The sequence below is a fragment of the Etheostoma spectabile genome, chromosome 17 (genome assembly GCF_008692095.1).
Source record: "Etheostoma spectabile isolate EspeVRDwgs_2016 chromosome 17, UIUC_Espe_1.0, whole genome shotgun sequence".
In the NCBI taxonomy this organism is placed as follows: Eukaryota; Metazoa; Chordata; class Actinopteri; order Perciformes; family Percidae; genus Etheostoma; species Etheostoma spectabile.
In genome coordinates this window covers 18,901,543-18,954,596 of record NC_045749.1, presented here as the reverse complement: position 1 = coordinate 18,954,596, position 53,054 = coordinate 18,901,543, and the positions used below count along the sequence as shown (strand labels likewise).

Sequence of the window (53,054 nt, the reverse complement as noted above, 5' to 3'; positions counted from 1 at the left end):
ACTGAAAACTACAACAAGCTTTTGATGAAGCTTATAGTTAGGGCTGGCTCCGGTGAGTCCTGAACCATCACCAGTTATGCTGCTACAGGCCTGGACGGCTGGGGGACTTCCCATGATGCACTGAGCACCTCTCTCCTCCTCCTTCTCTCCATCTGTATGCACCCTCACACCATTAGATTAGATTAGATTAGATTAGATTATACTTTATTTATCCCACGACGGGGAAATTCTGTCGTTACAAGTAGCAGCATAGCAGCAACAGCAAAAAACAAAAAACAAAACAATAACACACAAACAAGTGAGCACGAAAGAAATACAAGGCAAGAAATACAAGGCAAGAAATACAGGCAAGAAATAGACAATGAAAATATGGTAGATTGAGTAAGTAAAATGCCGTCAAACAAAAGGAATTTTAAAGTGCGGTTGCCATGATAAGAGAAACAATATTGCGGTGTAAGTGACGTTAAAAATTAAGTTGAATGTGTAATTAGAGCAAAGAAGCAAGAGTCGGTAGCATAATTTAAATTATATTAACCTGAGACCATAAATATTGAAAAGTAAGTACTTGTAATAAAATAATATAAATACCAATATTAAAGATAAACAGAAAGTGTGTGATGTAGATGGGAGAAAAACAGGAACAGAAACTACAACACTATCAGGTAGTGCAGGCGTTGTAGAGTCTGACAGCGGCCGGGATGAAGGACCTGCGGTACCTCTCCTTCTTACACCGTGGGTGTATCAGTCTGCTGCTGAAGGAGCTGCTCAGGGACCCCACAGTGTCATGTAGGAGGTGAGAGGTGTTGTCCATGATGGATGTCAGCTTGACTAACATCCTCCTCTCCCCTACTTTCTCTATGGGGTCCAGAGAGAAAGTTAATTAATTAAAGTTAAAGTTAAATAAAGTTAATTAATGCATGTTACTAACTTGACTTCTTCCCTTTCCCGTCTTGTGCTCTCTCGCCCCTCTCCTCTCTCCTCCTATTGCTTCCTGCTAGTGTTTCTGGCTCTGGAGCTGTGGAATCTGTGGTTGGAGTCACCTGCTGCCTCCATGTTCCTGCTCGACACCCTCTGTTACAATTCTCCATGTCTCTCTCTCTCTCTCTCTGTCTGTCTCTTCTCTGTCTCTGTCTGTCTTTCTCTATCTCTCTCTCTCTCTCTCTCTGTCTCTTTCTCTCACCCCCAACCGGTCGAGGCAGATGACCGCCCACCCTGAGTCATGGTTCTGCTCGAGGTTTCTGCATCTTAAAAGGAAGTTTTTCCCTGCCATCTGTCGCCTAGTGGTTGCTCTTGGTGGGAATTGTTGTTTTATTTGTAAATAACATCCCAGAGCACGGTCTAGACCAGTTCTTTTATGAAAAGCGCTATGAGATAACTGTTGTTGTGATTTGGCGCTGTATAAATAAAACTGAGAATTGAAATTGAAATTGAAGTCTGCTGAAAAAGTTATTGTGTTCATGAGCATTATTGCTGTACTGTTTAGATCAAAAACATTTTTTATTTTTTTTGTATCTGCTTTTCTTTTTGCATCACTTTTTTGGGGGAGTTTGTGTGCTTTTCTTTTTGCATAATTTCTGTATTTCAAGCACGTTTGCTGAATACTGTGCATGTGTTGTCAAATTAATGAAGTTGTTTTCTTAATTTGCTTGTGTTTTGTCTGTTTGCATGTGTTTTCTTAAGTTGCAGGGCGTTTGCCCCTGTCGGCCACCATACTGAACCCACTGAGGACTTTGCCATGGGAAGTACTATCAAAGAGACCCATTTCTAGACGGACAAGTAGACCATGTTCTCCTCCCTATCCAAGTTGATTTTGACTAAAGTCAACCAAAAGAAAAAGCCCTATTACAACCAGTTGTACGTTGGCAGAGCGCGACCTACTGTACAGGAAAGAGTTGTTAAAACTCTAAACAATTCATGCAACTCGTTATTAAGTTGATACAACTAAGCCCTTTTTACAATGTGGGGAGAACTGGCCTTATGCCAGTTTCAGCTGTCCATGTAAATGCACTGACAAAGTGGATCAAATGTAGTTTCCTCAGAAAAAAAGACCACGTTTGTCTACGAAAAGTTGGATATGATATAGTACGGTCATGTGTACATCATCTGACAGCTCATCTGACAACTCAATGCAAGTATCAGTATTAGTAATCAGAGCTTGAATAAAAGATTAAAAAAATATATATTTCATGCAGGTTTGCCTTCACAGAGCTCCTGTCATTTCATAAGGGACACTCACGCTCCAAGTAAACCCCACTGACACAATTCATTGAATTTGACAATGATACTGACTGTACTGATGGTCTATGGGTGAGAGGCTGCTGGAGGCCCCTAACACACAATCTACATAAGCTTAGCAGAAAAGCATATCGCTCCTTGATCACGGAGAGCATTGTATAACCACCCAAAGAGGCACGTCCTGCCCCAGATCACGTTGTTTTGGTTTGTGTGTACATGCAGTTTGCCAGACTCCCCTTGTTGCTATGACAAGTGCCATTAGGCACACCCGTGTTTCTCTATTTAGACTGTAGTTCATACATTCCCCTGGCTGCGATAAAATCTCACATCTACGTGCGTGAGTGGCCGTAGTTTGGCTCTAAATCCGAAGCAAGGCTGGATAGGAGCACCTTGACAAAGAAAGGACAGCTGATTTCCAGGTATCGCTCTCCTTTCTATCACAGCAGCGTTGTGGGCATTTTTGATTCAAATCTTTCAGCTCTGTAGAATGTTCAATATGTAGATAAGTAGATAATGAATTTGGCATCCTTTGGTCAGAAGTATCTCCAATAGGCTATATCTGTGTGAGTGAATACTTGAAAGATCTCGATTTGTAGGTGTCCTGCGCACTTATTTTACGTGTCTGGTGTCACGTAGAGTTGAGGGATCTGTTTCAGAAAGCAAGTTTAATGAAAACTCTGAGTTCATTAACCCTGAGAAGAGGGAAACGCTTAAGAAAAGAGAACTTAATAAAGCTATAAAAATGCAAAAGCTTGTATTTCTGTACAATCAAACAGTGGTGCTGAAAAAAGTGATGAAAGTGATGAAAAAACAGTAAAGCTGTCTTGACAGGTATGTGATGCCTTATCATTCTGAAACGGTTTGTCCGGACAGTTTTACAGAGTTTGTTAATGTGTTTATTGAATTTGAATTGTGAATCCAGAATAACACTTAAAAATTTAAATTCCTCAACTTCAACTATGGCCTCTTGGTATATTTTGATAGTACACTTGGCTTTCCCTCTTATGGAGACACACATAGATACAGTCTTTTTGACATTAAGCGTCAGATTGTTGTCTTTGAGAGACTGGGATATACCCTCCCTTTTCTTGGTCAGGGTCTCTGCTGCTGCAACAGGTGTCCTCGCTGATGCGTAAATTACTGTATCGTCAGCATACAATTGACAGTTGGCTGACTGACAGCATGTTGATAAATTGTTTGTATATAAGGCAAGGCAAGGCAAGGCAGCTTTATTTGTATAGCACATAAATATAAACTAAAGAGCAGAGGCCCCAAGATGGAGGCCTGTGGGATACCCATTGTGGATTGTAGTGGCGTTGAGAGTTCAGTGTTTATTTTAACCCATTGCTATCTATACTCCAGATATGATGCAAACCAGCCGGTAGCCTGTTGAAGGTTGTGAATGTCTTCAAGAGGTTCAAAGGCCTATTTTAAGTCTATAAACACAGCTCCCACAACATTACCCTTGTCCAACTTACTCTTGGTGTTCTCGATGAGGTGGCAGTTCGCCATTTCTCTAGAGTAACCTGGTCTAAATCCAAACTGTTTGGAGTTGATAAGTATGTTGCTTTCTAGATGCTCTACTGGCTGTTCTGTGATAATTGTTTCCAATATTTTGGAAAAAGCAGACAAGATTGGCCTATAGCTGCCTGAGGCACACCCTGCCTGAGGCAACTTCTTTCTAGCCCTTTTGAACAGGACCAATATTCTTTCAGCTGCCAATTTGTTGTTTGTGTGTTGTTGAGGACATTTCTGTATTTATTTGTTTGCTTGTGAGTTTATGTTGTGTTTGAACCTTTTGTTATTCAACATATTCAATAAATTAACCAAATAAAATGAGTCCAGATAAAGCCCCATATGATATAGAATCAAAGGAGGGTCACAAGAACATGAAAGGTGATCATAAAAAATTTCAACTAATGGAAAAATGAGGCAGATCAAATGTACTCATGATGAGAAAAGGTCTGGAGTGCTCAGAAGTTCAAACACATAACGAAGGTGCTCTTTAGAAGGGAACGCAAATATTCCAAAAAGAAGAAAGGTTCAAAGCTACTCTTCTTTTCTGCAAAAAGCTAAAAAAAAAAAAAAAGCCTTTAGTTAGATAGCTATTTCATATTGTTAAAAAACACTCAATACTCAAGTGTTATCTTGCAAGGGTAATGTTGTGGGAGCTACGTTATCCTATGAGGTGTTTGTTGGAATGACACCCTCAGTAATGGGACTTTGCAGGGGATCGGTGGCCAGCTGAGAGATAGCGTGGGACTGTGTGCAGCCACGGCCACCCACACAGATAAAAGAGGAATGGTGTCGTGCAGACAAAGACACCAGGGCTCACCGGTCCTTCAGATGCCTGCACTTTCTTGGAAGAGTCACACGCAGGCCAGTCATTTGCCTCTTTTTCCCCCCTCTACATCAAAAGGGAAATTCCATCCTTACACTTGTAAGTTCACTCTTCACAAATCCACTGTTTATGTTTCTCTTCCCCTTTTTAAGGTTATGGGTAATTAAAAAAAGAAGGTTTTGAGCTCATTTGCTTGTCATTTAATCAAGCACGTTTCTCCTTTTGCATGCAAGCGGTCTTTGTTCTGACAGATAATAGCAGGTTAGGCTTCTCACACCATTCCTTGATTTATAGTTTATCTCATTATTCTGTCCAAGTTAATTGAAATGGTTAAATCAGGTTTCTCTTAAAGACACAAGCACATGAGCTGCAATGCTGTCAGGTAATGTGAGACAGGATTATTGTGATTTGTGCTGGTGCAACAGGCGTACTGCACACTGTTTGCGTGTCAGCCTCTGGCCCGTTGCCAGATGAGAGAGGAATTAAAGGACACGGTTGCATAAGAACTGAGGTATGTTTTGATTTTGAAAGAGTGTGTCACGGAATATGTGTTTGAAATGGCAATATGGCAAGTTATGATACATATTGTTTTACTTTCATTTTGATAATTCCTTTCTATAAATAATTTTGGAGTGACATATAAGCAGTCTTTAGTTACATGGAAAACTTGTCGTAATGGAAATGTAATGGAAAATGCTGAGTGGTGTGTGGTGGTGTGTCAAATAAGGTGAAGTGCTCTATTTTGGCCTTTTTTCTAACAAAATAACCACATAGGCTGTTTTAGTGTGTCATGTGTGTATACTCATACTTTTTTCATATTTTAAATAATTCTATTCTACCTTTACAGTCATTTATTTAAATTAAGCATATCTAATAAAACAAAATGTGACTATTTACCCTCATGAATTGGGGCGGTTTTGTAAATTTGTATAAATTTTGAAACTGTAATATTTCTTTTGCTTACATATAAGCAGCAATTCTGCCTATATTTCCTGCCTACATATGGCCTATAATAAGGTTTCATGTAATTGTATAAAGTCATAAGTAAATCAACGCTCGGTCCGTGTCATAAATCTAATGAACGGCTGGCAAAAAAATATTTAGTTTAATGGCGCCCTCTCGAGGAATACGCTCGCAAGTAGGCCTACTGCAACAGGCTTGCATTTATCAGAACTACAACTCCCATCATGCAGTTTACCCGGCAGTACTTTCGCAATGTATTTGCTGTAGGTGTTCTTCAACTGTCTTTGGGTGTAGCAAGAATGACCAGTGGGCTGCGGCAATGGACGGTAAATCTGTGAAAGCGATACTGTTTGACCTGGACAACACGCTCATTGAAACCAGTCGGGCAGGTAGAGTGGCCATACAAAAGGTGATAAAGTCTGATATTCTTCATGTAGCATTTCAAGCTAGCTTCCATATTTGTAACGTAGGCTAGCTAGCTACGTGTTCAACGTACTCAGTTCAATGGGCGTGGCCTGGTGACTTGTCTACCAGACGACAACGTTAAATGTCGTTTAATTCACTTTTTTTTTTCTTTTTTTTTTCAATTCAAATTTTTATTTAAGAATAACGTTTAATTAACTTAATTCAGGTTGCTTTGTGACTACCACGTAAGCGGTAATTGAGCTAAAATGGCTGTGGTGATTGGTTACTGTCAACGGTGGTCTTTTCCAATTGGAGTCCCGTTCAACGGAGGTGGGCGGGGCCAAACTCCGCTAGTGTTAAGCTAACTGAACCCTCATGTTGTCCTCGGGTCAAATTGACCCGTTTTCCTATATCAGTGTTATTTTAACTACCCAATTGTAATTACCCAAAATAATCTGATTGATTTCACACAACGCTCTTTGGCAAGTACAGATCTCTACTTTCATTAATTTTGGGGTGTCTTATTCAGTTTTATAGCATTTGAAGTGGTTTTGAAATAGTATTGATTGAGTAAAAGTTGACATATTTATGGATAATCTGTGATTATCCATCAACATACATTCCTTTAATTTTAGTCTAAATAATGACCAATTTCTGCTTTTCTAACTCAAACATTAGGCATAATTTCCAATAAATGAGGTTTACTGACCATAAATACCAAAAATAACTGTCAAAATAAAGGTATTAAGTTAGTGCTAATGTCAAAAAAGTGACAAACATTGAAAAAAAGAAAAGTGTTGAAAAATGGGACAAAAATGTAAAAACAAAAGTGTTGATTTTCAATTTTGACGGGATGACAACACAAGGGTTAACAAGCTTTAAATTCAGCTGAAACATATTATTTAACCGGTGTCCATTTTTTATATGTTTTTATTATTGTGTGTAACTTTGTTTTCAGTGGTGTAAAGTAAATTATCTACATTTACTCTATTACAATTTTGAGACACATGTACTTCACTTATAGCCTTTTTACTACACACGCACTCACACACACATATACACACACACACAACACACACACACACACACACACACACACAAAGGTGTTTTCGCTTAACTTGATGGGCATTTTACACGGCAGCTCTTTTGAATTGTGAGAGCAGGAACAACACACCATTATTACAAAAAAAAAGTAAAACCGTACAGGGATTATTTATTTTACAATGTGCACATAAATATACAGCTTACAGTTACAGTTGACTAAAAATAACCTACTTAAATCATCTGGCAATGTTGTCCATAATGTTCCTCAAGAGATGAGAAGTCATTCAATTTTTCAATATTTTACAAAAAGTCATAGAATGTACTTAAGCCTAAACCAATGTTTTTAAGCCAGGGACCCCTTAAATGGACGAGAGAACGAGCAGGGCGCCCTTACTAGATATTATATAAAATTAAAGCGTAACTTTCGCCAAAATGCATCAAATATTGCTATTTTTAAAACACAAAGAAGGCTCGAAATTGAAAGGACTAATTGATAGAAGGTGGCAACAACATTCACTGAACAAATAAATAAATTAATAATAATAATAATAACTGACTTATATAGCGCCTTTCACAAACCCAAGGGCGCTTGACAATCGGGGGGAGGGGGGGGTTAAGAGATGAAGTTGAGAGGCCAGGAGAGATTAAATTCCATAAGCCTCAGTGAAGAGGTATGTTTTAAGATGGGTTTTAAAGGTTATAATAGAGGAGGCAGAGCGAATAGCAAGAGGAAGCTTGTTCCAGAGCGATGGTGCACTGACACAGAAGGCTCTGTCACCAAATGTCCTGAGCCTGGAATTAGGGACAGCAAGCAGGTCCTTGTCAGAGGACCACAGGGACCGTGACTGAATGTATGGGTGGAGCAGATCTGTTAGGTACTGAGGTGCAGGTCCATGGAGAGATTTGTATGTCAGTAGGAGAATTTTATATTTGATCCGGGACTTAATTGGCAGCCAGTGGAGCTTCTTCAGGATGGGAGTGATGTGAAGACCAAGTTTTGTGTGGGTGAGCAACCTAGCCGCAGAGTTCTGGACATACTGAAGTCTGTCAATAGACTTGCTAGGCAGACCAAACCCTGTACGATTTGCAATGAATACACTTCTCGATCGAATGACGGTACTTCAGCTTGGGGTCATCTCAAATCTTTCCTGTCCTCATGTAGTCTGTTGATCAGCATTGCATCATCTGCCCTCTCAGAATAAGATAACAGCTGCTGATAACCTTTGAGAGTTGTTGCATCTCAGTCCCAGGACCACCTCAGATGAAGCATATTTTCACTTATTCTTGTGGTTTCTCGCTGAATTAGATACACGTGGTTTCAATTTGAAAGGGTTATCTGTTGTATTTGAATCTTCTAGACCAGTGAACTTTTGAAGAGCACACTGGCCCTCGACGACAAAACCATCAGCAGCATTTGTGACGAGTTCCAGCTGAAGCTTTTCCACGAGCGCTTTGACCCGTCAGCCGGCAGATCCATCGATGAGGTCCGGGTGGGTCACTGGGAGGAGAGCATACAGGTAGAGCTGCAACAATTACACATTTTGCCATACAACTAATCTCAGAAATAATTGTGATTTAATAATATAATTGTCTCTTTCAGTCAAAAAAAAAAAAAAAAAAATCTTTATGTATTACTTTTTCAAAGAAATTCAAGTTTTGAAAGAATCCCAGCATCTTTTGGTTATGTCCAGGTTATGTGACCCAGATAATAATAATAACACAGGTACACAGCCTACTAACTATACACTATACCACTATATATAGCCTACTTTTTTCTCTGCACTACCTACACTTTATATCTTCGACTTTGTATTTTTGATTTTTGATATTTAATATTGCTATCTTATATTCTCATATTTTTTGTGTCAACGCTGTAAAGGGATTGCTTTAATCTAGTTGCACAAGTACCGTGTACTTGTGTATAATGACAATAAAGGCCTTCTATTCTATACCATGCCTTTATATCACATAAAACCTTTTTTTTTTTTTTTTTAAATGAACATAAAATTGACAATTATTGTGTGGCCGGGTTAGCTCAGTTGGAGGAGTGGGTGCACGTATGTGTAGAGTAGTGCTTCTCACATCTTTTTTTTTTTCAATACTGTACCCCCTGTGAAATATTCTCTGTGCCAAGGACCCACTGACCAGCGCAAAAAAAAGCCTCTATAAAGAGGTCCATTACAGCGCAGCACCACCCGTCTGATTGACTAAACAACAACTTTGTAACTGAAAAGCATTTAAATGCCTCTTCAAATGTTTAAAATCCATTACGAAATTATTTACTATTATAGTTTAATTTTTCAGTGAATTATGCATGACTGATATTTTTAAATTAACATATTAAAAAAAAAATCTCACATACCCCTTGCAGTGCTCCTTAGCGTACCCCCATTTGAGAAACACTGGCGTAGAGGTCCAGGGTTCGAGTCTGACCTGTGATGACTTCCTGCATGTCTCCCTTTCCCCTTTCTGTCAATTAAAGGCAGAAATGACCCCCCCCCCCCAAAAAAAAAGAAAATCTACAATTATCAACAGTAATACCCCTTAAGAGTTAGAAATGAATTGCAGTTAAACAAAGAAACCTTTATTACATAAAAAAATTGTGATGATACAATTATGTAATAATTGTTACAGGCCCACGTCCAAGAAGCTGGGGGCAGTTGTTCCACACACTCATTGGCCGCTAAGTGTTACTACCTGTGGAAAAAGAGTCGCCTGGAGGTTCTCAGTCTGTCCCCTGAGATCTGCAGTCTCCTGAAACAACTGCGCAGCAGATACAAGCTGCTGCTGCTGACCAATGGGGAAGCTCGAACTCAGAGGGAGAAAGTGGAGGCAGTCGCGTGCGAGGAGTTCTTCGATGCCATCGTGATCGGGGGCGAACACCCCGAGCAAAAACCCTACGCCTCCATCTTCACTTTGTGTTTCAACATGCTGGAGGTGGAGGCCCAGGACTGTATTATGGTGGGAGACTCTCTGGACACGGATATTCAGGGGGGCTTTAACGCTAGAGTACGGGCTACCGTTTGGATCAGCAGTGAAGGAGGCCCTGTGCCCGATGGTTCAGTGAAACCAGTCTACACTATCCCTACTGTGTTGGACCTGCCAGATATTCTACAACTACTGGAACAATAAGGTCAACTGGTGATTGAAACCGTGTGTAATACAAGTGAATAAATTGCCTCCATAGTTTTAAAACATTCCTCGTCATTCAATACCTAAGAAGTAAATCTCATTAGCGTCAGTGAGCAAATAAGCATGCTTCTACCAAGATCTAATGCTGGAAAAACTCTACATGAAGTGGGCTCACGTAGTAAGTGCCGTAATATCATTTCTTTTTGTTAAAATGGATTTCAAAAAAAGTATGTATCAAAGTTACGTTATTGGTATCAAACCTTTTTGAATGATACCCAGCCTTAATGATTCATTTTTACAAAATTCAGCAAGGGTGCTTTTTGACATGTTTTATGTGTTCTGCTAGTGATCTTACACGCTAACATAATGTCATTGTAGTACTACATGGAGTCCGTAGTGCAGCGAAAGTGTGGGCACTCAGGTAAGAATTTACTCACACACTACTGCACTTAAGTATCTCAAAACTGTACTTACTGTATTTTTATTTTCTGCTTCTTTAGTTGTATCCTACATTTCAGAGCGAAGCACTCTACCATTTACTCCACTACATCTCTGAAAGCTACTATACAGATTATGGATGTACAGTACATTGAAAGAAACACGATACTGATCAAATAGATTGTTAAAGATTCAAAAAGTTTGTAGTTCAAACTAGCTCAACGATGACCCAGCATTTTTTTACTTGGATATCATTTTAAAGCAGGACTTCCTTGCAGAATCCACATGGAGTGTGAGTTGGTACTTTTACTTAAGTAAAGGATCTGAATTCTTGGTAGAATGGTACAGCATCATTTTTATTCAACACTGACTGTACAAAAGGACCTTTGGGTTATTTTTTTACACACCTTTAACATACAGTATGTCAACACATTCATTCCATCATATGCTGCATTTGTCATTGCCTCACAATCTTGACCAATAAAACACTTTTGAAAAAGGAGATTAATGTCTCAGGCTCCTGGCTATTCTTACACACAGTTTACTTACAGTTTGTTTTGAATCTTTATTTAGCATGGTTAGTTGTAGCAGCTTCATAAGGTATAAAGACCAATTTTAATCAAACAGCAGTTTCATAAAACTTTGATTTGTGGAGTTTAAGACATGCATCTTCACTGGTTGTCTAGCAAAATTCACTTAACGTCTAATTTGACCTTAATGTTCATTGCTGCGAGCTCGGCTACAAAGTAGCGGAACACATAAGGGACAGACACTGAGTCTATAGAGTCGCTTTTACCACACAGAGTGCAGACAGTCTTGCGGTGGCGCATGGCCGACCAGTAGGGTGGTGGTTTCTCTAACAGAGGGGAGAGCAGGCTGCCACAGTCGACGCACACCTGAGCCACGGATCGGTCCGAGCAGTTAAAGAGGCGATCGTGAAGCAGGAATGACGAGCCGTGGGCCAGCAGGGCGTCTCGCTCCATCTCCCCAAAACGGATGCCTCCCTGGATGTTCCTGCCCCCCACGGGCTGGTTGGTCACCTTGTCCCGCGCTCCCGTGGTCCTCACCTGGAACTTGTCTGACACCATGTGACGCAGCCGCTGGTAGTAGACCACTCCGATAAAAATGTCGGCCTCCAGCTCCAGGCCGCTCACTCCACTGTAGAGCCGCTCCGTGCCGTAGAAGTTGTATCCGCCTGCCCGGAGCATTTCGCCAAAGTACTCGAGCGCCGAGCTCTCCTCGGAGAAGGTGAAGGGCGTGGCGTCGTGGCTCAGGCCGTGCAGGGCGCCTGACTTGCCGGCCATGCTCTCGATCAGCATCCCGATGGTCATGCGGGAGGGGAAGCCGTGCGGGTTGAACAGGATGTCGGGGGCCATGCCGCTCTCTGTGAAGGGCATGTCCTCGGCCGGCCACAAGCGGCTCAGGATTCCCTTCTGACCGTGGCGACTGGCAAACTTGTCCCCGATGGTGGGGTTACGTGGCACTCTCATGGTGATGCAGACACGTTTGAAACGGCCCGAGCCAGTGTCGTTGCTGCAGATCTTTATGTTGTCCACAACGCAGGCCTCTTGACTCCTGGAGAAAAAAACAAAACACATTCACATTGGGGTTTGTAAATTGTAGTGCAAACGGTCGTTTTGTTCTCAGTAGCCATAGACTTCTTTAGACAATTAGTCATCTTCTTATCCTTTTTAATGCTGAATTACTTCTATCAAAGAAACTTATCAGCACATCTGTGGTAAAGAACAAGATTGAAAGTGGTACTTTTGCATGACTGGAGAAAATAATTTTTTACAGATCTGTCGATTTAAATCAATTAGTCAACAAAATCCTGTGGGTGTTAAGAGACTAAGGATTTCTTTAGTCGAGGACAGAACTAGTAATTTGATATTGTTTAGCTGCAAAATTAAATACACTAAAGAATGTAAGCAGTGTTGGTATTAAAGAACTTGTTTTTCTGATGAAATTACTTGTAGAAGTTGACGAAAGTCTGATCGGTGTTGAGGTTGATGTAGCTGTAGAAGGGGTCTCCGTACTGAAGTGTTGAGCCAATGAATGGCAGTCCATCGGCATCCAGTTTGTTGTTTACTTTGGGGTCACCTGGCTTGGTCCCAAACACCACGCTGTCTTCTCCCCGCACCTTTTCTGCCAAGTCCACCAGCTCTGTCTTGTAGATACTTCCGTGGGCAAAGCCTCTCTCCCATGACGACTTGTTCACAATCTAATATGATCAAATTGTTTCACAATGATATTTTGCTCCACTTTTCTACCGGGGAAAAAAAAAACACTGACCGTTGTGTTTTCCTCACCATGGCATCTTCCATGTCGTAGCCTGTGTAGGATATGACGGCAACGATGGCGTTTGTTCCGCTGGGGTAGTTGTCCAGGTTGTAGTGGTCGTACATGTAGGGCCGGACCAGTGGGCTCTGTGGGGTCTGCAGCCGGTACAGCTTGTTATCGGAGCGATCCATGAAGGAGTGCAAGGGGAAGCCCATCGTCTGCTTACCTGAAAAGAGAAGGGGATTCATCTCTGATGGTCTCAATGCGTCATGACTATGCAAGGCTAATGCGAACAGCAGCTCAAAATGGTAATGAAAAGATTGACGTATTTAAATTGTATCGGCCTGTACACCTGTGTAGGAGCACGGGGGCCCCCCCAAAAGGTGCTGACACACCAGGGAGGTGGTTGGCCGTCGGTCAAAGTTAGGCATGATGAGCGCATGATTGGTGGAGGGGGTGCCCATATGTGGAGGTTTGCTCCTCGACGCGGCGGGCCTGGGTTTGGCTCCAACATGCTGCCCTTTGCTCCATGTCAACCCCCCCCCCCCCCCCCCCCCTTTCATTTCTTCAGCTGTCCTGTCAAAGGCTTAAAAATGCCCCAAAAATCTAAAGTAATCAAAAATAGGCACGACAATTACCACCCATCGCCCTAGTTTTTGCGGTTTTACAGGGAATAAAGCGGAGGCTCTGTGCTGCCACTGGCTGATTCAAAGCAAATTTTCAGATTTAGAAAGCCTGCGCCACTAGTTTGTCTTCTGCCTAGTGTGTCAGCACCTTAACAGTCGTCTTGAGACTTACCCATCTGACACTGGTACATGTTCCTAGGACTCTGGTTGTGGTCCGAGTAGGGAATAAAGTTAGCCACCACGCTCAGCATACTGTGAGGGAAGAGCTCCTGGTGTGTGGTCACTCCTGGATCAATCTCATCCTCCATGATACCTACATTGATGTAAAGCTAGAGCAACAGAGAAAAAGAGTATTAAACAGGTTTCAGCAACTGATATGCAAAACAAATTAACATTCACAGTTGTGCTTCAGGTATCTTGCTAATATAAAGACCAAATCAAAATATACAGTATATGTATATATATATATTTTATTTTTTAAATCATAGTGTACACCTACTTGTTCAAAGGTGCCGATCAACTCCTGCTTGCCAAGAGCTAAGTTGTGTACGGGCCGCACCATGCGGCAGGGGGTTGTAAAGAGGAACAGGCCTGGGTACAGACTGGCCTTGCCTGTTTTTGGAACCAGAACGATCTCAGTCCAGGGAGGGATCTTCTTCTCTTTTAGCACCTGAAGGTATTTGTTTTAAATATCAGTTTTCCTGCATACACAGTGTGGGTGGTACAGACAGTTGACACCATGGCTGGGACGATATGCTTTTGTCCCAATTCGATTCTTCCGTGATACATGGCTGCCGATTCGATTTGTATTGCCATTTTCACTCACTGGCATTCTAGAAGTATTGTGATTCTTTAGTGTTGCTTATTGCGACTTTCTTTTACTTCTTTGACAAAAACAAAAGATGAATAATACTCTTCTAGAGAAAATATATCATGAGACATTTCTAAAAACTAATTCTAGTCTACTAATTTCTAAGAAGAATGCACATCACGTCAGTCTGACATTTTTCATTTGTAAAGAAGTACATAACATGGATTTTCTGCTTTGATGTAGTCACCGTCTGCAGTAAAAATGATCTAATAGACTGAGCACACGCTGAGGAAGGGGGCTGCCTGAAACTTACGTTGTGTGGCAATAAATGATCAAATTCAAGTTTCCTTTATGTTGATTTGCCAAGTTCAGACAGACCTGCCCCCAATGCTAAAAAACTCCTAAAGGAAACACTGAAATTAGAGTGCAGTCCTAGTAGCTTTATTTATGATTATTCATTTTTAGGATCCAGCCTTCAAAGCTTTCTAAATGTAAGTAAGTTGAGCGTCCAACAATCACAACATCCAATTGTTTTTCCCACCCCTAGTGGACACTGTATATATTTTACAATTGACGTACCTTAAACCTGCGCAGTGAGTCGACCAGAATCGGAGCTAATTCCGTCTCCACCCAGCCTAACACAGCGCCGTCCAGGACCACGGGGAAGCAGTCGGAAAAGGCTTTGCCTGGAGATCCATCCACTGGAGTAACACCTTAAGAGAACAAATTTTGTACTATTGCGACTCCGCCCACTGACATGTACTTTAAAATGTGTCTGACAGAATCATCAATAACTTCATCCAAAAATGCATTTGTGCCTCATGACATTTAAGGGGTGTGGGTTGCACTTTTTATCACGATACAATATTATATTGATTCTTTGGACAACGAATCAATATTTGCCGATATCACAAAGTCTGCCACGGTACGATTTCAATTCGACCCAATTCAGTTGCCTGCGACCAATACGAGACAATACATCAGCCCATTTAATACAGTTACATTTATATTTATTTACAAAAAGGAACTAAAATATGATTTGACAATTTAATTAATAAACTCTTAAATACTTAAATTATCAAAAAACTACTCTTTAATAAAAAGAATAAATACAAAGTGGGAATTTCAAAATAAAGGCGCAGCCTAAAGATGACGGTATACATTGATATTTTATATTGGATCGTTGGATTGAATTGATAGAACGATCCAGATCGATGTATCGCTACACCCCTATGGCTTAATGTAGCCGGATTTTTGACTCACCAAGGGAACAGAGCAGGGCGGGCAGGGACGTGGTGGGCAAGCTTGGGGCCACAATCTCACAGATGGCCGTCATGTGGTTCATGAGTCCACAGGGCTCTCCGTCCGGAGTGTGGACAGGACACAGGAAGCCCCAGGACTCGGGCAGCAGCTTACGGACAGAGGTGGTCCTCATCTTGGCAAAGGCAGCGCCTCTGTGCACACAGCGGAAGTGGGACAGGTAGCGGATGAAGTTGAGCTTGTCAGCTACCACACACAGGCCTGTGTTCTGCAGCATGCCGAGACCTGTGCCCAGACAGCGGGAAACGGTGTTCATTTAATAGATTGACCACATTTGTATTTGGGCTGCACGATATGAGTTAAGTATGCAATAGCGTTGATGAATATTGCTACAACAATATTACACGCAATAAATAAACTGATTTTAAAGCGTACTCAGTTCTGCATTTCTGCTGCTTTAAGTATTCTGCTAAACTAGAACAAATTGCTTGTTGAATTTAAAACAAATTACTGAAATCCTTGCCAACATTTTTTTATTGAATACATTAAACATTGAATTGAATTTACAAAGGCACCCCTAAAAGAAGTGACAACTATATTTAAAAGTGCAGTTTTCTTCTGATATTTTCTTTTAGTGTCTTTTACGATATGTCGCAGCCTTTCATGATGTCTTTATTGCGATATCGGGATGCAGCCCTAATATCTATGCCCCAACACGAACTCAGGCTACATCTACACTGTCCTTTTAAGACTAAATTAATCTCCGTCCACACAAGAGTTTTAACTCCAGTAGCAGAACTAATCTTTGTCTATATTAACACATCTAACACATACACAGTACATATATCACATATCACATAACAAACACGCACACACACACGCGCACGCAGGTGTAAACAGGAAGCAGATGTCTGACTAAATCATGGCTGTATAAAATACTTTGGAGAAAGAACAACAATGGGAAAAATGCAGAGCAGGGATTTATTATCTAAGACTGACTGATGTGTGTTGTTGTTTCCAAACGTCTCCGCTTCTGCCCATCCAGATTAAAAAGCAACCCCAGTGTTTCCAAACCAAAACGGGGGGCGGCATTGTTTCCAAATGTTAGGGCTGTATCGAATACCATTTTGTGAGCTTCAAAGCTTCGGGGCTTTTAAACAGTGAATATTAGAAGCTTTGGCAGTGGCAGCATGGGAAGCCAACATTTCCCATTGCACTTGTTGGGAGCTTTGAAGAAAAAAAAAGGAAAAGGCAACCAAGCTTGAGATACGGGACTATCATGCCATGATACAGACAGACGAGTCTGACCTTTGGTTACACGATTGTCCACAGTAGGTTGACATTGGGTTGCTTTTCTCCAAAAGTTAATTCAGACAAAAAACTAACAGAAAGACCAGCGTCTGTCTGATAAGTGACTACAGACGCAGTGTTTGTGAATGAAAGCATAGCCAGCCTCACTAGAGCAAATAGCATTCTGAACGGCCGTACATCTTTACCTTTATCCAGTTGCCTGAAAACGAGACCAGGCTGCTACGTAATAACCATACTCTACTCACATCAGCCTGCTCGCATGTAACTCAACATTTCTCCGAGCTTGGCTGAGATGGACGACATAGCGCTGCCTAAATAAGCCAGCAGCTAGCGGACATTTAGCGTGCAGCTTAATCCAGACAAAACACCTCAGGGAATTTGAGCCTGCTTGCACATTTAAAAAAAAAAAAAAAAAAAAAGAATATTCAAATCCCAAAATTGAAAGGCGAATGCTTACCCACTGAACGAATATTTGGATCGTATATATTTATTCAGAACGAATATTTGGATCTCCCTTTTATGGGCTCGGAAACGCTGCAGTAGTGCGGACGTGGGGCGTAAATTTAGCAAACGATATTCTTTTTAAACCAAAAGGTAGCAGTGTGGATGTAGCCTCATGCTAAACTCATCTGGCCGTACCTGTCTTGGAGGTGAGGTTCCCTGTTGCCAGCAGATATTCAAAGGGTTTGGTCAGGTCAGTGCCCATGTTGAATATCTTCATCACGTTTTCAGCGCTCAGTCTTCCAGTCAGTCTGCTGCCTCGCTTGTCAAAGGACAGCTTTACAGACAGCAACCAGGCAGCCATTCTCTCCTGTTGGGAATATTTCAGGGGTTAAATCCATAACTCAAAATTTAAAAGAAAAAAAATAACATGTAACACCCCAAAGAGGGCCGTTTGTGCCGCTACTCGTGGGTTGCTGTATTTTGATGTAATAAGATTTCAGTATGAAATACCCATTTAATTAAAGGCTTTTACATTTTCTTGCAACAAGAATGCCTTGTTTCCTTCGGTGTTATGCAACCGCCAGGGGCCAATAAAAGGACAGTGCTCGTTCAAATCCCTGGATGAACTTACCTTCATGAACATGAGATAGAGCTGACCGGGAGTGAGCACCTCTTGGCACATGATGCTGTCGGGGTTCTCCTCCATGCACTCCTGCTTGGCAAACGTGAAGAGCTTCCGGGTCATCAGACACAGGAGGTAGAACTTCTCCACACCGGACTTCAGGTGGATACAGATGCACTCGCTGGCCAAAACACAACACAACTCACTTTACTAAAGCGTAACCAAAAAACCCATAACCTTGTTGTTTCTGTTAGGCTGTGGGGGAAAATAAAATAAATATTGTCCAGTTCAAGATTACGCATCTCTTCTATTGGACTCCCTCCAGTGTGTTTAGAATTGCTCTAAAAGACACAGCTAATTGTTGGAAATGTAAGACAGAGGACGGGCAATTACTTCATGTCCTATGGTCCTGTGACAAGGTCCAGGAACTTTGGAGCGGTTATGGTACAAGATTAACACAAGATTATGTTCTGGGAGATGGGTCAATTCTAAGAGGAATGGATAAGCACATAAGGAGCTGGGTCCAGACTAGTTTAATGAGAGCCAGACAGATTATTTTCAGAGGATGGAGGAAGGAAGGGGTGCCATCAATCCAGGAGTGGGCTTGGGGGTGGGTATCAGTATTTTATTTGCCTGATAACCGATAAAGTTAATGAATTAAAAAGTGTGCTACTTTGGCTCCGCTACAGCTGTGTGTGTGTCCCTCTGCTTTGGTTTCACTCACCACTGACTCTGACTTAATGTCCCGCCCACTACACTATCTGACCATCTGTTATTGTGTAGTATGTTGAAAGCTTCTCATTTCTTAAATAATTGCTTCAAGAATAAAAAAATAAAAAAAAGTTTTGTGTTGGAGTTTGTAACATTCCAAAGTCACTTCAATTTTGAGATTTTTTTTTCATTGTAAATGCGTAACGTTTACAAATATCGGTACTCAGTTTCATTAACTACTAATAATGGGTAACAGCCTTGACCCCTAGTCTGGAGGGCTCTAAGAAGCTTTGTGCTGGGAATAGACTAGAATAGAATATTTTGTTATTTTTTTTAATAATCTTGAACATTGTAGTTACTGTCATCTTCTCTTGTTCTGTCTGGGTGGGCGGTATGATGGAGGGGGATATGTTCATGTTGCAAATTGTATGTTTTGTGTGTCCTGTTTTGATAAAAATAGAAATGGTTAATAATTAAATAAAAATAAAAAATAAGTCTGTCAGAAAAACTTACTCCAGCAGGTAGTTGGCGCACTGCTCGTTTGTGTACCACTCGGGAAGGCTCATCTTGACCCTGAAGCGCTCTCCCAGGTAGTTGAGCACCTTGGCGCGGGTGGTGCAGCCCTCCTCCATGACGACGCGCAGCATCTCCGACGCACAGCTCTTATAGAAGGAGTTGTCCTCGCGGCCCTTGATCAGCTCCTGATAGATCTGGAAGTCTGTGAAGTCCACCAGCGCCTGGACGAGTGTGCAGAGAAAAATCAGCTGGATTAACAGAGAGATCTATCTAGATCTCCATCTATACACACGTGTTTCACTATTGTAACCCCCTTTGAATTGTAGTATACCCCGACCAGCGCAAAACATGAAAACAAAAGTCTGTAGGGAGGTACACTACAGCGCTGGTAGTGATAGATGTACTACATTTAACCCTTGTTTTACCATCCCGAGTCAAAATTTAAAAAAGTAAAAACAAACACTTTTTTAAAAAACATTTAGCCCAACCCCCGACTACCACCTGTATATACACCACTTACAACAACTTATTACCACTAGTTTTACAGTTGTTTTCTTCTTTGAATTCATGGTCAATACACCTCATTTATATGAAATTATACCAAATAACAAAGTAAAAAAAAAAGAAATTGCGCATTATTTTTGATTAATAGTTAAGATCAGAGGGAAACTTTTGGTCAAAGTTTAATTAGGATGCGGTTTTTCAACCATTTTTTTCAAATTATATTAAATTGAATAAAACAATGTGATCCGATTCTTCATTTTAATTGCTTAGAACGTTGTATGAAACCATCCGTGTTCATTTGGGGCAATTTAGTCCAAAGAAACCCAAATTTCTAATATAGAAAAAGAGGGCAAATTTGACCCAAGGACAATAGGACGGTTAAATGCTGCATTTCAAATGGTTAGAATCCATCGATAAATTAATTCAATATTACAGTATAATTATTTTAGGAATTATGCAGGACATATTTTATATTACCATTTTGAAAAAATGTCATGTAATCCCTGCAGTACTCTAAAGTACTAAAAGGGTACCCATACCCCCATTTACGAAACACTGTTTTAAGGTATTGGTATGTTGATATTCAACATCTTTTCTTCACTTAATAATGAATGCTGCAGGCTTCTTAATTTCTAAAATACATCAACCCTTGTTATTACCTTAAGTGCAAAGCCTAGTGGGAGGAAGAAGAGCTCTTTCTGGTAGATAAAGTTCAGCATTACGGTCCCGTTTTCCAGATAATGCAGGTTCATGTTGACGGCTGTGTGTTCTTCCTTCACGCAACGCATGGAAATACCTGTGAGAGGGTATTTCTGATGACATCCATAATGATACGCAATATACACAGCTGGAATTATTGAGCCTGGGCTATTATTACACTGCTGCTTTTACTGTGCTTCTGCATGTTATATTTACCAAACTGAGTGTATCCCTGGCCCCTGCTCTTCCATTTCGGTCTTGACATGGCAATAGGATAGTTCCTCCTTGGCATTATCAGCATACGGATAACCTTCTCATTTCCATTCACAATGAAATAACCTCCCATTTCCTGTTCATGTTAAAGACAGAGTTTGTAAGTCATTCATAAAATTATGTTCGTATGCAATGCATTTCTGTTCATCTTGCAAATGTTTTAAAATGTGTGCCGTACCTCTGCTTCTTCGTGGTGTTTAACGAGCTCTTTGGGGGACATGCCGTGCAGGTTACACATCTTGGACTTCACCATGATGGGCAACTGACCCATGGACTGTTTGATGATGCCTTTGGGAACGCCGTTGACTGACCAGCTGACGTCCGCCTGCAGTGATACAAAACACAAGCAGTTCAAGAACTGACCAGAGTATTTTCATACCCCTCACATGCAGTTTAGATCTTTAGGATTACGAGGTATGTGATGAGTTGTATGTTTTGGGGGAAAAGAAAATTGCATGTATGGTCTTTAAAAATGTCTCATGATAAATTGTCTCTAGAAGTGTATTATTCAACTTTTGTTTTTGTTAAAGAAGGAAAAACAAATTGCAATACTCTATACTACAGAATCACAACACTTCTAGAAAAGCAATACATGAAAATTTAAATCAAATCGGCACCCATGGATCGTGAACAAATCTAATTGTGACAAAAGCATATTGTCCCAGCCCTAATAATTACATCTCAAACTTACCACCAGCTTTCCTTTGTATGTACATTTTCGGCCCCTGCACTCTGCTGGAAACACCTTCAATTCCCTGCAGATGCTCCCTTTGGCGACCACTGGGTTGTAGAGCGTGGCCTCAACAAACGCAAGGCTGATCTTGTCCTCTTTGAATGTGAACTCCAAAGGAGGGATGGACTGAAAAAGATACGTCACGCCACAAAAACATTTAAAACGTTGCAGGAAATATATTGACAGGAGGTTACACCGAGCAACAAACTGAGTGTGACAGCCAAATGTACACAGGAGCGCTGAAACGGACAATACAAGTTGTGAAAGTTTAACCCTTGTGTTGTCCTTCTGGGTCAAAAAACTGACAAATTTGACATTTTTGTCCCTTTTTTTTGAAGTTTTCATTAACACCCCCGTGCTACCACTAGTTATAGATAGATAGATATTTATTGATCACAAAAAAAATGGAAAATTATTTTACAGTACTTTTTGGAATTCTGGGTCAATAACCCTCATTTTTATAGAATTATACCTAATATTTGAGTTAAAAAATGAAGAAATTATGAATTATTAGCTACCTGGCTAACTTCCATTGAGTATTGATGCTAGCAACCTGGGAAAACCAAACTACAGCTCACTCGTTTTCATAAGTCGACTGAAGTGTCAAACAGATAAAGAAAACGTCGTGTGTCCCAAATTGTTATCATATATAAGCTTCTCAAACACAACTGACAAAAACACATAATTTGAGAACTGCTAGAAGCAAATGTTTGCAAGCAAAAACGAATCATGTAACTTTAAGTTATGCTAACCGTTAAAAGCTAACATCGTTTGACTTAACATTAGCAGGGTGTCGTTTCAATTGACGTTACCTTTAAAGACAAGCCCTTGAAGTTTGATAAACAAGTTTTCAGCTTCATTCATTCATTGCTTAACTGACACGTTTTCTAATTGTATCTTAAGTGTATCTACGTTGTCATGTGGTTATAACTTTCTCTAAAGAAAGCTGAACGGACCTGCACAACGCGGCTGAGTCCGTCAGTGACAGCCTGGTCAAACGACTCGATGTGAGCTTTGGTTAAATCCTGAACAGCGGCATGCTGAGACTCCTTCAGGACGCCGAATCCTCCCTCTGTCAGATTCTTTAGACTCGGACCTTTGGGCAAATTGTTCCACTTTGTTGAAGAGTTCATGCTTGCACTCCTAAGGCTTGTTTACCACACGTGCAGGCATGTACATGGTGACACAGGAAGTGCATCCCACTGGAACCGGAAAACCTTCTCTTCTTCGGTGCTATTTTTCGTCGCAGATTGCATATTGTTGGTCTATTGCCATCTTGTGGCGTAAATGGTCTCCTGTTTCATCTCTGCCGCACGTATTATGCAGAGTCATGGATTTTGCATACTGTACAATTTGAAATTCTTGATTTTAAGTAGTTTCACAAAGTGTTTATCCTGAGCCAGGCCGACAACAAATCACATTAATTCATATCACATCCATACAGGGATAGTAGTATACAGTTATAACTTTTTTTATGATTTGATGCTATAAATACAATTGAATTAAAACATTTTAAGTCCTAAAATTATTTTCTTATTTATCACCTTTCTATCTTCGCAGTGTGATTTACCTGGCGATGGCAGAGACTGAGTCAACCAGCGCCACCATGAAGCGAAAGAAGAGGGAGCCCTTCCATTTGACAAATTCCTCCTAGAAATAAATAAGAAATTCGATTATAAATAAACATTGAAAACAGACCCTGCTTAAAGATTCCCAGAGTAGCATGAAGGAGGAATGTAGAGTCGATTGATGATGACCCAAATTTAGTTGGCATAACCCTCAGGCTAATGTGGTGTTAAATTGCAAAGGAATAGTCTATACAATGATGTCTTACGTCATGTGAAAACAAGCCATTTGAGAAGGGCGCTAACGATACACCAAACCCATGATTCGGTTCATATCACCATTTTTGACCCACGATTTGATGCAAAAAAAAGATATTTTTATTAAATGATATTTGAAAAACCTGTATGAACTGAACACCAAAGAACAATATTAACTCTGCAAATTATTAACAATATACCTTAGTAAAATCAATAAATAGCTGTTGAAAAACAAACTCCATTGAGGAGATGATTCAAGCATCTTGAAAATTCTTCTTTAATCAAGTTCTCTTACATTTACAAAGAAAATGAAATGGCTACTGTTTCACAGTACGGGGGAAAGGTCTGAAATTAACACTCGCCAAATGCGGGAATAGGCTGACACACAAATGCATAAACACTGGCACACACACCAGACACTACTTTCTATTTACCTTCTGATTTGCTCAGTAGCCGAGTTGTAAGGTGGTTGTCTTTCTAAGGCTGACTTCTAATTGCCGCTAGCGTTTGTTGGTATATTAAGTCAACTGAAAAAAAAAACATAACTGTTGTATTTGTGGGTGCAAAATAGCTTTGGACGTAATTATATATGTGGATATTAGGGCTGGGCAATATATTGATATGAGACTGGATATGGTCTTAGGTTTTGGATATATCATAATATGATAAGTGTTGTCTTTAACGGCTACATTACAGTAAATTAATGTACTTTTTTGAACCTACCAGACTGTTCTAGCTGTTCTATTATTTACCTTTACCCACTAAGCGATTAAATTATTTCTGGAGAATATTTATTAAAAATGTCATTGTGTGAAAAATCTCCCTGGACGAGGACAAAAGAGAAAAATTGATGAAAGAATGCAACGCAGGATAGTTTGAATGGTGGATAAACAACCTCAGTCAACTTCCACGCAAATTCAGGCTGTCCTGCAGACTCAGGGTGCATCAGTGTCAGCTCGAACCGTACATCATCATCTGAATGAGAAGAAGCGCTATAGTAGGAGACCGAGGAGAACCCCACTTCTGACACAGAGGCATAAAAAAGCCAGACTGCAGTTTGCAAAAATACCTGAGTAAGCCTCAATCCTTCTGGGAGAACGTTTTGTGGACAGATGAGACTAAGGTAGAGCTTTTTGGCAAAGCAGGACATTCTACTGGTTAAAGAAAACAGGAAGAAAAGAAAAAGAAAAAGAGGCCTACAAAGAAAAGAACACAGTACCTACAGTCAAACATGGTGGAGGTTCAAGGATGTTTTTGGGTTGTTTTGCGGCTTCTGGCACTGGGTGCATTGACTGTGTGCAAGGAATCACAAAATCTGGAGATTATCAAAAGATTTTGACCCATAATGCAGGGCCTAGTGTCAGAAAGCTGGGTCTGCGTCAGAGGTCATGGGTGTTTCAGCAGGACAATGACCCAAAACATACCTCAAAAAGCACCCAAAAATGGTTGGAGACAAAGCGCTGGAGAATTCTGAAGTGGCCATCAATTAGTCCGGATCTAAATCCCATAGAACATCTATGGAGAGATCTCAGAATTGCTGTTGCGAGAAGGCACCCTTCAAATCTGAGAGACCTGGAGCAGTTTTCAGAAGAAGAGTGGTCCAAAACTCCAGTTGAGAGGTGTAGGAAGCTTGTTGATGGTTATAGGAAGAGATTGGTTTCAGTTATTTTCTCCAACGGGTGTGTAACCAAATATTAAGTTGAGGGTGCCAACAATTTTGTCCAACCTAATTTTTTGAGTTTTGTGTAAAATGATGTCAAATTTGCCTTTTTTCTTCTGCTTTTTTGTGCTGTTCCAATGCACTTATAGGTAATAAACATGTGTATACCAAAACATTTGTCATTGTAACACTTTTCTGGAAAGGTTCCAGGGGTGCCAATGATTTTGTCCATGACTGTACATAGCACACATCAAACTGTGACCTGCAAAGACTTCTGTAAATAGCCATGGATGGGACTGCTATCGTAGCTTTAAGAGATAAGCAGTTGACACAGACTCTCGGAACTTTACACAAACAGGAAGTGCATCACTGCTGAGTGTTTGCAGGAGGATTTACCTGGAAGCAGATATGCTGCAGGAGGATATGCAGGAAAGGCAGCGCCAGGTCTTTCAGCTCATCTACAAGATGACTGTAATCACAAACACATAAATCACGTCCAAAGTCTTATATTGCTTGTAACATTGTCTACAGTTAAATGGCTAGAAACATATCCAAATAATCAACAAACATGAGATCCTGATGTGAAGGGATCCTTCCATCAACAGAAATAAAGGAATTATTAGGAGATGGAGTTGCTTAATGTCACCATTTGTACGTTATTCTTTTGACAATTGCATTGTAAGACGCAATTGTGGGTACCATAAAGAAATGATGTTGAAAAAATACAACAATTCTACATTTCTAGAGATTAGTACCATCTAAAGACTTGTATGTGGTAGCTATATTGATAAAAACAACTGATGGTAATCAGCATTCTACAGCCATGCAACAAACTTCCTGTGATGAACAAGTGCATTTACATTATTGTAATAAACAAAACCTCAATTTGCTCATTGACATTGTTTCAAATTAATATTGTCAGCCAGTTCTCATCTAGTGCCACATTGTTTTGCCCTTTTCCTTGAAGTCCTGTGACTTTAGTTGCTACAGGGGGTTGTAACCCCCTTTGTAAATTATAGACTGTGGTTTAGACCTTCTCTATCTGTAAAGTGGCTTGAGATACTGTACCTCGTTATGATTTGATACTATAAAAACAAATTGAATTCAATTCAATTTTCAACATCTTCACTTGGTTCCAATTTCAGCAACATTGCTATGCACCACATTAAAATATTCACAGCTAAGTCTAGTTGATCAAAACAGATGTTCACCAAACAAAATGGATGGCCTGGTCCCGGGTGGAAAGGATGGCTTGGCTGGGTACGAGGAGGGAGGGCTTCCCCTGTTTGCCTTTATTCATCATCAGGATCACGTAGAGAAGCTGGTAGAAAAATCTTCGCAGAGACTGGACAACAGAAACACCGGATTAGAAATACCCCTGTTTTGGCAGGCATTAACACTAATAATATCTTTCTTCTGAACCTGTCTTATGAGATCCTTTTGAATACTTTTATCAAAGGAAAGCAGCTTGCTAAAGATCTGCATACTTACATACATCATACATCATACTTCAGACTGAGCTTCTGAAGTGAGACATGAGAGGAGAGGTCAGACGTGAGAGGATGGGAAGGATGTTGGATGACACAAAGAGAAAGAAGAAATAATGAATGATTTCTTTGTGGAAATTGGGCTTTGCAGCAGTAAATACTCATAAGATACAGGACATATAAAACAAAAAATCTTGTTACATCCTAGACCATTTCAAGTGGAGGGGCCAGTCTGGGGCCACATGCGACTTTAGGGCTACCAAATAAATTAAATAAAAGTGTAACATACTACCAACCCTCCATAGGTTGGGTTCTACAAAAGACTAACAATACACATTTAATAATATATTCATTCAATGTTGACCGACATTTTATTCATCACTGCACATGAATAATACTCTTTGGTGATAAAGATGGGGTTAGAAATGTATGTATGTATACACATGAAAATATATATATATATATCCACAATTAGGAGGCTAAAGAATTGAGGCTTGTATAGCAATGGAGACAACCTTTAAAATGCTTATATTTTGCACATTTTCAGGTTCATAATTGTATTTAGAGGTTATATCAGAATATGTTGACATGGTTTAATTTTCAAAAAACATCATATTTTGTTGTACTACTGACAGTACCTAGGTAAGGACTACTAGCCAGTCAGGAGCAGAGTGTGAGGGCCCTGACAGTACCTAGGTAAGGACTACTAGCCAGTCAGAAGCAGAGTATGAGGGCCCTGACAGTACCTAGGTAAGGACTACTAGCCAGTCAGGAGCAGAGTATGAGGGCCCTGACAGTACCTAGGTAAGGACTACTAGCCAGTCAGGAGCAGAGTATGAAGGCGTGCCATGCTAGCAGGCAGGCGAGCATTATAACCTTTGTCTCTGAAGTAAAGGCTGGACTACAGTAGAGCTGTTTGGATGGTGAGCCCCCTTGGGGGGGGGGACTTTTGGCTTTTTCACTCTGTAAACCTATAACATGCACAAAAAAGATATATAACACAATAAAGGAAAGGGAAAAAGCCAAAAAGCATAATATGAGCACTTTAAAATTAAAGGAGCAGTTACCCCCCTTCCTCCCCTCCTATGGTTTACCTGCAGCTCGTCCTCCATGTTGTTCCTTTCTATCAGGATGCGGTTCTTGTCCCGGCTCAGCTCATCCACCTGCGAGCGTAGTTCTATCAGCTCCTGCTGGTAGAGGTGAGCCACGCGGGACGGCTCGCCCTGCTTCTGCTGCTCCAGGTGGCGCACTTTATCAATGAAGACGGCGAAGCGGTCGTTCAGGCCCTACGCAACGGGACAGACACGTATTAATCATCACCCATCCTCCATAGAGGTGGAATGAGACAGGCAGGAAACCACTGGATTCACTTCACCTTTAACCCTTGTGTTATTTACCCGTCAAAATCAACACTTTTGTTGATGCTTTTAATCGTTTTTAAGTTTTTCTTACGTTTTTGTCCCTTTTTTCCACACTTTTGACGTGTTTTTTCAGTATTTGTCTTTTTTTTTATGTTTTCACCTAATACTAACTTATTAACTTTAATTTTACAGTTTTTTTTTTGAATTTATGGTCAATAAACCTCATTTATAGGAATTTATACCTAATGATTGAGTTAGAAAAGCAGAAAATAAGAATTATTGAGACTAAAATTAAAGGAATGGATGTTGATGGATAATCACAGACTGGAATATGTCAACTTTTACTCAATACTATTTCAAAACCACTTCAATTTGTTTTTCAAATGCTATAAAACTGAATAAAACACCTCAAAATTAATGAAAGTAGAGATTTATACTTGCCAAAGACCGTTGTGGAATCAATCATGTTATTTTGGGGAATTAAAAAAATAACTGTACAACTAAAGTAAAGGAGTTAGTGTTACGTAGTGTTGAAACCGTTAAAAAAAAGTGACATTCAAAAAAGTGTTGAAAAAAGGGGCAAAAACGTGATAAAAAAGTTTTAAAAAATTGATAAAAAGCATCAACAAATGTGCTGATTTTCAATTTTTTACAGGAAGAACACACAAGGGTTAAACTGGCACACAGAGAACAAAACCTCTTCTCAACACATTTTCTGCAATCCAAAATGCAAATCCAATTTTTTAATGCACTGACCACGGTTTTCTGCATAAGACAAAACAACCTGACATAAAGTCCCATGTTTGCCATTTCAAAACGCTGCCATTCAAAATGACACTACATGAGCTGATTGGCCAGTGTACTGTATGTGCCACCTGGCCAAACACCTCAATGGTTAACTGTTACCTCTTAAATTAGGAAGGAAGCACTATGAAAAGAGTTCAAAATAATAAATGTTTTAATAGCATGTGTGTGTATCTGCAAATATATCTGTGCATGTGAACAAGCTGAAGAATTTTCTAGAATTGTTTTTACAAACTATTTTAGTATTATAGCAAAGCATACTGAAGATGAGAGTGTGTAGTTGGTTGGTAAACTCTGGTAATGTTAATGAAGTGTGTGCTATTTGGTATATTTGATTTTAATAATAATATATGTAGTTTGGGTTGCAGTGCTTCATTTTGCAGGATATATGAGGTATTTTGCAGTTTGTGTGTGTGGTTTTGTGAATTATTGAAGTATTTTGATAAAACGAGCCTATGTTTGCAAAATTATGTTTTAGCAATTGGCAAAAAAAACCTGCAATATAGTACTAAAACGTGTCTGGAGGATATGATCTTTGAGTGGTAGAAGGGCCAGGCCACCTTTTGCAAGATTTGTAAAACAATTGTTGCTTACATCATAGTAAAAACAATTACAATGACATTAGTTAAGGGCTTCATAAAAGTCTGAATGAGTTATTTTCATCTAAACTGATTTAGTCCAAGGACACCTGAACGAGTGTGAAGTGAATCAGTCAGAAATTGTGCACCGGATTATCTGGGAGGAGTGTTATAAAAGTTAATTTTTTTAGGAAATTAGTTTCAGCCCGTCACACATACCTGCAGCTGCTCCTTCTCGTTAGTTCTAATAACTTTGAATTCATTGTTGACCACGGAGGTCTGGGTCAAGTCAAGGGAGTCACTGGGTACCGGAGAGTAAGAGGTGGAGCGGCCGATCCGTCTGTACAGGCTCAGGGAGGACCCGCTGTTGCGGGAGCCAGCCATGGCCCGGAGCCCCGGGGAGCCCGGTGAGAGGCGCTGCCCATGCGGGAGGAGGCCACGGGGAACTTGGGAGAATCCCCGAAAATCTTCCGGTAGGACGACGAGGTGTAACGGTCTCCGTGACTCATCTTTGCTGAAGTCAGAAATAAAACTAAGGAGCTTAAAGAGCTTTGCAGGAGTTTATAGACTGACGGCTGCAGGTGGAGCGAACCATGCGTAACGTTACGCACGACGGTACACGACTGTGTCACATTTGTGCAGTTGAGAAAAATGTTGAATGGTATGGTAAGTCAAAGTGATGAAAGCAAACACTCAAGTAGGCCAAAATATTTGTAAACACCCATGTAGGCCTAGTTATTTGTGTTAAAGATGCCATACATTCCTAGAGATCATATGCGTGCGTAAAGCGATGGAACCGTCCACCGAGGACATCCCCACTAAACATGGAACTCCCAATTAGTGCTGCACTGTGATGCTGTGAGTCTGTTAGACATGGAGACATGATCATAATATGTCTTTGTTGCTTTAGTTGATTGTTTGTTGAATAAGACAGCTGAAATGACAATTATGAATGGAAACCTGAGTCAAAATCCCAGACTTTCATATTGCATGCTTCTTTACATGGAAAGCAAAACAGGCTATAATGGGATATGGACCTGGCTATAACTCTATGGATTTTAAGTAAATGCACAACTATCTGTGTTTATACACTAATTTTTGTAGGTGAGACATGGAAAAGCAGTTTTAGAAAAGATGAAAATATATTTGTGCCCACCAGGAATACAGGTTGGAGTGGTTTAGTGATTTGAGTTTTTTGTATGTGCAGTGGTCTAACCCACGTAAACACCAAGTGAAACGACATTTTCCACACTAGAAACATGATATAACTGTAAAATCATACTGTTTTAGCTATAAAATGGAAGAATCATCATGCATGATATTTCAATAACCGCTTCATACGCGCTTCACGATGACGGACATTTACGCAACAATCTATGTCTAAAATAACACCTAATCTAAAATAACACCTTTTGGGAAACCATCCATGATATATAGTGAAATATTAAAGTTGTGGGAAGTTTATATGGCTTAAACTGTATGTTACATACTTCCGTCCCCCATGCTGTTTCATTCGTCCCGTCCAGGAGGGACAGATGAACCATTACGCACGGCCCACCTTTGCTGTAATAACTCCTGAACGGTTTTGTTCAAATCCGAAAATGCAACTGGGTTTGACAGATGACAGGTGTAGGTTGCTAGTGACAAAATATCAGCTTTCAATGTGATACGACAGCTTTGTAAATTATGTTTAATAAAAAGTGTTTCAACGGTTTCTAACATGCAACATGGGAAATTATCCCCAGCCATGGAGCAGGTGAGTATGGAGTAAATGTAAATCATTGGCTACAGTGTTGCATGTAGTCAAAGTCAAGATCATGTTTATTGTTTTACAATCATCTATATCAACATTTTATGTCGATGCACTTCTATATATATTATTATTATTATTATTATTATTTATTTTTATTGTGATAAATGCACATCTTAAATAATAGGTAGTGGCTGAGTGCACATGGTGAGTGGAGTTAGAGAAAATGATGGCCCAACTGATGCATACTTGTGTGTACTGCTCATATTTTTCCTTTCCATATTTTGTAAAGTGGTCTTTCTGCCATATTTTAGGAATCATCAGAAATTATTACATTTATACTGTATATTCAATCATAAAAAAACTGGTGTCCCATAGCAACAATAGAATGAAAGATAGAATGGAATAGAATCAATAACCATAGGGACTAAAAAAAAAAAAAAAATACATGTGTTGTTGTCATGACAACCCACTGAATACTAGACCCAACTTGAGTTCTGACACACATTCACTCAAACAGCAGTTTGTATCAGAGACAGTCTGACTTTGACAATCCAACGGTGCACATTGCAACGAGAGAAAAACCACTGGAAAACATGGAATTCAACACCAGAGAGAATCAACCAATCGATTTCTACCTCAGTTACCTTGAAGAACAGGGGTCAATGACGGGACGCCTACATTTTCTGTCCGATCGTAGTTTCTTGAGCTTAAAAGTTCAAAATGTCATAATATTCACCATGTTTTAGTAAAATCAGTCCCCTCCATGAAACCATATGTTAATTTAAAAAATAATTTGGAATTACGTATGTTTTATGTGCTTAAAGCAGAGATCTTCAACAGGGGGTCCGGGACCCCTAATATTGTATTGACATGAATCCAACATATATGATTAGTAGAGAAAAAAAACATTGGTCATAAGCACACTGGCTTATAGGTAAGTTAGTCACTAAGATCCACAGATATTAACATTAAAACGTGATTTAGAAAATCATGTTTCAACAAATCAACAATTCTTATTTTAATAGCTTAGTATTCTATGCCAAAATGTATTTATAAAGGCTTCAGGCCATTCCACATGTTATTGTAGACCCAGTTTAATATGCAACTTAATTTTTACACAATGTAATACATTATTTTGCAATGGGGGTCCCTGCTCTGTCTCACTTTCTGTTAAGGGGTTCTTGGCTTAACCCTTGTGTTGTCCTCGGGTCAAACTGGCCCGTTTCAATGTGTTTTATATCAGAAATATGGATTTCTTTCAACCAAATTGCCCCAAAATAACATGGATGATTCCATACGTTGTTCATTAATGATTACTTTCATTGAATTATTTGAGTGTTTGATTTAATCTTATAGCATTTTAATTATTTTTAATGTTTTCTAAACAGTATCCGGACTAAACTTTGACATATACCCATCTGTAATCCACTCAACATCCTCTGATCTTAACTATTAGCCAAAAAATCATAATTTCTGCCTTTTGAACTAAAAACTTAAGTGTAATTTGATATAAATGAGCATTGTTGACTATGAATTCCAAGAATAAGTGTAACATCTATCATTAAACCAGCTCAGGTTTTTAAAAAATGCACCAAAACCATGGAAAAAGTGACAAATAAATCAGAAAAAGTGACAAAAAGATGGGAAAAGAACAAAAAAAAAAAATTTTCAATTTTGAACTGGAAGGACAAGTTCACAGTTATCGGAAAGACAACACAAGGGTTAAAAAACAATGAAGACCCCTGGCTTAAAGGGTTAAAATGTCATGTGGTGCGACCGTCCGACCATAACTGTTGGTTTTTAAACATCTTTAAAATTATTCTAAATCTTCCTAAATTTATTTTTTCTCCCTTTTGGCATATTTTCTAATGTGTTTTGTAATCCCATATGAAATTTCAGATGTGTTGAACAGATATTTCCCCCATAGCATGCAAACAAATATTGTCCGAACCTGTCTCTTTATGAAATATCATGTGACCATCAAGAAATTCCTATTTCGGGACTTATTTTGAATTCCACTGAGAGACAGGAATCTGCATCATTCACCAGTTAGCAGAGAGCACATGGAAGAAGCAAGCAGGTCTGTAACCCTCTCTCCTTTTTTTTAGAAGTAATGTTTGTAAGTGCTGGTATGCAGTTTCCATATTTGGATGTCATGCGGTATGACCTCAAAAAAAAAAAAAAATAAAGTAGTGTTATTTATAAATGTATATTTTGGTAATATACTTCAAGGTGACCTTATGTGAGAAACTAGCTAGTTTTGTGGCACAGGCTAATGCTAGCCCTAGAAATCTTGACAGAATGTAAAAATATCATGTGGTGCAACTATTGTAGATTACTTCCAATGATTAATATTTTATTTATTTATTTTTATTTTACCTTTATTTAACCAGAAAGAAAAACTCATTGAGATTAAAAATCTCTTTTCCAAGAGTGTCCTGGCCAGGATAAGCAGCAGCACAAACAACAAGGTTGCAGACATATAACAAAAAACATATATCATGAACATAAAACATAAAACACTTTATGCTGTTAATAAATAGTAAGTAACAAGGTCATAAAATATCTAAATTTCAACAATAGTGAATAACAACAAGGATCGTCAGAATAATCAATCATAACATCTACAGCCAGATTTACAGATATACTGTACAAATTTACATTTTTGTGTTATTTTCATGATTTTTACAAACAATTGATTAATTTTAAAATATGTAGAGCAGACTTTATCTATTTATCTAGTTTTATCTAGATTTTTTAGCATTTTAGGGAGAAAGGGCTTAATGAAGTATACTGAGAAAAATACATACAAAATAAGTGACGACATGTCTTTTTACCAACATAACTTTGTTTTTAATATTTAATTTATTTAGTTTTTAACAGATGCCACTGTCAAGCAAAGATAAGTCTGCGCGCCACAGGGAGCGTGTCAATTCACACCCTGCAGCAAGAGCAGCGTACCTTGCCAGGAGAAGAGAAAGGTTTGTTCTCAAATGTGGAAAAACAATGAATTGATATGAAACATTAAATTGATTAAATTAAAAGTAATACTATTTATTTTCTGTGTAGGTAATACATTTTTTTTACATTACATTAAAACAAAAGTGGATAGTAGGCCTATGCCATAGATTTATAAATGATACTGTTTGTTTCAGCTATCAGAGAAGAAAGCAACAGGGAAAGATGCATTATGTTAAATCAAGTGAACTGCAAGACAGAGAGAGAAAGAAGCAGAGAGAGAAATGGAGGGCTGCAACCAGGGCTTACACGCACAGAAAAAATATGGCAAACCCAGTATTAGACCTCACACCGCCATCTATGGAGGAGACACTTCCACCAGTTCTCCTTAACATAGTTGTAGTTCCAGAGCCAGCAGAAAACGTAGTTCCAGAGCAAAACGTAATTCCATTGGACCCAATAGTGAATGATGATTTTAATCCACCAGTGGTGTCCACGCCAGTGAAAGATGAGAAAAGGAAAACTTCAAATCAGAAACGCTGCACAAGACTGCAGAGGGAGAAGAGCGCGCTTAAAAAACAAGTGTTGTATCTGAGGAAAAAGCTAATAGAAATGAGAAAACAAAGGAGTGAGAGGATGTTATAGCAAGGCAAAAGCAAGGTCCAAGTGGAAAGGTCAAGCAAAAGGGACAAGAGAAATTGTTTACAGAGAGAAGGCAAGCTGTTATACAGTTTTTGACCAGAGATGAAAACTGTTTTCTTTTACCAGGGAAAAAGGATACTATCACAAAAAATAAACTGAAAGCACAAAGAAGAGTTTTAACAAAGCCTCTTACTGAGCTTCATACACAGTATCAGAGAGGTAGAACAGCATCTATCCATGTCTTATAGACAGTTCACTCGAAACCGGCCCTTTTACATCACAGAGCCAAAGACCAGGGACAGGGATACATGTGCGTGTTCAGAGCATGAGAACATTTGGCTGTTGGTGAACAAACTGGCAAAGAGAGGGCTGCTGAAGACCACTAGTATCTCAGAGTTAGTGGGAATAATTGTGACACTAAAATAAAGCATGCATGGATCGAGTTTGTCCCAAGTGCTGCTTTGAAGAGATTGACATGCCTAACACAGAAAACGGCGATACTGTCTCTTGGGAACAATGGGAGAGAGTTACAACTACAAATGGAGAGAAAACATTTGCCAATGTAGCAAAGCAGACACAGGGACACTAGACGAATTAAAGGAGCTGTTCCGACAGAAACTAGAGGCTTTAGCCATTCATCAGTTTAACTGGCTCCAACAGGCCGAACAGTTCCGATACATCAAGCAAAATCTCAATGAATTTGAGGCAGTCCTCCATACTGACTTTTCGGAAAATTATGCGTGCAAATTGAGCACCGAAATTCAGGCGTATCATTTTGGTGGAAGCAGGAAACAAGCCACAATACATACTGGTGTGCTGTACACCGTGGATGGCAACCAGTCGTATGCAACGCTCTCCGACAACCTCACACATGATGAGCGGGCCGTCTGGGCACATCTGGAGCCCATACTAAAAGAGCTACGGGAAACCCACCCAAACGTTACGGCACTGCATGTGATAAGTGATGGACCGGTCACGCAGTACAGAAATAAAGCAAATTTCTACTTCTCAGTACAGTGCCATTCCTCTGTGGCTTCAAATACGTGACGTGGAATTACTCCGAAAGATCCCACGGAAAAGGCGCGCCAGACGGCATTGGTGGTGCTGTGAAGAGGGAGGCTGACCGCCATGTCCTCCATGGAGGCGAACTTCAGACTCCTGAGGATGTGTTCAAGATTCTGGTTGAGAAGTCTGGCTCTAGCGTGAAACACTACTGGATAAGCACAGACAATATAAAGAAATATGATGAATTAATTCCGGACAAACTGATGACTGTGAAGGGCACCCTCAAGATCCATCAATTTCTTTCCTCACAACCTGCTCAAATAACCCACTGCGAGGTTTCATGCTTCTGCACCCATTCAGAGATGAAAACATGCCTCTGCTATCAGCCTAGTAAGGTCGACCTGCAAGACACCACATGCCTTACATCAAAGCCAGAGCAGGAGAGTCTTCAAGACTTAGATGGCAAATTTGTAATTGTGACCTATGATGAACTGCCATATGTAGGCCAAGTCCTAGAAGTTGTGGGAGAAGAGGTCAAAGTTAATGCCATGCATCAGTCAGGGGATAAAAATGTATTCATGTGGCCACAGACCGTTGATGCCATCTTTTACTTTAGGCATGATATCCAGGCAATAATATCAGAGCCTGAGCCAGCAACCTCTCGCTTCTCCAAGTTGAGAAAGGAAGATTGGGAAAAGTTCCAAAGCAGCTGGGGGTTAAACAGGAACATGATCAATAACAGTTTTATGTTTTCTAGTGTTCTGCTTATATCCTTGCTCCTTGAACCTTTTGGGTCCTAAGTTCACAAGTGAAGTTCATAAGATGGTTGTGATTTTAAAATGGCATATTAGAAAAATGAATATGACAATGTTGTGATATGATATGAAATGAAATAGGAAGGCGACTGAAATTCCAAAGCAGCTGGGGTTAAGCAGGAACATGATTAATAGAATCAATAGGACCAGTTTAACGTTTTCTACTGTTGTGTTGATATTCTTGTTTCTTGAACCCTTTGGGTCATAAGTTCACGAGTGAAGTTCAGAAGGTGGCTGTGATTTAAAAAATGGCATAATATTAGATAATATGACAATTTGTGAAATTAAATGAAATGGGGGGGGGGGATGTTGCCCCCACTGAATATGTTCCTGTCAGTTGTAGCAGTTGTGATTTATGACAATGTAAAGTACAGTTGAAATTAAATGGAAATGAAGCATTGTTGTGAAAAAGGCCTAAACGTTATGGTCATTGAAATGATATAAAAAAATGAAAATGTAATCAAAATGTTTTGAATGAAGGAAACTGGAATAAAACATGATTTCACTAAATATTTAGCATGCAATTTATTGGAATTGCAAAATAAAAGGTATTTTTAATGCCAACTAATATGAGGACTTCCTGTCATTTGATGCGACCATGCATCATGTGGTGCGACCAGTAATAGCTGTAATTTTCAGTAAATAGAAATGTAGTATATGAATTCATTGACTGAAATTGACTGAAACATTGTATACTTGGATAAAATGTATTCTTTGGATATTTTTATTCGTTTCATACATATTACAGGAAAAAGTAGTACGCTAATGTCATACAAGAAGGTGACTGTTGTATTGGAAAACAACAGAAAATATAAATAATAATAAAAAATCTAAATTAATGCCAACATTTTGATTTTATACACTTCATATTACTCAGAACTTGAGTGAATATTCCCATCATGATTCTAAGAATTTATTTAATTTAAGGTTTTCACAGTCGCACCACATTACATTTTTTATGGTCATGGCCAATTCATGTGCGTGAAAAAATACTAAGATCACTTAATAAACATGTTAAACATAGATTCATGCATAACTGACACTGTGTATGTTCGAAAAAATACAATAGAAACTATTGTTTATTATATTTTAAAATTTGCCTCTTGAAAATCCTTATACGTCATTGACCCAGGTACGGTTGGAGCTGAAGGACGGCGAGGCGACACTCACCCAATGTGAATCTGAGGGAAGAGTTCACCTAATCATCCGGAGGACCTGCTGGCCGATCTCCTCAATCAGCTCCAACTCCAGAGAGAGGGCAGCGGTTGGGGCCATGAGAAAGAGCTGATGCAGAAGGAGATAGGTGAGTTAAAAGTTCTTTTGGCTGAACGTGTCCCCTCCCCACCCAGGGAAACAGAGCATCTGAGATCCCAACTGGTCAAAACCAGCAACAGGCTGCGAAAAGCCCAAAAAGATCTGGACCTGCAGTACTTCATTGCTGAAGACCTGAAGGTTGAATTGGAGCAGGTGAAGGGAGAGAAGGAGGCCCTGAAAAAGGAAGTTGAGAGTCAAAAGATGGAGCTTTGTAAGGAGAGACAGAAGCTCACGGTAAGTAAAACAACGTGGAGTTAGAGTTGGGGAGCTTTCTGGAGATGGAGCGGGCTCAAGTTCAGGAGCTGAAGGATAAGTTGAGAAAGATGGAGGAAGCTCTCCAAGAACAGGGGAAGGAGGCAAAGAAGATACGTGAAAGATCCCAGTCTTCCCGTACAGCCCGGCTGGATGAGGCTCTGGCTGAGCGTGTCCCTCCCCACCAGGGAAACGGAGCATCTGACATCCAGCTGGAAAAAGCCCAAAAAGACCTGGACCTGCAGACCTTCACTACTGAAGCCCTGAAAGTCGATTTAAAGCACATGAAAGGAGAGATGCAGGCCCTTCTAAATATTGTGGCGAGGCAGAAGTTGAAGCGTCGAAAAGAGAGGCAGATCCTCACGGTAAGTAAGACTGCCAACGTGATGTTGGAGAGCCATCTGGAGATGGAGAGGGATCGAGCTCAGGAGCTGATGGATAAATTGAGTAAGGTGGAGGAAGATCTCCTAAAACAGGACGAGGAGGCCAAGGAGATTATGGAAAGATCCCAGGCTTCCCATAGAGCCCAGCTGGAGAGACAGGACACAAACAACAAGACCCTCATGGCTGCTCTTGAGGAAAAGTATGAACATCAGCTGGAGAGTGAGCGTGTCCTATGGGCAGCAGGAGAAAACCACCCTGCTAGAGGAGAGCGACAAATCAAGAGCCTCCTATGTGGATCAGAATGAGGAGCAGAGCTTTGTGAGTGACTGCCTCCTCGCAGCTCTGAAGAACACTGAGCAGCAGCTGGAGAGTGATCTCAACCAGTGGAAGGAGGACAAGACATCCCTCCTTCAGGCCACAGAAAGCCTGAAGCTGACTCAGCTGGAAAAAGAGCAGGAGTGGAGAGGACTGAGAGCACCTTGAGGTCCCAGCTGGTAGATCTTCAGAGCCAGATAATGGAAAAGCCAAAAAGAAGAAGTGGTACAAAAAGCTTCTACCTGGCTGAGGAAGAGATGTATTTGTACTGGTATAGTATCTGTCTGTCTGTCTGTGTGTCTGTTTGTCTGTCGGTCTGTCTTGTGTCTGTCGGTCTGTCTGTTGGTCTGTCTGTCTGTTGGTCTGTCTGTGGTCTGTTGATCTGTGTGTGTGTATGTGTGTGGGTCTGTCTGTGTGTCGTGCGTGCGTGCGTGGTGTGTCTGTCTGTCTGTCTGTGTGTGTGTGTGTGTGTGTGTGTGTCTGTGTGTGTCTCTGTCTGTCTGCGTGTGTGGGTATGTGTGTGTCTTTGTCTGTCTGTCTGTCTCTGTGGTGTGGGTATCTGTCTGTCTGTGTGTCTGTGTATTTGTGTGTCTGTGTCTGTCTTTATGTGCGTGTGGGGGTCTGTCTGTGTGTGTGTGTGTGTGTGTGTTGTCTGTTGTCTGTCTTATGTGGTGTGTGTGTTGCATGTGTGTATGTGTCTGTCTGTCTGTCTGTCTGTCTGTCTGTCTGTCTGTGTGTGTGGTGTGTGTGTGTGTGTGTGGGTGTGTTGTGTGGGTGTGTGTCTGTCTGTCTGTCTCTGTGTGTGTTGGGTGTGTGCATGTGTGTGGGTGTGGTCTGTGTGTGTGTGTGTGTTGTGTGTGTGTGTGTGCGCGTTTGCTCGCAGGGCGTGTGATGCGTCAGTGCAGTAGTGTTGGAGTAGTAGAGCTTGTAGTCAGTGCGTGCTACAGCTACATGCTACATGCTACATGCTACATGCTGCTGTTGCTTCTGCTCGCCACTCTCTGCTTCCAGCTACTGCCACCGGACAGCCCTTTGTTTTCAGGGCTGAAAGAGGAGCCGAGTGTGTGTCGCCTCCTCTGCCGGTACATAGCCTCTCACACTGCCAAGACCTGGTACACGCCTCCCCGTGGCACACATGGGAACTGGTCCTTGTGGTTCCAGGCTAAGTTGTACAGGATCTCGGAGCAGCAGTGGGCCCAGAGACGTGGCATGCAGGCGCATCGGTGAGTAGAAACGCCCTGATGCCCGTCAACCACTGCCCCAGCTATGGACAAATAGCCCCAGCTATGGGTAAATAGTGAAGACCCCAACAGATGTTGGGTGAGAACCACCACAACGCCTGGGAAGGAGGAACACGGCACCCCCACAGCCACGTGGGTTAAATCGGGAGGGTACAGCGGCTAAGGGAGAAAACCCTGTGGAAATGTGAGAAAATTGCAATTTATTCTTCACAATCATATAATAACTATTGCATATACACAAACACTAGCTCTAAAAACGATGTCCTGTTTGTTGGTGTGCCGGCCCTGGGCCTGTCCTACATGGGTACTGTGGTTTGTCTTGTTAACTTGCAGGTGTAGCAGAGGCGATGATGAGATGACTGTGATCACCTGGCCGGTCCTCCCAGACTGTTTAACCCCCGCCTGCCCGAGACCAGGAGGCTGCATTCTACCGATGGCGCACCAACATGTTTTCTCTCTGTTAACTACTGACAACATGCACCTCACATTCTCCATCACATCCATCCACCAACATTCATCACTGATACTGACAATCACACCTCATCGTGCTCTTGTTTGCATCATTATTAATAAATGTCACTTATTATTGTCACGTTGCTGTGCATCTTCCTCTTTTATTGTGGCCTGTGAGCGGTTTTCACAAGGGGGGCTTGTTTGCCTTAAGTATAAAACCAGGACCTTGTTTGTGGTTTTCTTTATTTAATCCTAGTTAGTTGCTGTTGAGACAATTTGGTTTAGTTGAGCTGGTCTATTGTTGTTTAAATGTTAAGTTGCACTACAGTCATGTGTAATATAGTTTGATGTGTAAATGAGGGAAACGCAAACGCTCATTTGCATCCTAAACCCCAAAATATAAAATGGCTCAAATTATTTATGTTTATTATAATATACTAAATATAGTTTTTTTTTAAATGCTTGCTACTAACCTAGCTCTGGGGAATAATTCCCGGGGTCCTTATGTCCTTTTCGCCCAGCATGTCTCCTTGGATCAGGGAGGCTCCAAAATCATGTTAGCAGCTGTCGCCGTGGTCCCGGTACACGTCCTGCGATGCCATGTTACGTCCTGCTACGCTGTGCTGTCCCCTGCCACGTCCTGCTGGGCCTTGTAATGCCCACAGTGCCCTATGCTGCCATGACTACTACAAAGAACTACTACAAACTAATTTTTTGTGGCTGTTGTTGCCACTCTTCAATCTAACCCCAATCGGTCGTCAGACACCGCCTACCAAAAGCCTGGGTCTGGGTCTGGGTCGGGTCTGTCCGAGGTTTCTTCCTAAAAGGAAGTTTTTCCTCACCACTGTCGCACTGTTGCTTGCTCTGGAGGAAACTCCTAAAACTGTTGGGTCCTTGTAAATTCTGGAGTGTGGTCTAGACCTGGTCTATCTGTAAAGTGTCTCCAGATAACTCTTGTTTTGAATTGATTCTATATTTTTTTATACAATTGAATTGAGGAATACAACCAGAACTACTTGCATGGAGAGATACCACTGGAGAGAGAAAAAATATATTTGGTATATATTTTGTTTGTAATTTGGGTGAACCAACCCTTTAACCCGTGTGTTGTCTTCACGTTCGGGACCCTCTCGGGTCCCTCGGGTCAAACTGACGGGACTTATTTGGGGTTTAAAAAACAATTCTGAAATAAAACTTTACTTCATAATCTGTTAACAAATATTGTCTTTATCTCAATTTCCAATATGTGTAGATAAGAGAATATTTAACGTTAATATGCCAATGTAAAAATGCCAATTTCTTCAGTGCTTGTTTCATTCTGTTATGATTTGTTAGGATTGCTTGAACGCAGCAGGGATGGAGAGTTAGGCTCTGATTGGTTAGTTTTCGCACCCGATGATCTAGGTGATGCCGTCAAAATGTGCGTTAGCCCGACTCAGTCACTAGAGAGTAGTAGTAGACATATTCATATTTTCCTTTTAAGGATGGCTTTACAAATGTTTAATATACCATTTTAAACTACATTCAAAAGTGTTTGAAGAACTACAACTGGACAGTGTGGAAGCCATTAAATAAGTAGTGAGTGTACTTACTGCTGCTCATTTGACCTCACGTGAAGAAGACTGGTCTCCCCGACAAGACCTGAGAGGACACAGCAGACAGATTCATGTCAACCTAAATCACCTGGAAGCAAATGCTAACTCCAAACCTGTTAGCTCGCAGTTTGACAGACTGGAAGACACAACTGATTTTTTTTTTTTTTTAATAAGGAGCTTCTTATCCTCATTAAATACTTACTTGTTCCTTTGTCACTGAAGATTGCGCTGAATCCTTCATCAAAAGTTAAATTGACGTTGACACCTGGATTACAGGGAGGACAGATAAGATATTCTAATAAAGTATCAACACAAAGATAAAATCTGCAACACAAGGTCAAACTCAAATGTTAGATTTCTGTTTTGAACAGATTGAACTAGACAGTGTGTTAATCAGTAGCTTTAAACTGTTGGGATGTGTTTTTTCTAGCCGTTTCCTCCTGTTTTATGCTAAGCTAGGCTAACTGTTTCTTGGCTCTTAACACACAGACATGGGATTGATATCCATCTGAACATCTCCCTCTTGAAAAGAAAGTTAATAAATATGTATATTTCCCAAAATGATGTCATGACACAACAAGTATACAAACAGCTTCACACCCCCGGCTGTCAGAAGGCTCAACGCCCTCCCCTTTCTCCTCCCCTCCCCTCTGCCTCCAAGAACTCTGGACTCTGAACCCCCCCATCAGGATCAACACTAGCCACTTTTTATAAAAGAAGACACTCAGGAACTCTTGCTTTTATATTGCGCATTTCTCTACAGTTTGATTTTGCCTTATATTTGCACTATTTAGAATTCATCACTGTGTTGTACATATTACTTATATTTTTTTATTTGTATATTGTATCTGTCTTTTCCATATTCTTCATCTTTTTATATTGTTTTATGTGTCCTCATTGCACCGTGGGTCAGAGATAAAGATGTTTTTATTGCTCTGTATGTCTGGCACATATTGTGTAATTAGAATAAAAGTTGACTTGACTTGACACTCAAAGCACCCCCACGCAGTAAAATGAACCCGTGGCCCATCTTTCAAACCAAAGAATAGAGAAGTTCGGATTGCAACACACAGACGGGGAGTGTGACACTGCGTCGGACACAATCACTCCGACTTCTACGTAGCTACCTCTACAACCCATCGATGGGGGGGAAAGTTATCTTTAGATGAATTAAATCAGCCACAGAGCACAGAATACACTCTACCTAGTAACAATGTGTGTGCACCAAAGGAGTTTTTCTTCAGGCCAGCATTTTTTTTTAACCCTTGTGTTGTCTTACCAGAGAGTGAACTTGTTGTCCTTCGGGGTCAAAATTGCAAATCAACTTATTTTTTTCTCCAATGTTTTGACGCTTTTTGAAACGTTTGTCACTTTTTAATAATACCTATTTTTTGTTTGCTAATAAACCCCCAGAAATTGTGGATTATTTGGACTCGTAGTTAAGCTCATAGGATGTTGAGTGGATTGCAGTTTGTTTCAAATGCTGTAAAATTGAAAAAAAAAAAAAACACCTACAGTTCAATGAAAGTAATCATTAATTTTACGTGGCTTCCAGACAACGTACATCCACGCTTTCATGTTATTTTGGGGAAATTTGGTTAAAAGAAACCCATAATTCTGATCTACAAATTGGTCACATTTGACCCAAGGACAACACAAGGGTTAAATATTTGCAATGGGAGCGCGCGCGTATTGACATAATGCAGCAGCTTGACGAGGCCCTATGTTCCTATCCTGTTTTTGTTTTCTGGTCACTGAGTGCTGATTAATGCTTTAGGTAAAACTTAACACTTGCACTCAACACTTTTACCCAGCAGTCCAATCACAGTGGAGGGAAACGGGAACATTTTTTCCGCCACTGATATTCAGTGTCATAGCAACCACATGCAACCAAAGCGTCTAGGGCTCTGACACACCCACCCAACGGCCGACTGGAGCAGAAAAATCAGTCAGACTGACCAGTGTCCCCGAGTTGGTCAAAAAAAAACTTCCTCGGGACACACCAAAGTGACATGAGTGTACGTTCTGCGCATGCGCGAGACATACTACGTCTCCACGACAGAAGGCGGCGCTTATCTGGATTGTCGCCCAAACAATGACAAGCGGCAGGTGATTGAAACCAGACTGTCGTGGCGGCTCTTTTGGAATACAATCTCATATTTCACAAGAATAGTTCACATAAAAGTGTTTCCGAAAACATTTTAAGATAGAAATAGGCCGTGCAGTTGCTGAATCTGTCTTCATTTCAGATCCACAAAAGTCAGTTTAAAAGATTTGTCAGATTTTGAGAGTCACCCATCCCGCTCGCCATGTCCGGGTTAGCACTCCACTACTCTGATTGGTCATTGAGTCCGACATCCCGCCCTGCGATCTAGCAAGTCAGGTCGGACAAAATGAAGGGCGACGGACGACGGCCAAACACACCGACCAGACTCGAGTCACCGACCGGGTCAGGTTGGTGGGCCAGGGCTTTAGCTAAAAAACCCCGCCTGCTTCCAAAGTTCTGCCAGCTGGACATTTCTTGTTTGTTTTGTGTTGTGGAAACTCTTTGATGGGCAAACAGCCTCATGACAGTAACACCAGCTTTTCTTCAACCAAAGAGAATTTGGTTGGACACGAGCACATGGACCAACCGACCCGGAGGTGTCAGCCCCAGACCAAGTCTGAAAATAGGACCTGGAATCGTACCTTTGGTGTGCTGATGGCTCTGTCATTCACAGCTCCTTTGGGCATCACTGGAAAGTAAAAAAGACAAATGGTAAACAGGATGCTGTCACTCTGTAAAATAGAAACTCAATTAAAACTTTCAGTAAGTCTGATTGGTTTAAAAAATTAAAAAACGTGGTTTCTTTGTCTGTTTTCTGTTAATTCTCCGTGTTTCCTCCCTGGTCGTGTGTTCTTGGTCCTGTCTTGTGTTCCCGAGTGTCTGTATGTTCGGTTTCCTGTTTTATTTTGAAGTCTGGGTCTGTCTGGTCTTATCTCTAGTTTTACTTCCTGTGTTTTCCCGCTCCTGTGATTACCTGATGTTTTCTACCTGTTTCCCAGCCCTCTTGTCTTGTTACCCTGTGTATTTAGTGTAGCTGTTGGCCTGTTCCTGTTGGTGTTTCTGCATTTTTCCCTTAAGTCGTTGTTTCCCGTGAGTTTTTTCCCAGTTTCTGTGTTCCTGGTTTTTGTTTCTCTTTGGACTTTTTTTTTTTTTTTTGGGGGGGGGGGGGGATTTTTGACTTTTCATCATTTGGGATTTCTGTTTTTTTCCCTTGTGTCGTTTTTTTTTTGTATTTGTGATCCCAGTGCTGTTTGGACTCCTGTTAATAAATCTTAGTTACAAACTCTCCATCCTTCCGATCTCATCTCTGCATTTGGGTCCTCGATTCCGTTAGTGTAACAAAACTAAGTGTTTATGATTATCAGATTGGGAATGATATGAAATTAATTAAATACACCTTTACTCACATTAAGATTTCTGTAACTTAAAAAAAATGCTGCATTGAGTGTCATGTAACCTTATGGCGGATATTAAATGCAGTTGTCTCCCACCAACCCTCTTTCATAAATTCTGGTAAGATGTGTAAACACAATTTATATAATAACCTTTGATATTGTAAATATGTTAGCAAACCCATTAAAAAAAATTCCACTGGATTAGAATGAGATGATCCGTTTAATTCAATGATTTGGTTCTTGAAGTGAAAAGCACCTTTAAATTCCCAGGGATGTTTGGTTTTTGTGTTTTGACCTCTGACCTCTGAAATCCTAACTAGAAGTTACACCGTTGCTGTACTCGTGAAAGTTCAGTTTAACCTCCCAGCGTCGACCTGTTCGTTCCAGAGCGATTGACTGATGTTCCTCCTGCCTGGATCCGTGCCGTGACACACACACACACACACACACACACACACACACACACACACACACACACACACACACACACACACACACACACACACACACACACACACACACACAAACAACACACAAACAACACAAAGATGTCATAAGATGAAAAAACAGGAATCTTACAAAGTGGAATGGGAATGAGTGTAGACGCCAATAAGTGCAATGTCCCTGATTCAACTGTTGCATGTCATACAATGTCTCACAATGTTTCCTGTCTGTATCTGCACTATAAACTAAGGGTGTCAAATTCTCTAAATCCACAATTCAATTAGATTATTAAGGTCACTATTTGATTAGGTTTAAGCCAGTGTTTTCGGCACAGACGGCTACATTGTTGTTAGACTATCAAGTCTTATAAAATCTTATGAAAATAGTCAAGAACTAGACTTATAAAACTATGGAGACAAAACCGTTGTTTGTACCACGCTGTACACAATTTTAATCATTTTATAATTGGGCTCTATGGTAGGCCTGCACGATTAATCATCAATCTAGATTCACCTGTTCACCGTTTAATTTTTAAATAACTTAAGATTTTTTTTTAATGACTTAAATTCTCATTTACTTTTACGAGCCCACGTCATCACAAACGGTACTACTTTCTCCGTGAGTTTTAAACATAATGGTATAAAAAAAGATTAAAAATGCTCCCTGCGCTGCAGAAGGCCATGGGATCCCAAAAGTGCAGCAGCAGGCTACCACTAAGCTACGTCAGTTTTTCTTTCAGAAGAGAAAAAAATACTGGGACAATCGCAGATCTTCTTTACTTGATGTTCAATTTAAATTGTGACACTCCTACTATGAACTATTTGGCATAGTCCTTTAATTAACTTCCTTGGTATATCCAAGCTGAGCCGTTACAATACTGAAGTCTGATTCAGTTTGAGCGAAATGTAAATTATTATTAGACACACAAAGTCACTGAACTTTGTGACCGACATAAGAAATGGACACCAGTGGTCATCAATCAAAGGCCAACAAAACCCTGCAGAGAGTCCTTGGTACTGACTAGCTGCTGGGATGGAGACCTACCTGTCAGTCTGTACCAGCCTGGCAGACATGGGGTTTGGACGTAGCAGCTGTGGTGTGGCAAAGGTAAAGGGGAGGAGGGGCTGGACCTGATGGAGAGCCCTGGACTGAACACTGAGGAAAGAGCAAAATCACCATTAAACCTTTACTGACTGTGGGGAACTGCGATACACTGGCCTACACTGTTACTGTAAGAAAAGAAATCAATAATTCTTAAACATTATAAAAAATAATGCTTCCAGAAACAAAACTAATAAATCACAATAGTGAATGTAATATTATCATGTATTGTATTTATTTTTCAGTCAATCTAAAAAGATGCTAAATACAGTACATGATTCACAGTATGGACCAGGATTGCATGCTTTGCTCAAGAGCCCATTGGCAGTACCCAGGAGGTGAACTGGCATCTCTCCGGCTACTACTACTACTACTTCGGTCTGTACAGGGACTTGAACCAGCAACCCTCCAGTTCCCAACCAAATCCCTAAGGAAATGAGCTAATACCACCCATAATTTGTATTAAATCCATTTTTATTGCCGTTTTGTGTAGTACTTCTGCACTAAATTTTCATATTTGAGATAAAGACGTTTACCTTGAATATTAATTAATACCCTATTTTCTTTGTATTTCTGGTTAGACTGATACCTTTAAAAATCTTTGTCAAATAAAATTGGAGGAGGTTTCACCAGTCAATAAAAGCTAGTCCATATCTTACCATGTCTAAATGGACTAGATCTGGAATCAATCACCTGGGCCGTTTCCATAAAATTATGATTAAGTGTTATCTTGGTCAAGAGGTTTTTGGTTTTGATTATTTTTTCCGTACATCTAGACCTGGAAATGACTAAAAATCAAACTCCACACTTTTCCATACTGCGTAGGAACCCCGTATTATAAATACACATTGTGTATGTAGTGTGAACTGACCTGTGTAGTTGGAGGCCTGGCGTCTCCTGTCAAGCTGCAGTTGTCCATCTGCTTCTCCATCTCTTTCTCCTTCTCAGCCATCTTCAGAGCAAACTCCACCTCAACTGCCAGCTGCTCATCTCCAGGGAAAAAGTCCTTTACCTTGTTACTATGTTCTTGCATGGTCACCTGATGGGAACAACGGCATCATGGAGTTTAGTTCCATCATCTTTACTGCGACTATAATTGCCCTGTTCATCGTACCCCCAACCTGCACCGTCAGACACCACCCACCAAGAGCCTGAGTCTGTCCCAGGTTTCTCCCTAAACGTTAGTTTTTCTTAACACTGTCACACTAAATGCTTGCTCTTGGGGGAATGACTGGAATGGTTGGGTCTTGTAAATTAGAGAAGGTGATCTAGACCTACTCTATCTGTAAAGTGTCTCAAGGTCACCCTTGTTATGATTAGTGTCACACAAAGGTTGGGTGCAGCCTCAAAAGAGCTTTTCATGCTTCAGGGTAAACATATATTTTTCAGAACTTTCCCTCTTTTTTTGTGACTCTTGTGTCTACAACAGTAGAAGTAGATGCGGCAGATGATGGAAGTAAAAACATAACTCAACCTGTCTTGTTGCTGCATTGCATTCATACATCTAACGCATTTCAACACAGTAGTCCTGCCTACAGTGGGGAGTATTTGATACACTACCAATTTTTCAGGTTTTCTAACTTACAAAGCATGTAGATGTCTGTAATAAAGGTCTAAAACAAAAATCCAGAAATTCACATTGTATTATTTTAAATGAATTATTTGCATGTTAGCTGACATAAGTATTTGATCACCTACCAACCAGTTAGAATACGGCTCTCACAGAGTTTTTTTTTAAGACACCCTCCTGTTCTCCACTCATTACCTGTATTAACTGCACCTGGGACTTGTACCTGTATAAAAGACACCTGGCCCACACTCAATCAAAAGAATCCAACCCCTCCACAATGGCCAAGACCAGACTTGTGTAAGGACATCAGGGATTGGACTTTGGAAATTGTAGACCTGCACAAGGCTGGGATGGACTACATGGAAGCAGCTGACCAGCTGCTGCTGGGTGTAACGTTAGCGGTCCGCTGATCCACTGCTGCTGATTAATCAGATGAATATGCAGAAAGCATCCACATGTCCATGCTGTGGTCTTACCTGAAGGTAGGACATGAGGTCTCGGAGCACAGGAGAGCGTTCTTTCTCCAGCAGGCTCTTCAGGCTGATGATGAGAGGAACTGTTTCTCTATGAAGGCCTTCTTCTGGACCTGTGGATTATAGCGGTTATTCAATGGGTATTGTAGCAGACCAATTAGCCAAGCAATGTTTTGCGAGCAAAGAAACATTAGCAGCAGCCAAAACCCAATTCACAAACATTTACATGTCCTGAGGCACTCTAATCCCATATCCCACATGCTGGATCAAATCAATATTGAAATGTATCAATAAAAGAGACAAACCTCTGCTGTAATACTATGCCGTGAAGTGGCATGTCATTAATGGAAAAATGATGCGTGTGGCAGGAAAAAAAAAAAAGCTGTGTTACGGGTACTGAGTAATTCTGTATAATTGTATGATTTAAAATATTCTTTAATGTATCATATGGGTATAATCGTGCTTTGATGGAAGTCAGAGTAACTAGTAGGGGTCTGAATCTTTACTGGTCTCATGATTCAATGTTGACATGAATCAATTCGAAATAACAATGTGTCAACCCGTTAATATTATCACATATTGCTATACATGGTATTCATCACCAAATTTAAGCAATATTTCCTCTAGGGGTGTACAATTCGGAAAATTTCACGATTCGTTATCGATTTTTAGGCTCAAGCTTGATTCGAAATTGATTTTATTCAAAAAGATTTTTATTTAAAACAACGATCACAGTATGTAAAGGTAGTTACTTTTCCCACGGGATAGTATACACGCCGTTACAAAATGAAAAAATAATAAAAGTATGAATAGATTTTTGGAATTCCATGAATCAATTTTAAAATTGGTAGAGCTTTAATCGATTCATGAATGTGAATTGATTTCTTTTGCACACCATTAGTTTTCCATAAATGACGTCCTTGTAAAAGTAATGGATAAGTAATTGATTACAAGCATCTAGGGTTGGGTACCGAAACCCAGTTCCACTATGGAACCGGTAGGAGTCAAGCAATTTTTGGTGCCACTTAATTGTGTCAAAATATTTTCCCTCTGTTGCTCCGAAACGGACGTAAAAATATCAGACTTTCTCTGTAGTCTACCGTTACCTAGATACCGTAAATGGAGGAAACTTTTAAAATTCCATATTTTTCCTCTGGGCTCTGGTTGGACTACAAACTCAACATTTATTTTGTGGTTACTTATTAAAAGTGTAACTGTTATTTATTGTTAAATTTTTGTAGGTGTGTTAGGGACTGTAGGTTTACTAATTATATATTTAAGTATTTTAAAACGTTAATATATTTACATTTAAATAATTTTCAACTTTTAAAAAACACTATAAAAGAGCCTTTCTTTGATGTCATTTTTCAGTTTTTCAAGATTCGGTTAGGAATCAGAATATGTTTTGGTTTGACATCAACATCATAAAATCCAAACATCCCTAACCCTACAGTAACTTGGCAAACATTGCTTACCTGCGACCCACCTTTCTGTGCAGCCTGCAGGACAACCTTAGCCATAGTGGCCATGTTCTCCTCCTCGGGTTCCTCCCTGAAGCACCCCTGCTGGAGCAGATACAGCCTGCAGCTTCATCTCGTTCAGACTCAAGATGTTGAAGGTCTCAGATAAAATTTCAGCCCGTCTGCATCCAAAGGAAGCTCCTCGTCCGCAAAGCATGCTGGGATAGGAAAAGAGGTTACAGTTTTTATTTATTTTTCTAGGAGCAAATTGGTGGTGGTTAACGGTTTAGAATTCAAAAAGAAAATGTGTCCAGATGCCCGAAGATGTTGTGTTCATTAACAAACTTCAATATTCTGCACATTGATAGCTGTGTTGTAATTCTGATTGAACATAAGGCTCTAAATCACATTCAGTCTCGTTTTAAACTGCTGTGTGGACATTTACATTAAATGTCCAATGACATGGTGCTCTTTCGATGCTTTTATTTAGACCTTAGTGGTCCCTAATGCTGTATCTGAAGTCTCTTTATATAGACCTTAGTGGTCCCTAATACTGTATCTGAAGTCTCTTTAATATAGACCTTAGTGGCTAATGCTGTATCTGAAGTCTCTTTATATAGACCTAGTGGTCCCTAATGCTGTATCTGAAGTCTCTTTTATATAGACCTTAGTGGTCCCTAATACTGTATCTGAAGTCTCTTTTATATAGACCTTAGTGGTCCCCTAATACTGTATCTGAAGTCTCTTTTATATAGACCTTAGTGGTCCCTAATACTGTATTGAAGTCTCTTTTATAGGGATTAGTGTCCCCTAATACGTATCTGAAGTCTTTTTTATATGGACCTTAGTGTCCCCTAATACTGTATCTGAAGTCTCTTTTAAAAACCTTAGTGTCCCCTAATACTGTATCTGAAGTCTTTTATATGGCCTTAGTGGTCCCCTAATACTGTATCTGAAGTCTCTTTTATAAAAACATAGTGTCCCTAATACTGTATCTGAAGTCTCTTTTATATGGACCTTAGTGGTCCCCTAATACGTATCTGAAGTCTCATTTTCATTTCATTTTCTAAAGGCAGAGCAGGATACCAGGGCTCGGTTTAACCTTTCACCATTTCTGGCCACTTGGGGGGGCATAGGCAGGCTGCAAAACTCATAAAGTGCCTTTTTTTTGCCATGGGACCAGTTCATTTTATCACAAATCATCACCAAAGAAAGAAAAAAACATTTTGACCACACAGAACTGGAAAAGGAATTGGTGGTTTTATGCATGAGAACGTTCTCTCAATCTATACACATGTTCACCTAAAACGGTCTGGTTGATCTTGATAGTGACGTTGAAGCGCTGGGTGTCCGTGAAGTGCTCCAAAAGAAAGCGGTAGATCCGAAAACGCTTCTCGCGGTGCTGAACTCCTTTCAGCGAAAATTGAGCCTTTTCTCTGCATAGATTTAAAAAATGAGCAAAAAAAACACAAAAAATAATATGTACAAAAAAGTGTCATCTGGGAAAATAATCAAAGTAATGAAGTCAAATGTGAACTAGATGACAGAAAACATCCACACAGCTCCTACCTCTCACTTGAGGGAACTTGTTGTAGGACTTGTGTTTTGTAGGAGTTGAAGTGAAAGATGCAGATGAAGTGCTGGCTGAACATTTCGGAGTTCTTCTTCAGCAGCAGGTGGACCAGGCAGTATTCACACAGACTGGGACAGGAAACAGGAGGCACATAGGTTTATGTTATGGTGGATTTCTGTAGGTGCTGGAAATTTCAATTTCATCCCAAAAAGATTAATAAAGAAGTATAAGTCTGTAAGTCTAAGCCATATTAGATCAGAGCTGTGTGTGTTCGCTCATTTGTTCATGTGAAATGCCTGTGGAAATCAGAGTATGCACTGCATATAACACGGTATGACTGGAGAATAGATGTGTCCTATAATCTTTGTCTTGGACATTACAATGGTAAAAACTGTCACTGTGCTTGTTGTACATTATAGCTAAACCCCAAAAATAAATACACATATGCTCCCTAAAACAGGCTGTTCTCATAAACATTCATACATATATTCTAGCTACAAAAACTCAAGCACTGTAATTCATATGTATTTAACAATGTATTGCCGTATAAGAACGCTGTGGACTGCGTAGGGAGGCCCTAAACTTAAAGTTGCTCAAAGCGAAGTTGGGTGACGTCACTTGTTGACTTTGAAGTATTTGTCAAACAAAACGGAGGCGAGCTCGCCCCCCCCACCCCCCCCTGCTGCCGACAGAGTTCTTGCCACCTTTCATAAGTTTTCCGATGTAAACTGGGACTTGCGCGTTCCTTCTCCTTTTCCCTCTTCTTTGCTATTTGTTCATCGGAACGTCGTCTCTGGGTCGTGTATCGGCCATAAAAAAATAGTAGCGTCGTCTTGGACAGCTCTCCTCTAGCTACCATCCCTCTTCAAACTTCTCTCTCCCCACACCACCCTTCCGTCTTGCGTTATATCCTATGAGTGACTGTCAAATGGATATAAAAAAAACGTTCTACAAGTGTTCATTGTTTGTTGTTCATGTTTCACAAAAGCGTGTTATCCTGAGCCGACCAACAACAAATCAAATCAATTCATATCACATCCATACGGATAGTAGTATACAGTGTTAATAAATAATAAAATATATGAGCGCTGGTATCGGATCAGTACTCTGAATCGGCCATACACAAGTTCAAGTATCGGAATTGGTATCAGGAAGCAAAAAAGGGTATCGGACCATCTCTAACTATGACTACCATTTGTAGTCA

The 53,054-nt window shown here is 40.3% G+C and overlaps 2 protein-coding genes across 2 annotated transcripts; one reads left to right on the top strand and one right to left on the bottom strand.

The window, feature by feature from the left end:
• Window positions 1-5,774: 5,774 nt before the first annotated feature.
• On the top strand, window positions 5,775-11,066 carry nanp (N-acetylneuraminic acid phosphatase). Its single transcript, XM_032541480.1, has 3 exons — window positions 5,775-5,948; window positions 8,347-8,505; window positions 9,623-11,066. The coding sequence occupies exons 1-3, from the start codon at window positions 5,859-5,861 to the stop codon at window positions 10,118-10,120; spliced, it is 747 nt and encodes a 248-aa protein (XP_032397371.1). The 5' UTR covers window positions 5,775-5,858; the 3' UTR covers window positions 10,121-11,066.
• Window positions 11,067-11,118: 52 nt separating this feature from the next.
• polr1b (RNA polymerase I subunit B) lies at window positions 11,119-22,481 on the bottom strand. The gene is made up of 15 exons (XM_032541479.1): window positions 22,305-22,481; window positions 21,307-21,474; window positions 20,794-20,940; window positions 20,559-20,691; window positions 20,303-20,439; window positions 19,137-19,360; window positions 17,922-18,093; window positions 17,486-17,657; window positions 15,539-15,820; window positions 14,855-14,988; window positions 13,964-14,134; window positions 13,637-13,793; window positions 12,868-13,064; window positions 12,529-12,779; window positions 11,119-12,133 (listed from the first exon to the last, which is right to left on the bottom strand). Exons 1-15 carry the CDS (start codon window positions 22,479-22,481, stop codon window positions 11,251-11,253), a joined length of 3,405 nt encoding a protein of 1,134 aa, XP_032397370.1. The 3' UTR covers window positions 11,119-11,250.
• Window positions 22,482-53,054: the final 30,573 nt, after the last annotated feature.

Bases quoted from the DNA above. Each gene is read 5' to 3' on its own strand.
- polr1b (XM_032541479.1), bottom strand. From the start codon at position 22,481: ATGAACTCTTCAACAAAGTGGAACAATTTGCCCAAAGGTCCGAGTCTA. The intron at 15,821-17,485 runs GTACGGCCAGAT...GTCTGGGCACAG, and splicing joins GAACCTCACCTCCAAGACAG to GTCTCGGCATGCTGCAGAAC. The intron at 13,065-13,636 runs GTAAGTCTCAAG...TTCTCTTTTCAG, and splicing joins CATGTACCAGTGTCAGATGG to GTAAGCAGACGATGGGCTTC.
- nanp (XM_032541480.1), top strand. From the start codon at position 5,859: ATGGACGGTAAATCTGTGAAAGCGATACTGTTTGACCTGGACAACACG. The intron at 5,949-8,346 runs GTGATAAAGTCT...TGAATCTTCTAG, and splicing joins GTAGAGTGGCCATACAAAAG to ACCAGTGAACTTTTGAAGAG. The intron at 8,506-9,622 runs GTAGAGCTGCAA...TAATTGTTACAG, and splicing joins ACTGGGAGGAGAGCATACAG to GCCCACGTCCAAGAAGCTGG.